This window comes from Ruditapes philippinarum, unplaced genomic scaffold (genome assembly GCF_026571515.1).
Source record: "Ruditapes philippinarum isolate M1 unplaced genomic scaffold, ASM2657151v2 ctg2206_1_1_1_1, whole genome shotgun sequence".
Classification (NCBI taxonomy): domain Eukaryota; kingdom Metazoa; phylum Mollusca; class Bivalvia; order Venerida; family Veneridae; genus Ruditapes; species Ruditapes philippinarum.
The window spans coordinates 6,122-78,210 of NW_026856923.1; the positions used below are offsets into that span (position 1 = coordinate 6,122).

The 72,089-nt window shown below is 33.5% G+C and overlaps 2 protein-coding genes and 1 long non-coding RNA gene across 4 annotated transcripts in view; 2 read left to right on the forward strand and 1 right to left on the reverse strand.

The window, feature by feature from the left end:
- Nucleotides 1-8,662: 8,662 nt before the first annotated feature.
- On the reverse strand, nt 8,663-34,245 carry LOC132748149 (uncharacterized). The gene is made up of 6 exons (XM_060737698.1): nt 34,148-34,245; nt 19,607-19,660; nt 16,395-16,460; nt 15,087-15,144; nt 14,022-14,258; nt 8,663-9,592 (listed from the first exon to the last, which is right to left on the reverse strand). Exons 1-6 carry the CDS (start codon nt 34,157-34,159, stop codon nt 9,381-9,383), a joined length of 639 nt encoding a protein of 212 aa, XP_060593681.1. The 5' UTR covers nt 34,160-34,245; the 3' UTR covers nt 8,663-9,380.
- A 9,355-nt stretch (nt 34,246-43,600) lies between these two features.
- LOC132748147 (uncharacterized) lies at nt 43,601-45,847 on the forward strand. The gene is made up of 3 exons (XR_009628226.1): nt 43,601-43,619; nt 44,096-44,193; nt 45,075-45,847. It is a non-coding gene; the product is annotated as an uncharacterized LOC132748147 (long non-coding RNA).
- A 24,530-nt stretch (nt 45,848-70,377) lies between these two features.
- Nucleotides 70,378-72,089, forward strand: part of LOC132748148 (interferon-induced protein 44-like) — a 20,445-nt gene continuing 18,733 nt past the window's right edge. The window contains exon 1 of one of the 2 annotated variants that reach the window (XM_060737696.1): nt 70,378-70,471. In XM_060737696.1, coding sequence (XP_060593679.1) covers nt 70,418-70,471 — 54 coding nt within the window. In that variant the 5' untranslated portion in view covers nt 70,378-70,417. The remainder of the gene's footprint in view (nt 70,472-72,089) is intronic. The other variant, XM_060737695.1, reaches the window with a different exon arrangement.

A 72,089-nucleotide genomic window follows, 5' to 3' on the forward strand; every position in this document is an offset into this window, starting at 1 on the left:
GCAAAACTCAAGCAAATTTAGACATTTGGTCTTGAAGGTCATTGTCAAGCTTAGTCTTGTCTTCTTAAAGGTCTTAAACCAAATGTTTGTGTGGTCAAGTATGAAGAAAATACACCGAGAACTTAAAATATCAACGTTTAAAATTTTGGGTTTGCAACGGCACCGCCGACATGGCTATAACAATACCCGTTTTATTATATTTTTTTTCTGCTAAAAACATCACGTTTGTTTTAATGTCACTGTATTTATATTGTATTAACCTAAATTTTGTAGAGTTTAAATTTGTGCATAATATATCTTTTCAACAAAGTAAAATTTGGCAACACGACGACCCTAACGGTTAATGTGAACAGTCAATATAAATGCATACATGTGTTTAGTAATCAAATAAAACTTAAGTTATTTGATAACTATTCGTGGTATTTATTTGGTTATATTTTCCTTCTGTACAAAGAACCATGTCAAATATAATTTTAATAAGGTTTGTCGCTTTTGAAATAGTGTTTATTTCGTGACAAAAGAATCAGCTAACCACCTTTTAATTCATTCAACATTATGAAAAGGCTCGGTCTACATGTGCAGGCACTTTATTCTGCATTTAGATCTATCATTAAAGCTCATCTGACATTGTTAAATGGATATTTGAATTTAAATAATAAATATCTTTATGAATCAAAAATGTCAAAACCAAGTTTGTGATATACAAATATTGAAATACTTTAAATGCATTAGAGAACGTGTTTTGTGAAAAAATATTGTACAAACTTATCATTATAGACGATTAAATATGTATAAATTTGATGATTTAATTTCTACAGAATGTAATCGCATCATCAGAAATTTAAAATAACAACAAACGAAATTTACAAAATCAATGTTTTTCAAGCTTATCTTTCAAGATGTAAGGACTTGAAATGTTTGCAAATGTTGTTTCGCCTGGCTATTGTTTTTGCCCCGCCGATGGAATCGGGAGGGAGATATTGTTTGGCGTTGTCCGTCCACCCTTCCGTCCGAATTTCGTTTCGCACTAGATCTATGCAACTACTGGCTGGAATTCAACGAAACTATATGAGAACCATCAATACCAATAGGATATGTGCATATCATCGCTTTGGTCCGGTCTTACCCATCAACACAGAGTTATGGCCCTTGATTATGCATATAGAGCAATAATCGTTACCATGCTACTTCTCTGCAATGATTGGCAGGAATTCAACGAAAGTATATGGGAACTATATATATGAAACTTTATGGGAACAATCAATACCAAGAGGAGATTGATCCGGTCAGACCCTTCATCACAGAATTATGGCCCTTAATAGGTTATGCAGTATGCTTATAAAGTAATTATCGTTTCCATGCCAAACCCTGCAACGCAGCGGCTTAATTCAATGAAACCTGCAAATTCTTAAGGAATGCGCATATTTTTGCCTGTTTCAGTTAGACCTTCAGGCACAGATTATGGTCCGTGATTAGTTTTATGATTATGCATATATACAAAATTTTTTCTATGCTTCATACATCGGCTCTTAATTAGAATCAGACCTTCAGCACAGAGTTATGGCCCTTTTCATTAGTTATGTAGTTGCAATATAGAGATATCGGAATTTCTTTGCAACTGCTGGACTGGTTTTAACAAAACCTTATGGATTTCATTTGCAAGTCTAGATAATTTACTTTTAACACGGAGTTATGCCCTAAAGGATTTTCCCTGAAATTTTTATCAGACAAAGAATTTACTGTTTAATATGAAGTGATAAATTTTTAAACAGTATAATACTCACTAAATTGTCCATATTTTCCTTTTAAACCAAATTCTTAATAACTGATGTATCAGCTCAGTTATCAAAACAGCTTTATTTTATTGACGTTTTTAAACCAAAACTAGACAAAAAATGATGACGTCGACATTTTTTACGTTTTTTGTCATGGATGACCTTGACCCAACTGCCCCCTTATCAATTAAACGGAAGAAGACGATGCAAGTTATCGGGCAAAAATTAAAGGCTTTAAAGTTGCGGCATGGCCGAGTAGTTAACGTGTCGGACTAGTAATCTAGTAATCGCTAATCGCATGGGTTCAAACCCCGTCAGGGGCAAGTCGTTGTTTCCTTGAGCAAGAAACTTTACACTCATTGCTCAGTACTGGTTGGTTCCAGGAACGGATTCGAAAGTGTGTCTATAAGCTTATAGCTTCCTACACAATCGAACTAAAATAAATTCTATATTAACCAAATTAAAGGCTGTAAAAGCAAATGTGAAGAAATCTATTTTTGGCATCCTTGAACTGGACCCACTGGGTCCTACCTCAATCAAAAGAAGAATATCATGTAAGTTAACTTCCTATCAAATATTGAATACATCTGTCAATAAATAAAGGCTGTATAGGCAAAAGTTTAAAAATCAATTTTTAGCACTGGTGACCTTGACCCACTGACCCCTACCTCAATCAGAAGAAAGAATATCATTCAAGTCTTCTTCTTACCATATATGAAAAACATATGTCAATATATAATGTCCTTATGGGCAAAAGGGTAAATATATATTTTACTGAATAATAAAAAACGCTAAAACGTGCCGTAATTTAGCGCAAGAAACACATTGGCAGTAACAAAAGCTACCATAAGAACTCCAGGACACATTTTGAGTTATCACAAGAACTCCGGGACACTTAAAAAATCGGGTCTGAATTTGTAAAATATGATAAACAAGATCGACAAGGATAGGCGGCGTTCAATGAACGCAGGCCCACCTAAGTAGTAGGTCGGGGCTTAGGTAATTACGTATGGCAAGAATGAAGACTTGAAATAAACAGGTCAATACTTGCGAATTGGCAAATTTTTAAAAAAATTTACTCAAAATTATCAGATTTTTAGCAAGAGGCGATGAAAAATGGACTTTGAATTAGTTTTTGACACATAATACAATATGTAAGGCAATCTTAATCATTAAAGTTTAAAACTCATTTTTACCGATGAAATTACCATTTCTGACGTGTGTTTTGCAGTATATACAATAGTTTTCCGACGAACACCGTGACAGTTATCACAAGAACTCCTTGACAAGTTATCATAAAAACTCCATCCCTCGTGTAACACTTCCTCCCTCGGTGGCAATATCTTGTAGTTTGTATTGATAAGTAAGTGTGGTAATTATGAAGCTATTAGTAAAGATAGAACTTAAGATATATCAAACTTGCCGTTTTAGGTTAACCAATTATAAATTTTCTTAGCATGAAAAGGGCAGTAATTTGGTTAAAATGGAAGCCATAGTTATGTTAATTGCCCAGATCATGTACTTAGTGTTGATAAGTGTGTAAAGTATGAGGTCATTGGTGTAGGTAGAACTGAAGAAAAATCCAACTTGCCGTTTGAGGTAAACCCCGTACATGCAGACGGACGGTCGGGTCAATATGTATATGCCCGGGGTATAATAATACATGAAAATTACAGACTCGCCTCGTACATTCAATCAGGGATATATATATATCCTATCCTTACAGATCGTTCAGCACGACATTATTGTTGTGGTAATTTATTCCATTCCTTTCCATTCGGCTATTTTCTTGTTGGGTGGTTCCGGTATTCCACACCTGAATACTATTGAATCACCATTAGGATATGTGGTCTGCTTTTGAAATTTGTCTTTTGACGTATTATCTGTGATATGCAGGTTTCATAACCTCTGATCCCCTTTCAAAATTTCATGTTTTTGAATTGATGACCATACGCCGCTTTTCATGGAATGGCACTTACATGTCACATTGAAGGCACCGTGATAACCGCCATATGAATACATCAGCGGATGATTCAAAATTCCAAATTTTACCAGTTCATGGTGAATGTCGAATACAGCTTAAGTCGGTGCTAGGGTGCGTGGACGGTAACTTGCACATTCCAGTACCTCTATGAACAGGCTCAATCATACCAACATTTTCAATTTTGTCGTTTTGTACGTTGAGTCTGTAAATGGGGGATAATGAAAAAGTGCAAAATCCCTCTCTAACGTTGAAAGAAAACAAATAAATTTTACTTTAGCAAATGAGGAAATGTACAATGCCCCCTTTCTATCGAAGATTTAGTTGATTTTATCAACGAAAAATATACAGCAGGTCCAGAATATATTTACTATGAATTGAATGACTTGGGTTGCATTCATTGAACGCCGCCTTTCCTTGTTGATCTTGTTTATCATAATTTCTTAAAATATTAATAACATTTCGGTATCCGCTAATATTCCTAATATTTGGAAAGTCTTGTTATTCAAAATCTTCAGCACTGACTCTGCAAATAACCGTCCAATTTCACTTACACGCTGCTTATTCAAAACGAAAATGAAAAAAAAAAAAAATAACTGCTTGGTTTTGTATTTTGAATTTTGACCTTCAGACAGGATTCCGTTAACAACGTAGTACAAACAATAATCTTGTTCACCTCGATTTTTTTATTACAGATACTTTTATAAATAAACAGCATTAGGTTTTTATTTTCATCGATCTTGAAAAAAAGCTTACGATACAATACGCTCCCTTCGCAGCTTACTGAATACACTCCCGTTACTTAAGTGAGCGATAGTGGAACATTCGACCGATGCGCAGGAGAGTAACGAAAAGAATTATGGTATTCTTAAAGATCTAAAGGATGGAGGATTAAATGGTACACTTAAAATCTTTATTCCTGGCATTCTTGTCAATAGAAACATTTTTAATTTCATTAAAGGTTAAATGATAACCGCTGTATGAACACATCTGCCGATGTTTTTCAATTCAAAATTTCACTATACATATGTAAACCTTTTCGTCTCTTTGATAAAATAATGAAAATGATGAAATAAACGCAAGTTTTTAGAATCATTTAAAGTGAATGAACTTTTGTGTTCTGAGAGGGTTTCTATTTACCTTTGGGTCATCCGAAAATGAACAGAAAATCAACAAACATGGCTCAAAGTAGCAGTCCGAATTTAACGGTATATTTTCGCATTATATAACGGGTGTTTTTCAGAATTTTTTTTGTTGATACTTCTTGATATATAAACGGCAGACCTAATGTACCGCGAAACTGAATTAGTAAAAATTGAGTAGATAGGCAAAATCCTACATTTGCCGTTTTTAATGACGTGACGTAGCGCTTACACAACTAATTACAGTCTCCATTTGCATTTTGAATTCTTCTGGTAAAGATACATGTATTATACGTAATATGTATTATATGCTTTGCTCCAATGTTTTGGCGTTTGTCCACCCTTTATTCGTCGGTGAAGTTGTAAATTAAATTTCATACACATTTCATATGCAATTACTCACTCGGCTAACTCATTTATTTAAAAATAATATAAATAATTTACACAAACTCACTTCATCCGGTAAGTGTTTAGAATATAGGGAGGTATATACATAGCTCGAGGGGTTAAATGCTATAAAGAGACTTGTCGCACGTATATATTCTGAAAAATCAGTTACTATCTTATACGAAATATATTGGCATATGGTGAATTATAGTGCTACGAGTCATGAAATCACAACGCATCTTCTGACTTAAATAATAGTTATTGCTCATATGTGTTACATGGCAGGTTGCTATATCTCTGGTGTGATTATTTCATATAGTTTGAATAAGATAACGATCTAACGGAGTTTCGCTTATCGCTGAGATCTCTCTTACTTCAATTTATTAAATCGCGTGCGCACATAAGGGGTCTACACTACTATTTATTTGAAACAGCAACTTCGGATTTGATCCGCATTAAAGATATTAGAATAGTGTCTAACTATCTATTTTTTGCTTAATCTTTTATATTAAGAAGTTCGAACATATTATTTGTTTGCACACACATCCCAGCTCACGAATCACACGCCAGGGGATAGGGGTGGTTTCAATTACTTAATCTGCAGGGTTTTAAGCACAATTTTTGAGTTTTCAACATATCCATTTAGTTTATTTTTTTTGGATACTGTATATCATAATGCCTTGTCAGTCTATAAACACACATATAATATAATTGTTTGAGTTTACCTTTTTTCTTAGATAATAATATTATCTTATATAAACATGGTGTCGCATTTAAATTATATTACTTTGTCAAGTTTTTCATAAGGTTCTTTATAGTATAGGTATGATATAATAAAGGTTAGGTGTGTGTGTCATTTCACATTTAATTGATCTTCTGCTGGAGTGGAGAGTCTTGAGCTATTGCACCACGATATGTATCACTGTTAATCTACTATAGGTTAAGGTTTTAAATAGATTATGACGATTTAACTTTTGTTTGAGTCTTGTATTACGTGATGTCGCTAAGACAGAAGCTGCTTGTTTTGTGAGAGCGCGATGCGAGTTCGAATATCATCGAGATGTCATACCGTAGATGTGACCTGGACACTGGGCTGAATTTAGATAATTAATTTTTTGCCAATTTTCACAAACATGTCATAACTTATAGGGTCGGTACACATTTGATGAGATTTTCCTATTCATGGATTATTCGATGTGAGAAACTATATAATGTCGACGTGGGTGGTTTTATCTCATTTCTAAGAGCTTGAAAAGTACCGCACGCGCTGATATTTTGGCTGATATATATAGATTAGCGCAGACAGGAGTGGCACAATACAGGGAGAGTATTGCACAAATGATATATATACGATATTGCAACTTGGGCTATTGTACAGGCGTATAGAGATTGGTTACTCAGTTTATAGTAAAGTTTGCTCCAATTAGTATAAATACTGTGCTTTATATTATACTGATTTGATATTTACATCGAAATTTGATTTTCTTACAAATTGAGTAAAAATCAACGCTGGATAATTTTCCGGAGCTATTTTTAATGTATTAACAAATTAATTATTAGGCGCAAGAGCTTTCCAAATACTCGAGCACCCATGACATTATTGAAGAGTTCCTTTTCGTTGTCTTGAAAGTGTTGCTACAATTATATCCTCGTCATTAAAATAGATAGCAAAAAAACTGTGACAGCTGGTCCTTTTGCGAAGATATTAGAGTGTCCATTCGTAGATAGCAGAGCTGCATTACTGGTATTGGTACTGGTACTGCAGTACGTACTGCAGCGATTTTGCAAGTACTGGTACTGATACTGAATACCTCTTACAAAATGTTGCTACTACTGGTACTTGTACTGCATTTACTGTCTTAAAAAGTGGTACTGCTGCTGCATTACTAGGCATTACTTTTGGTTTTGATAAAAAATGTCATCATTTTTCTCATAATGTAAAGCTGTAAATTCCATGTATTATTTTATTTTTGTGAAAAGTCGTTATCAAATCTATAGATAATTTGCTGCAATATTCCTTTAAATATTAACACGGTATTCATCATAAAAAGAACCACCAAAGAGTAACACTTGAAGTAAAAATTAAATTGAGATAAAAAGACTTAATAACTCTTTACTTTAAAATATCTTTATTACAATCTTCTATAACTTTGTATTTACTAGTAAAAAAGACCAAATGATAAACACTTATCAATTGTCTCTCTTCTAAATAATCATATTCCAAGTGATATAATTTACACCATAAAAAGTTGTTATTTATTTTGTATAAATTGAACAGAGGTGTGAAGGTGTGAAAGGCAACAAAAAACGTTTGTGTTTTTAATGAAAGATGATTTCATTGTATTACAGTTGACTGGTTACTAAACAATAAGATATGACGTGAATGTATGATGTAAATTCTTTTTTGTTCAACCATTAAAGTTGTAAAAAATGTAATATTAACTTTAAAGTAAATGATTTTATTCCTTTGTTGAATAATATTTGCAATTTTGTATGACACTATGTATTTATTCAAACTTTGATGAATATATAAAAGTAATGGTACTGATAATTACTTCCCCCAAAAAAGTACTGGTACTGAAGTACCAAGCTAAAATCTAATACTGGTACTGGTAATGGTACTGCATAACTTGGCAAGTACTGATACTGGTACTTAAGTACTACACCCTTAGTACTGATGCAGCTCTGGTAGATAGTAAAACATGTGTTTAAAAACGATACTGTGCACCTAATTATAGAAATAAACCCTTTATCTACGTAGAAAAAGGCTTCATCTTCAATATGCAACTAGAGGATCATCGGAGAGTAAAAATCCTCTAGAAATTTAGTTCTTAACCAAAAAATTGCGACTTTTTCAACAAAGCATAGGAAATAAAACCATTCGGCCTTCGTGTAAAGGATTGTTTAGAAAAAAACTTTAGATGTTCTGCCGTGGACTTTCAATTATCCAGAAGTTGATATTAGTCTTTCAAGTTAAATAAAGCACCCAATCCTTCTTTAAGAAACATTTAAGTAGACTTATATCATCTAAATGGAAATCAAAGTCATGGTGGTACATTGTCATAATTAACTTGTTTCAAGGCTTATATACCTTAATGACGTTCCTTTAATTTTATTTCACAGTATTACTTTTATTTCTTACAAAATGTTTCTATATTGTGGCATGCAGCTTAGAAAGTGGAAGGCAACGGAGATTACATTTTTTTTGATTTTCTGATATGGCTTTCAGTATAATTAGTATACATGCAAATATCATCGGATGAAAAATAAAATGAAAACCATGATCTCTAATCTTAATATATTATATATACAATGTAGTTCATTTGAAGCTTAAATGCTTGTATTGTTTTTTAAATATAATATTAATACTATTGACAAAAGATTGTTACACGTTTTTAATACTGTTTAGAAATAATAAACAAGAGAATACATATGATATAATTATATTTTATATCTTTCATTTTGTTGCATAAAAGTATGAATTTCAAAGACAAACACTAAAGAAATGCATAAAATAATAAACACTTCATTTCTGTATGACCAAATAGCTAGTAACTGAGATTAAAATATCTGTTTGACAAAGAAATTTTATTCCAACTAGAACTAATGAATTGACGATCACTTATATGCAAGCTTTTTGTCAGATGATATATACAGATACTGTGAAATGTAAAGCGGATCAGTTTTTTATGTTGATGCCTTTATTGTCTTTGTACGGATTATAAGACATAACGATCTGGAGAAAGAGTGATCCTTCCGATGTACTAATCACAACAAAATTATATAAAACTTGCAGACAAGAGCAACAATGGCTGTATGAAACAATTTAAGTCATATTCTCAAATGGCGGCACTTCCACAGCTTTGATTTCTTTCATGATTTCCTCCCGTTGATTTAACATGTGACATTTTTTTAGCAAATGCATTTTATTGTTTGGTTTAAATTGTTTGCTTATATTGAAATATAATCGCAATAAGAGGGTGTTACAAAAACTATAAAAAGTCAATTTTCCTATTTGGACCGAATAAGATTCCATTAAAACTATGATTACTTTGGTCAATGGTTACTGCAAATATAAACAATTTGCTTGTCGTTTTACTTTTTCTTGGCAACAAAAGCTTTGATTTTGGAATACGCATTTTTATTCATGTCACACTCGTACAATTTATCATCTTCGTTATAAGCCATGTCGATAAATACTATTTTCTCGTAAGCAGGTTTCAGTGGTACTTTATTGCTCGATGCTATCTCTGGTAAAGACATTTCTGTCCCAAAATTAATGATGATAACGATGAAAGGTTCATCCCCTGAAATAAATTAACAAACAATATTTTAAAATTCGTTTGCAAATACGATGATGCAGATAAATATAAACCTGCATCAACAAAACTTAAAAAATGTTTATAGGTCATATTACTTTTTCGAAGTACTGAAAATCGTCAAATATCAATGCAACGGATATTGATTATTGCTAGAGATAGAAAAGATAAAATAATCACATAAATTAATCACGGTTTACGTAATCTTAATTATAGTAACAGCTTTTGAAAAGTACTTTCAATTGTCTCAGAAGATAGAGTTCTGGTCAGGATGCACATTTTATAGACAATTGTTATTCACATACTCTGATTACTTCCAATGGACAATGCATTTGCATATGTTATCTGCTGTTTGATTTCCAAACATAATATTTAGAACTGCGACGTGAGCATCCAAAAGGTAAATACGTGGCTTTGACCGTATTCAGAATCGTTTTATATGCTCGCTTCATTTTGGTTGTGTTTTAGCACACCTGGCCACGAAGTGGTCAAGGTGAGATATAGTGATGGGCGTCCGTCGTCGTGCGTTGTGCGTCGTTCGTCGTCAACAATTGGTATGTTAACACTCTAGCAGTCACAGTTTTGATTGGATTATCATCAAACTTTGTCAGAATGTTTGTCTCAATTAATTACAGGTCAAGACCGAAGATGGGTCATCTCTGGTAAAAAACAAAGTCACAGGAGCTAAAAATAAAAAAGCTTGTTAACATTCTAGTGGCTGCAGTTTTGATCCAAATTTCTTGAAAATCGGTCAGGAAGGTTGTTTTGAAAATTTCTAGGTCAAGTTTCAATATGGGTAATCTCCGGTCAAAAAATAGGTATCAGGGGCTGAAAATAGAAAAATCATGTTAACACTCTAGTGGCTGCAGTTTTGATCAAAATATTCAGAAATTTTTTCAGGAAAGTGGTTTGATGATTTCTAGGTCAAGTTCGAAGATGGGTCATCTCCGGCCAAAAACTATGTCACAGGAGCTAGAACTAGAAAAAGCTTGTTAAGACTCTAGTGGCTGCCGTTTTGATCCAAATATTCTTGAAATTTGTCGGGAAAGTTGTTTTGATGATTTCTAGGTCAAGTTCGAAGATGGGTCATCTCCGGTCAAAAACTATGTCACAGGAGCTAAAAATAGAAAAATCTTGTTAACACTCTATATAGTGGCTGCAGTTATGATTCAAATTTCCTGGAAATCGGTTAGGATGGTTGTTTTGATGATTTCTAGGTAAAGTTCGAAGATGGGTCATCTCCGGTCAAAAACTAGTTCACAGGAGCTAAAAATAAAAAAGCTTGTTAACACTAATGGCTGCAGTTTTGATCCAAATTTATTGGAAATTGGTCAAGAAAGTTATTTTGATGATTTCTAGGTCAAGTTTGAAGATGGGTAATTTCCGATCAAAAACTAGTCACAGGAGCTAAAAATAGAAAAATCTTGTTAACACTCCAGTGGCTGCAGTTTTGATCTAAATCTTTTGGAAATTTGTCAGGAAGGTAGTTTGATGATTTCTAGGTCAAGTTCAATTATGGGTTGCCTCCGGTCAAAAAATAGGTCACCGGCAAAAGTATAAAAATCTTGTTAATACTTTTGTGGCTGCAGTTTTGATCCAAATATTTTGACTCAATTCTCATCAAACTTGGTCAGAATGCTTGTCTAGTTAATTGCTTGGAGTTCAAATATGGGTATCTCTGATTAAAAACTAGGTCACAGGAGCTAAAAATAGTGGCCACAGTAGTTATTCAAAAATATCCTGCCAATGGGTCTGCAAGTTTGTTTTGGTGATTTCTAGGTCAGTTTTTAATATGGGTCATCTGGGGTAAAAACCTAGGTCACACTGATAAAATATTGAAAAACCTTTAAAACACACTTAAGGTCACATTTTTGACTCAATTGTCATTAAACATGGTCAGGATGCGTGTCTAAGACATTGTTTGGATGTGGTAGATGGGCCAGGAGAGCGATCTAGGGCCATCTTGGCACTCTTTTTTATTTTTCGGGCGGTATAGTAATTCAATCTTCATTATGTCCATCTGTCCGCACGGGGTTAAGCTTAAACGGCAAGTTGGATTGATCTTATGTATCTTCTGTTCCAATTGCTTCATAATTTTCTCACTTACTTATCATTACAAAGTGCATGATCTTTAAAATAAGTTAAATAATTATGGTGTGGCAGCTGTAAGAAGTTGCCACATACTTCAGTTTTGTTATTTTTTTTCTGATCCTTTTGATCATTGATTCCAGCACTTTTAAGTGTTGGAAATTCAGTACCGCTCAAGCCGGTGCTATGGGGCACCTCATCATTATACCTCATGTACAGACTAAATCAAAACGAGTCTTCAATTTGCATGTAATTTTGTTGTGATTAGTGCTTACGAGGGATCTCTCCATGTTATTGCCCTGTTCAGCACTTTGAAAATGGATATATTTAACCTAAACCAGAAAGATCGTAGGTTCATTTTGTATTTGTGTCTTTATAATTTCCACATTTACTAATCAATGCAAAGTACACGATAATGCCAAGTTATATAACTGTGTTGTCCATTTTGTCAGTTATTTTCTATTTCGTCACTTTGACAATATGCCGGTTATGATTTACATGGACAAAGTGGATTTCTCCCTAGTCTGCAATTCTCTTGTAATTTTGTTGTGATTAATGCTTCCGAGGGATCACTTCGTTTCCAGATGTTTACCTTAAATTTCTCTTATTACTTTATTTACTTAATTATTTTAGGCGGATACCTTGAATGGTCCTCTTACTTTCTACAGAGTAAGGGGTCACTAGTGTCAAGATAACTGATGTAATTATTTAACATCTTTGCTCATACAGCCTTTACTTGATAAATTTATGTATTTCATGTTTAAATTGACATGCCTAGGGAGTATTTCTTCCTTCGGGTTTTATTAGGGAACTTTTGGGTCAAGGTCAAGATCACCAAAGCCAAAAAATGTTTTACACTGTTACAAGTATATCCTTTATCTACTAAAAATATCTTATATTTGATAGGAACATAATTTGAGAAGTATTCTATTTTTATGGAGTAAGGGGGTCAGTTGGGCCAAGGTTAAGGTTTTGTTCCTTTGGATTGAATGGGTCAAGGTCAGGTTTGAATTCGGTCATGTTCAATGTTTTTTGCGGAGAAATGCCCCTTTAACTTTGTAAATTAAAGACGAATTTTCAGCTTCCGTTCATTATCTCCCCAACAGTTGTACACATTCAACTCATATTTAATATGTGGATATGTCATAGGAATACGCAGGTAAAGTTTGATATAAATTATGGTTCGATGATTTTTTTACAGAGCTATCCCTCTTGAACTTTGGAAAAACAATAGAAATTTTTAATTTCTGTTCATTCCAAAAGAAAGAGAAAGAAATTTTCAGTTTCCATTCTCCCCAACAGCTGTGCCTATTCAACTAAAATTTGATATATGGATACGTCATCAATTTACGCAGGTCAAGTTTGAAATTGGCTATGGTTCGATTACTTTTTTGTAGAGTTTTGCCCCTTTTCAATGAAAAAAAAGAAAATTTTGAGTTTCTGTTCATTATCTCCCCAACAGTTGTATATATTCACCTCAAATTGAATGGATCCATAAAAGAATTAAGCAAGAAAAGTTTTGATTTGGTGATGGTTCTATGATTTCTGGCAGAGAAATGCCCCTTTGACTTTGGAAAAAATAAATTTTCAGTTCCCGTTCATTATCTCCCAAGCCGTTGTACACATTCAACTCAAATAAAATGTATGCATATGTCATAGGAATAAGCAGGTCACGTTGGAATTTGGTCTTGGTTCGATATTTTGGATAAAGTTATCCCACTTGAACGTTGAAAAAAAAATGAAATTTTTAGTTTCCGCACTCTTTTGTGGAAATGTATGAATAAGGTTAAAATCGCATGTGAAGGTATTTAACCAAAAATACAAGTCGAGTTCGAATTCGGTTTAGGTCCGATATTTTTTTTTAAAGTCTCATCCTTCTTGAACTAAGACAAAAAGAAATTATCAGTGTCTGCTCTAACTTTTGTCGGAATGTATGTTCTGTGTTGATATTGCATGTGCTGGTATTTTACAAAAACATTCGGCTCAAATTCTAATTTCGTCAGGTTCATGTGTCTTTTGACAGTTTTCCCATGGAAAAGGTTTTAAAAATCACAGTTTCTAATCATTATCTTGACTAAAATTTGCCATATACAATTTGTAAAAGTTTAACACTGAATAGTTTCAGAGCCTTAAACTTTGTATAAAAATGGTTTTTAATATTGACATTTTCAAGGTCTTTGAAAGCAATGGTTTGTGCAAACAAATTCGGAATTAAATATTATTATAATGATATTTGAAATTTAGGCTGCATGTGGGGGCATTCGTGGCGTTATAACACATTTCTAGTTTTCATTTTATTATTCAGAATAAGACACCTTAATTAACTTACATTGAAAGTCCTGAAGTGCAAGGTCAGTATGTGCGCCAAGTCTCGAGCCTGAAGGACAGACTAATAGAAGTGGTAGAGCTGCCTGTAAAGCTTTTTTCTTTACTATTTGAGATTCAACGGAAACCCTTTTTTTCAATTCCTTTGCAAGAGATTCGCCAAACAACTTTATTGAATCATTTAAAATCTGTTCTGGAATATATAGCTGAACTTCTCTTTTTGCCTCGTTTGAAAACCAGCCTGCAAAACAAAATTGCTTTTTAAAACCATTAAGTTAATAAAACGTTATATTAAAAAGTTGTCGTCGTGTATCTTCGTGCGATTTAGTCCAAACTCTAAAGGATTCATAATTAAGTTTTGCATTGGAAGCAATTGTTAAAAATATATATTTAATCTATGAAGGTCAATCGTTACCTTTGAGATTACATGATAATTATAACATAATTATTGTTCCCATCTCAGATCATATATATCAAAAATTACAAAGTATCTGATAAAGAAATCGCTCACCTGAGAAAAGTTCACAGTTTTTAATTTTCGTGGTTAATTTTCAAAGTCAGTATTGCGGTCATATTGGATTTTTTATTTTTTACAAAGTCTTTCATCTTTTTAAAATGTTTGTACATGGCTGCTACGAAATTCTTTAAGAAAAATATGTTAGCTCATGGTATTGTAAGTTCACACAAAGTGACTTATTTAAATGAGTTTTACTACGTAAGTATACATATAGAATGTTACACTCAAGGTATAGCTATTGTTATCCCAAAAGCTCGATTAATAAATCTTTTATACAGGTCCATTTGGCAATTCCACATGCCAAATAGCTCAGCTCTTGACTTTCCTGCTTTTTCATATGAACAAAAGTCACCCGCAGGGCGTGGCCAGTTTCGACTCCAGCTGCATGATTTAAATAATCCTTGTAGAGGGCCACAAGGTGATGCCTTTTTTTGCAAAATATCTAAGCTATGGGCATTGAGCTTTGAGGAAAGTGTGTGCACTTTGTGACCAGGTAAGTTAAAATGAATACAGATGAAATCATTATAAATACGAACGTTATTTTAGGTTTACCTGAGAAAATACCAGGTTTTTGCTGCCGATCATCTTTTTCAATCAAATCTCTCACATGCTAAAGTAAAAATGACAAACATGTGATAACCGAATAAATGATCTGCTTACTATTGTAAATGATATCTGTTGAGAATGTTGACATATATTTCATACATTTCTTTTTTTACTTTTTCGTTTGACGTTTAGTTATCAGAAATATAAATCGGTTAATTTGCTAAAAATGACAATGAAACAATTTTGAAAGAAAAACAAAATAAATATTATTTTCTATATTAATTTTCAGTTTATATGTTTACATCATATCATTTACATCGTAGTTAAGGTTCAAGTAATTTGACATAAAGCTATAACTGGCAGAGCATAAATGAAATTAAGTAAGCCGAACAATCACATTGTCTTTACATTCTTAGAGATTTAGCACAAAAGATATCTGTTATATACGTCACATGGGATAGATAAAATGTTTCCTAACAAACTAATCAAAGTGCTATACATGACCCATCTGCTTCATCTGAAATGTACTAACAATGTTTATTTTAAATCCCCTTCCTTAAAGTGGAGAGAGGATAATAGGAATGGCTTTTGTCTGTCAGTCCATCCGCTCGCCTAACCGTCCGTATGTTCGTCCATAACACTTCGTGTACGCTCCGCTGAAATGTTTGGAAATAACTTGGCACAAGTGATTACCATTATGTGACGATGTGCTAAGCGCAATTATTGTGTTGCTACCCTCAATGTCAAGGTCATACTTAAAAGGTCAAGTGTTAAGTCAATTCGAATGTTTTAAAATTACTTGGCACAAATGATCCCCAAAATGACACAATCTGCAGAGCACAATATCCAGGTTGCTTCCCCCAAGTAACATCCAGGTAGCTATCCCCAATGTCAAGTTTACATGTTCTCCATAACTTATTGACATTATAGAAGGTTCTAAATAACTTGTTATCATGACATTATTTGCAAATGGTAAACATGGCACAACATCAAGGCCATGGTTAGTTAAAGGTCAAGGGGTACACATTCATATCATCTGCTGCGGAAGAGGATTTAGCTGTCCTTCAGGCTGTCTTGTGAATTTATGTTGAACCATTGATTGATCTTTATCAAATAAAGAACAAAATTAATATTTACCAATATTGTAAAAGCTTTATGTTGTATAAGTAGTGTGTTCATGAAATAATCATATTTACCAATATGCGGATTAAACTCTGGAGTCGAATGATATATGAAATCTTAGTTAAGTTTTCACATTTTAATGCCACATGAAAATCTTTAAATCATTCTTCACTGAACCTGAAATTAACTCACTTGAATTTTTTCAATCACATCCTTTTTTGTATCATCATTTTTCTTTCCATTTTTGTCAACAAAACTCTGAAAAGGAAACAATGTTGATTCATGTTTGAAATCAAATCTAATGTTTCACACGGCATGGATACATACATACTATTATAACATATAAATGCACCTTATGTACCAACACAAATGTTACAAAACAGTAAACTTAGAAGTCAAATATTATGATCTAAGACTATAGTAGAGATTTCCAGCAATGAGGGACATCAAATGAGAACATATTTTTCCGCTTAATACAACCAACTAAAGACAATGAACATGAAAGCTAGTCATAAATTTACTTGGTGGCAATCTAAAGTAACCTGTGACATCAGAAATGACATTGATTTGAATGGCAATACACAGAGACTGATACCAATTGATATTTTCAAGCTCTTATTTTTAAACCATGTGAAAAACGAAACTGATTTCGGAGGTATAGACTTGCACATACGTCTTAAACTAAAATCTCTAGAAGCAAACATGGTAACATGCGTATTACTCCATTATATATGAACAAGCTAGATTTGTTTCTGTCATTTAATGCATTTTCTTTTGTAATTTCGAAGGCATAGACTTGCACATACGTCTTAAACTGAAATTACGTCCACAACATTCGGATAAAAGATAGTTTATGATTTTGAGGGAAGCTGAATTATTTATGATCAGGTGAGAAGTAGTTTTGACAATTTTTCTGTACTAAATTCATAATAATTCTGCCAATACTTTATGGCATTTTACTGCGAATTCTGCAATATTACATCTAAAGTGGAATCTTCAAAAATCCTACCATGTTCGATTTTCCGTGATAAACGGGAAGATAATTATTCCCAGAGTAACGGGTCCTTGTTTGAAAAAAGGGTCAAGGTCGCACTTGCTCATTCAAGGTCAACATTGCCTGTTTGATGGTATATGTCGTGTCCGGTTCATGTCTTTCTTATCTTTAAAGGGATTTTGTAAACATTTGCCACAGTTGTTCACAATAATGATACAATGTGTCATGCGTAATAACCGTCACCTACCTCCAAGGTCAAGGTCACACTTAGAGGTCAAATATTAGCATAGTCTGTTATATAGATTATTATGTGTCCGGTCCGTAACTTTTTCATAGATCAAAGTATTTTGTAAATACTTGCCACAAATAGTCAATATAATAAGACCATGTGTCCTGTGCAACACCTGCATTTTACTTCCAAGTTAAAGGTCACACTTAGAGGTCAGAAATTAACGTAGTCTGTTTTAGGGTATACTTTGTGTCCGATCTAGAACTTCTTCTGGATTTTGAAATAACTTGGCACAAATTGTCACAATAATAAGAGGATATGTCAAGTACAACACCTTCACCCCTACCTCTAAGGTCAATGTCACACTGAGAGGTCGTCAAACATTAATAAAATCTGTTATATATTATATTTTTGTCCCACACATGACTTCTTCATAGATCATTGGATTTTGAATATACTTAGCACAAAAAGTCACAATGATAAGATGATATGTCATGAGTAACACCTGTGTCCCTACCTCCAAGGTCAAGGTCACACTTAGAGGTCAAAGATTAATATAGTCTGTTATAGGGTATATTTTGTGGCCAGTCCATACTTTTTTCTTAGATCAAGGGATTTAAAAAATACTTTGCACAAATAATCACAATAAAAAGACGCTGTGTCAGGCGCAAAACATGGGTTTCATCTCCAAGGTCACACTTAGAGGTCAAAGATTAACAAAGTCTGTAATAGGATATATTTTTTGTCCGATCTAAAACTTCTTTATAGTTCAAGGGATTTTAAAAATACTTGGCACAAATAGTTACAATAATATGACGATATGTCATGCATAACACTTTCACACCTACCTCCAAGGTCAAGGTCACACTTAGAGGTCAAAGCTTAGCATGATAGAATTTTAAATTCCATGTTTCATTTTATTTCTTTAATACATTTAAAGACTGAAAGTCCTAAGATCAATGACTCAATCTTTTGAAATAGCACAATTTTCTGCTTCATATAAAACTTCCCCGAGGCAGTGTACGTTGGTAACCATGTTACAAATTCTTGTTAATGGAGATTCATTGCTTGTCATTACTTTCCATATTTCAATATGTGTTTACTCTAACACTCATACGTTCCTGAGAAACTGTTTATGAGCATAAAGAGTTGGTTCTTATTTGTAGTTCAGTTTACAAAGTACAAGATTTTCACCTATCCAATTCTAAAATCATTAAGTAAATTATATATTCATCATCCAAGGTCATCACCTATGGGCCAATATTGTAATATCATGATCGAGTCCCCGTAACATTATGCTTCTGTTTCTCACTCATTTGATCTCGTGCACTCACAAAAACAACAAATTCTGCATTCCGGTATATATTACAATGATGATAATATATATATGTTTATTTCACGCGCAGTATGTAAGGTCTTAATACATAATGCAAAATACTAACTTTGTTTTCTTTAACATCCTTGAAATTATTATACATTGTTGAATACAATACAGAATTATATTGTATGAGTACGCAGGAGTAAAACGAGACACTAGCCACTTCGATATTGATAAAAAGTTATACACTTTTGATGCTTTACTTACCTTTATGAAATGAGACACTTATATAAGCTTTTCAAAAATTGCTCAATCTTTTCTCAAGAAAGTCATTTAATTTATACTTTATTCCCTTTATATCATGAACCCAGTTTCTAAATGCTTCTAACAAAATATAACATATGTCTTTTTCCGAATTGTTATAATTTCCATTTTTAGTATGTAATATTACAATTACAAGGGATTCCAATCATACAAAACATAATCCTGTTCCCTGTTAAGTATTTAAGGGGTATTGTGAAGTTCTGTCAATTTTTGTGATTATATCTTATTGTAAAGATACCATAAATTTTTCTTTAAAATGTCCGTTTTTTTACATAATGAAGATAAAAACAATGAGACAGGCCATCCTTTCTTTTAAAATGCAGTTTTGAATTGGAGTTATTACAGTATATAACAGGAAGTTTGGGGATGTTTTTGTTCGGTCACACAAATACTAGATTCTACAAAATTAAATGTTTACTTACACAATTACATGTTAAATGACATGTGATTTTGATTGTCTCAAAACTTCTGTGAACTTCTGTTAAATATACACAAACAAAGCTTAATGCATTTGATGACTTAAATGCAATGTAAAGTACCTGTTCTTCAATTATATGCTGTACTTGACGAAGTATTGAAGAAGCGCTTTGTGTCTGAAACGAAATAATGTCAGAATAACAGTATTGTCACATTTGTAAACACAAAATTAAGCCATTCTATTTTTCCTCATGTTTTTATTGTTGTTTTGTTTATATCACGAGACAGTAACAACAGATAAGGCCTTTTTCACTACTTAACTATAATGCAACGAGCACCTGTTAATTCTCTATCCCGTTCTTGCGACAAACGTGTCTATATAGGTCAATCCAACAAACCCTATCACACACACAAAACGGCGATATTGGACTTTTGCGCTTCAAAATGAAAACAACATTTTTCTCTTTCGGCGCATGCTGTTGAAAGAAATTTTGGTCTTAACATTGTGAATGCGTCTGTGTTTTTTTCAACAGACGTATTGTGTACCACTGTGATAAACAGTGTTTAGTAAGCGTTTTGAGCTTACAAAAAGTTGTCCCTTCTATATGGGACTTTCACGGTTTAGAAAACATATGGATAATACGATAAGAGCCGTATATACAAAACGAAAAACGCGAATTGCGTTATTTAGGCTTATCCAGTTTCGTGTTAACCAATCAAATGCTCGACCTGTTTTGTTTGAACAAAGTTCCAGTTCATTCTAGCTTTCCTGACATCGCGAACACTTAAAAAACGTCTGGTAATGTCCAGGAATCGACTAGCAACAAATTGAATGTTTGTACTATACTTTTCTCTTTGTGCATTGTTTTTAAAATAAGATATCGGCAAAAAGGACACTTCTTAATATACTCGAAGCAATCTTTACACACTAAATCATGGCAAATCACTGATTGATAAAATAAAACTCCTTAAACATACTCCACACTCTTCTAACCAAAATTCTTGAAACATAATTTCTAATTTTCAATTAAAGATTTTTTTAATGAACAAGTCAGTGCCTTGATATCTTTTAAAATAAATATGGCAGTTTTGTAGAAAATTCTATCAAGGCTAATTTCTTAAAACGTTTTAAATGCAAATTTGATAAAGAATCAATCTTATCCTTGCCAAGGTCAACCATCCTATATTCACTGATACGATTTCGAACTCGTAACCAACATCTTCCAATAGAAACCGAAAACTAAACAAGAATCCAATTAAATGAAATACTATGTACGTCATGTCATAAATTAGTCGACGGATTTCATTTCTTATTTGAATGCTAAATTGAGCGCAAGCGATTCTTGAAACCTTATTATTATAGAAAACCAAATGTTATCAAAACATCTGAATTAATCAATACCAATAAGCAACAATACGTCTTAAATTAGGTAAATTTGTTAAGTGTACCAAAGTAGAGTTTAAGCCATTGACCAATATGTAATTTTTAAAATAGAAATTTGTTTTTTCCGAATATAAGAAGTGTTGCTAAGTCTCTGTTTCGTTTTAGGAGACCTAGTGGCACATACTTATAGTATCCCGCATTTTAATCAGATCACACATTTTTATTTTATTTGTTTAAAGGAAATGTCAGAAGACGCTGGTTAGGTCTAAAACAATACTTATCATCTCCACTTTTCGTATCTTAAAATTTGATGCCATTTTTCACTTTATAAAATGTGTCATTTCTATCCTCAGTATACAAAATAAAAGGAAATATTTTTCTTCATTTGCATATGTTAGAAATATTTTGTCATGTATTGTTCATTTCTGCCATGTATTTCTAATTTCTAAAAACATGTAGTAAAATAACATTTTGCATGTTTAACACTTTGATATAACTGCTTCCTGATTGTATGGGGAATTAAGTTTTACAACTACGAATACTTTAATGTATACAGCGCGAGCAAACAGTTTATACCGAACTTAACGATATTTAAATGCTAATTGTAGATACCGCTATTCGCTTATTCAATTTTATAAGATCGTGGGAACATTGACTTCCGCCACGTTTGCATAGGGCTCATCGTGAAGTCGTGGTTACTTCTGACTCCCGACCGCCACTGGGAAGTTGAGGGTCAGGAGTGCACCTGGCACGGCCTTGGGCGCGTGTCATCGCAGGAAGACCTTATTGAAGCTTCCATGCCCGAACTCGTGCTCTCGTTGAGTTCAGGTCAATGAAAGAATATGTGCAGACCACCACTTCCCTCCGATCAGAAAACTTTTCTATCAAATACATTATAAATTATATTCAATTCACAAAGAAAGAAAGAGTTTATTTATTATTACCCAACTTTAACTAAAGGGAAGTAAATACAACAACATCTGCTAAGTAAGCTATTTTTGTTATCTCCCTTTATCTGTCATTAGCACTTCATTACATTGAGAGTATTCAAGTATTTATGGAGTTTTTATTCTATTCCATATCTTTTTGTTGTTGTTAAACAGTAGACTTCTCCATATATACCTTGAAAATGATTCGCATGTTTATTGAAATAGTAAAATTATTTTGTTCAATCCTTTTTTCGCACCATGATATTGTTTAAAAATGTTGATATGACTATGACAGTAATCGTCAGTTTAATACTACGCGTTTTTTTTTTTTATTTTCCCTATTACGCTTTTTTTCTTTCTTTTTTAATCTTTAACACAAATCCTACCAATTTTAATCACATTTTCACTATGTCAATCCAGTGACAACTTTTACTTCAATCGAATCACATTGGTAAAAGTAAACACCATTCTTACAAAGTATAAAAAGAAATGAAACACTATTTTTGAATGTAAGATCAGCTTTCTCTGATAGTTCATATGTTTGAACAGCTTTGCCTCTCCAAGTACTTGATACTTGAAAGTACACAAATCTAACACTTAATATCAAATTATTTACCATTATAGTTTTGAATTTAAGTATACCCTTATCGTATGTTAATTAAGTAATAGAAAGCAAATCGAAACACGAGGCTGTCTGATTTGTGCGAGGCGTTAACCCCAAGTAAAAATCAGATTGCCGATGTTCTCTCTGTTTGTATCATAGGCAAAAAGAAAAACACATTCCCTGTTGTCCCAGAAAAAAGACCAATGAAGGAGCATCTGAATATGGTATTTCTATCGCTATCATAAGTAAACCTAAAGTCAATTGACATAAGTAAACCTAAAGTCAATTGACATGATCTGGAGTGCGGATAACTTCACTCCATTCAACGCACTGCACATGTATATATATAAGATAAATATTTTAACCAGACTAAGACTGTGATCTCACATTGTTATCAATTTTTCAAAAGTGAATACTGTTTTTAGCTCGACTATTCGAAGAATATGAGAGCTATTGTAGTCGCCCCGGCGTCGGCGTCGGTGTCGGCGTCAGCGTCCGCGTCGGCGTCTGCGTTGGTTAAAGTTTTTTGTAAAGTCAAATATCTCAATTATTGCATGAGATATTCAATTGAAACTTACAATACTTATTTATAGTAACAAGGTACATCAGATTGACAAGTTGGATAACTCTGCCTACAATATTGACAGAATTATGCCCCTTTTTAACTTAGAAATTTTGGTTAAAACTTTTTGTAAAGTCAAATATCTCAATTATTGCTTGAGATATTCATTTGAAACTTACAATACTTATTTATAGTAACAAGGTACATCAGATTAAATAGTTGGATAACTCTGCCTACAATATTGACAGAATTATGCCCCTTTTTAACTTAGAAATTTTGGTTAAAGTTTTTTGTAAAGTCAAATATCTCAATTATTGCATGAGATATTCAATTGAAACTTACAATACTTATTTATAGTAACAAGGTACATCAGATTGACAAGTTGGATAACTCTGCCTACAATATTGACAGAATTATGCCCCTTTTTAACTTAGAAATTTTGGTTAAAACTTTTTGTAAAGTCAAATATCTCAATTATTGCTTGAGATATTCATTTGAAACTTACAATACTTATTTATAGTAACAAGGTACATCAGATTGACAAGTTGGATAACTCTGCCTACAGTATTGACAGAATTATGCCCCTTTGGAAATTTTGGTTAAACTTTTTTTTGTAAAGTCAAATATCTCAATTATTGCTTGAGATATTCAATTGAAATTTAAAATACTTTTTTTATAGTAACAATGTACATCAGTTTGCAAAATTGCATAACTCTGCCTGCAATATTTGCAGAATTATTTGCCCCTTTGAAACTTAGAAATTTTGGTTAAAGGTCTTCAAAGATATTTACTTGAATCTTTGCACATGCACTTAGGGTCATAATTGTATGTCACTGACCAAGTTCCATAACTCTATCTTGCATTAAGGCTGATTCATATCCCCTTTTCTACTTAGTCTCTTGGTTAATGTTTACATGCAAGTTTTACATATCTCAATAACTATTAAAGATATTTATTTAAAACTTTACATATGCATTTAGGGTCATATATGTAGGTCACTGACAAAGATCCATAATTCTGTCTTGCATTTAGGCTGATTTTTCTCCCCTTTTTCAACTTAGAAATTCATGGTAAAGTTTTGCTTGTACGTAAGCTGTTATCTCAATAACTACTGAAGGGTTTGTGCCTTTTTTGGGACAATTTTATGCATTCATAATAATAAAGCAGTGATTTACTTTATAAAACATCTTAATAACAAGCCTTGGTACCTTTTCTGTCAAATTTATGTATTCATAGGTAATTTGTATTATTATACTCAATAAAACACCCTTTTGACAATACCTTCCGAAAAAGTCAAGCCAATACTGTATAATTAGACTCTCTCTAAGGCCTATAACATGAATTCATAAAAAAAATTTAGCCCTTATGTGAACTTAAAAAATTTAACATTATCAAGGCTCTTTTACTATCAAGCACTTAGAATAGTCGAGCATGCTGTCCTACTGACAGCTCTTGTATAGTTTATATAGTCCTAGATAAATTTAATTGGACAGTATAAAAAAAAAATTTATAATAAAACAGTCTTAGTAAATTTTATATTATTTGGCAGGATATGGTTTTAAAAATGTCATTAATTGACTTATATAAGTTTTAATGGCCATATTAATTACATATTGGACAAATATAATTATGTTGCTTCTGTATAAAACATCCATTGACTAAGCCAATGTGTTGTATGGATAAAACAGATCTTCACGTAAATTATGTTGAAGAAACAAATCGTTGATATACTGAAGTTAGTAATATTTTGAGATTGTAAAGTATCAAGTGTAATAAATGACATATTTTCCAAGGTTAAATGATTTATAATGGTCAATTTTTCTTTTTACCATTTGCATTTAAACATTTTAGTAACGTTTTATTCATTGTACCACAATGTAACCTTCTGTAGGAAAACATGCAATAGTTCGATTATATTGAGGTCATATTTTTCTTTTTTAAATACAACAACCTTTTAAAGAATGATAATTGTGAAGCTAAGGGGGAAAACTCCTCAGTGCATAAAACAGTAACTGCTGTGATATGGACTGTGGAGTTGTCTCCCTTAGAGGTAAAAATAAATAGTCTCTTGTAATTCTTTTAGAATGGCTTTCATGTATTTTATGTTTGTGTTTAACGTTTTATATGTAATTTTATGTATACATGTAAAGATGAGACTGAAATAAAGAAATATATATGTATGCGATTTAACTCTGACGCATTTTCAACAGAAAGGTTTCAAAACTATTTCTCGACTTCTACATGTTCTATTTGATCCTCATTGTACTTTTATTCATGTCTGTCACCTCATTGTGTCATGTTTGTACATGAAATGACGGAGATAGCTGTTGTTTTTTACTTTACTTTGACTTCAATTGTCAATATCGTAAGTGACATTATCATTTTGATTAATTACAAATATTTTAATTAGCATCTGACTTGTCAAAGCATTTTACTATCATTTTATTGGCTGAGTGATCAAGGTCACGCGTGACATGTGTGATCTTTTTCTGTGATTAAGTAGTCGGTAATAATGGGGGGACACACATCGGTCAGTCTTAAATGATTGCCGCTCATTAAGACTAATCAAATTGATATAATAATAATAGGAGTAATAATAATAGCAATAACGATGATGTTAATTACGATAATAATTATAACAATAGTGATGAAGTCATAATAAGAATTATGATAATAGTAATAATGATAATGTTAAAAGTCTACAGAAAAATACAATATCGAATGAAATTAATTGTCGCCATTCATTACAATCATTCATTCGCTAAATGTTTGTGGGTTGTAATCAAAGATAAAATGTCATGAATTTACTAAAATGCTCAACCGATATGAAGTAATTGGATTGCAAGAATCAAAACTAAATGATCTGGATCATGTCGAACTCTCTGGTTACAGTTTCATTTTTAAAAAAAGACATTTATACGTGCCTCAGGGGAATCGCTCTTACTGACAGATGTACATTGTCGAAATATATTTAAAAATCTAATCTTGTTCTATCAAAAATACTTTGCAAAACTGAATCAGATATTTTATGTGGTGTGGTTTACATACCCACCTGAAAGATGATGCTCATAACCCTATAAGTTTAACACTAAACGTAGGAATTCCTAAAAATAGTGACATCGATTCTAATGATACTCCTGGATACCTCTAAAATGAATGAATTCTTACATAAGTTAGATCTTAATCAAAATAAATGAATTCTTACATAATTTGATATTTAATATATAATATTCTTACATAATATAGATCTAAATGAAGTATGTAAAATATCAGATCATTTAGATAAGCAAGAAATTAGAGACAATTTTAACCAAGAAACTGTTGATAATATCATGTCGGATAATGCTTTTTTATTTCTTCGATCCTCTTAAACATCAGTTGGCTTTGTGCACAAAAATAAACACAAAAATCATGAATTTTCTTCCAATTCATCAACGTGGTTTGGGCAAAGAACTGCACCTTAACAATTTTATAAAGCTAAATATTTTTTTAATTACGGAAATCAGAGACAGATAAATAAAGCCTTAAAGCAAAAAGTAAAGTGTATAAAGAAGCAATGAAACTTTTTTTATAATAAATGTAAAATGAAAATATTGAAACATGAAGGAAATAAATCGATAATTTCCTTAATGACCACAATTGTTCTCTTATATTGTCATAATGCACACTCCTTAAATTATTCTTTGTAAGAGACATAAATGATCGCGTGAGACTAAATTTCAGGAGTTGTGTGGATAATTTATAGCTTTATTTTCACACTAAAACATTTATTCTGTTGTGATTGTTAAACATCTTGATTGCAATCATCTTTTCAGACGAGAGTTAGTATAATAACTTTTTCGTGTGTGATCTTTAAAGTAAGCGTGACACTATCAGATGTAACATCCCTACATACCTTTATTTTTTTTTTGGGGGGGGGGGGGGGGGGGGGGGGGTTATTTATATGTAAATTGAATAAAAAAAATGGTTTAAAACATAATGTTTGAGACTGCCTTCAAAGTGAAGAACATAGTTGCGTTGTTTTCTTCTGGTGATTAGTTAGTTTTGATCCAGAGTCATTAATGTTATAAAGGGTCATGTCCATAGAGTCTGTTAATCGTATATTGTTTCAGTTTTTAATAATTACTCGTCAGAATAACATTAATATACGTGTTTCACGACAGAAACCACTGTCGCCAAGATTTTAAAATCATTAAAATGCTCAAAACCACATATTCAACTGTTGTTGTTACCTATATTCCACCCTGGACAAATCATTTTAGCTCGATTTTTTTCGGGGAATAAAAAGTTATTGTTACTGTCATGACGGCGTTCCCGTTCTCATCGGCAACCTTGATCATAACTTTCTAAGTTCTTGATGTATTCTCTTCATATCTGGCAACAACAATCCTTGGGACAAGATCTTTAAGTAAACCAGATTAAACTTGACCTCCATACATAATGACATTGACCTTAGAGGTCAAATGTCTAATTTTGCTTGCTTTTTCTGATTGTTTGCAATAAGTGGCTATAACTTTGATTTTTTTAATGGATTGCATGTACGCAATCTTTTAAAATGAACCTTTATTTAGCTAGACAAATAACGATTTAACATATAGGTGCACATAGAAAATGCAAATAAACAAGTATCAATTTGCAAAGTAAGTGTTAATTTTACAGATGATAAGGATATAATAATAATTTCAAGGATCTGTTTTTCTTATAGATGTATGAAAATGAGATTGTTATGAATCAGTTAATATATTATCAGAACTTATTTAGAAACACCATTGTATCAATTCATTACGCTGTCCATTAAAAGAGTTTGATTTGTATTCAATAACATATCAATACAATAATACACATATTATATATCGCTTGCTGGATGACCTAAATTGTAATGCTGTATAAAATTCAGCAAAAATGAGTTAAAAGGAAAATTTATAATTGTTTGTGATTTAAAGCACTGTCATGCGATGACGACTTAATTGAACTAAGAAATAGAAATTTGCAAAAGTAGTGGTACCAATTTAGTAATCATAAACCATTAAATTTACGAGTTTAGTTTGTCCTTATTGAAGCAGAAGCAAATGTATTGTTTTTTACAAAAAAATGTAAGTATTTATAAGTATGGTGTTGGAGCGTTTACGAAACATTTACTGGTGGATGTTTACGATTACGTAACCTAAAATGACATTATGTAGCCATATTTTTGACATCATGTGTAACCGCCACGTGCTCGGTGATAGCCTCAACCTTTCTTCTTTCTCACACCCGGCATTTTGCCTCAATTTTGACATGACCACAACTGAAGTTTTGAATTTTATTTGAGTAAAGGTACGAACTACCTGTAGGCAACCTGCAACAACTGGAACAAAATCTCCCCAAGAATGGCAAAATTTACCTAAAACGCATTATAAACCTTACTGGCAGTATGAGGAGCATGCCTTTATTCTATAATCACATTTTGAGAGAAATCAGATTAGTTAAAGATATTATTAACGAACTCGGATATTTTGTAGATTTAATTTAATGAGAACTAGTTACAGACAAAAAGACAAAAAATCTACAATATCATATTTAAAAACAGCATTAGAAAATACAATGATCCTTGATTTGCTCAATATACAATATCCTATAAACTGTTAAATTAAAATAGAGAAAACAGAACCCCTCAAGAACGCCAAAAACTACAAAAATGAAAATGTTGCAGGCTCGCTTTTATTGACCCAGTTCATGGACATTACTGTCCCTTAGCACTGGCTTAAGCAGAATTCAACATAATACCATGAAAAAAAGTTTGAATTTAGAAACATCCTATCTCAAACATATATTAAAATACACATGTATATATGTGAACATTTAGCTAGAATTCGTATATACCAACATGCCGAGACAACTTTAGCAATTGCTTTCTAGATTCAATTGACATTTAATACATAATTCTATATTTTACTGTACCAGAAATTCGTATGTTCAATGGTTCCAGACAAGAATAATTCAGAGAATATTGGGGACAAAATCACTTTTCTTTAAAATGAAGATTGTTAACATTTTGTAACCGCCATGAAGAAACACCTTTACATTTAAAATTGGAGTGTGATAAAAATCAAGCTTATTTCAATACCTGAAAATATTATTAATAATTTTGATGAAATTCTATGTTTTGAATCGTTTAATTAAGGTACTGAAGCTTAAATTTTTTAATATGACTTTTTGTTCATATAACTGAAAGATATATATTTGTCTAAAAGAAAAATACATTTAACCTACACACAAAGGTTTTAAAAATAATAGTAAGTTAGCATGGAATATTTACAAAAGTGCACATTTAACAGAAGATGAAAATATTTGATGGGAAGTTGTAAAATCTTTGATTGCTTAAAGTACACCTTATAAGGAAAATAATTTGACCCCATACCAGATAAATTGTGGTGGGTTGTTTTTGTGTATATATGTGTTTTGTTGTATTTATTTATTTATTTTTGGTTATTTTGCTAGTTTTGTTCGTTTATTTTTCATATTCTTTTTATATAAAAATGACTATATGTATGTTTGACTTTATAGGTCTGTACAACAAGAATTACTAAATAGAACATGTTCTATCTTGTAAATCTAGTATTAAGGTTTATGAATTTAAGAAATAGTAGCCTTCGCATAATAAGATTTACTTGAACTCGTGTTGTACTTCTAAATCCTAAGTCTTCTGAGGCTTTATACTCGTTCTCGGAGCTAGATTACATATGTTAAATATATCCTTAGTTACTTTAATTTATATTTTAATAAAACAAAAGAACAACAAAAAGAAGAATTTAGTAGGCCTTTTTCCTTGGTTATAAATTAATTCCGATTATCAAACGATTATCACAATGATTTTCAAGTCCAACATGGTATTAAGGGGGATGTCTAAAAGGAAATATTCCTCCTATCCATATGTTTTAATGAACCTGTTCTTTTACTGATTTCTTTTAAAGATATGCTATTTGTTATAATTGTTATAATTCGATATTTTATACCATCAACTTCATGCACTATTATGCGATTTGTTATGATTTGATATTTTCATTGTCAAATTTTGTACTATTTTCTATAACAGCTTAAATAACGACAGTCTCTGTAATTAAAGACTTGGTCTATGAAAGTCAAGCATATTTCTGAGTAGGCCGTGATGTTTCTGTATTACGCAGATTGTGCCTGTACGAGAAAACACTTCTTCCGGTCAGTTTTACATACCTACGGACTACATCATAAAAAGGACTATAAAAAACAACAGAAAATGATATTTAAACCGGTCGGTATTATGTTTAATTGAGAAACACCAGTTAATGTCACTCGCACGAAAATCAGAATGCTGCAGTCGTGACTAGAACCACGGGTCTCTGGATTGCCGGTCCAGTATGCTATCATATGTCTTTTTTTACAAAATCTTTTACGAATCTGAATCGTCAAACTATAATAATATAAGGTCACATTTTGCATTTCGGCCATATAATTTAGCTTAAGTATTTACACGGGTTATTTTGTTAAACTAAACTATTTTAGTCATTGTTGGTGTTTTGTCAGTATAAAGTAGTCTTTTAAAGATTATATCTGAGTTTAACATCACAATCATTTTGTTAAAAGAAGGAAGAAATCCTATCATCAATACAATAGAGACATATGGCTAAGTATTTGTTCACATAGAAAACAAATTTGGATCCTTTTTAAAACTGTGTTAGTGTTTGACTCCATACAACTGTCTTTAACATTTAGTACTTGATTTAGAAAAAGATATCATTATCTGAAAGTAAAGTCCTTGTAAAAAAATGTCATACATTCAATTTAGTGAACAATACCATTTTTATAAAAAGACGTTTTCTTTTTAAAAAAAATATTTCAAAACGCTGTCTCCATTTGAATGACTGCCAGATTAACTTTGATATAACTGTAAATAATGCAAAAATCCTCAGATGTGTGAAGTTGGCGGCCAAGCGGCCAGGCGGCGTGAAGTTGGCGGCCGGAGGCCCAGCGGCTGGCGGCGTGAAGTTGGCGACCGGGCGGCCCAGCGGCTGGCTGCGTGAAGTTGGCGACCAGGCGGCCCAGCGGCCAAAAATTTTAATGTTGCAGAAATGTTATTTAAACAATAAAACGGCATTTAATGAAGTTATAAAGACATTCTTAGTATTTAAAGGATATATAAAAAGAAAAAAATCACTTTGATATTTTTATTTATTTTATCATTTCTTGTTAAGTCAGCGGCCAGCGGCTGGTGGCCAACATATCAATGTTGCAGAATTGTTATATTAACAATGAAACGGCATTTAATGAAGTTCTAAAGATATTTCTTATTATTTAAAGGATATAAAAAAAGAAAAAAATGACACTGAATATTTTTTATTAGTTTATCATTTTTTGTGAAGTCAGCGGCCAGCGGCTGGCGGCCAAAAGTTTTAATGTTGCAGAAATGCTATTTAAAAAGTAAAACTGGATTTAATGAAATTCTAAAGACAATTTTTATTATTTAAAGGATATATAAAAAGAAAAAAAATCACACTGAATATTTTTATTTTATTTTATCATTTTTTAGTGAAGTTGGCGGTCTGGCGGCCCAGAGTCTTAATGTTGTAAACGTTTGGAAAAAGAATTAAAAAACGACTCTTAATTAACTTTTAAAGACATATCTTATCATTTAATAGTTATATAAAAGAAACAAAACACTTTTTTTTTTACTCTAGCGACCTGGCAGCCAGAAAATTGTACAGTTGTAGAAATGTTATAAATATGATAAAAACGGGACTTTATGAAGTTCTTAAGACTATTCTTGATATTCAAAAGGTATATAAAAAGAAAAAAATAATTTTCAGATAACTTTTTCATTTAATCATTTTTGTGAAGTTGGCTAGCGACTTAAATTTTAATCTGTGAAAGTTTGGAAAAGAATTGGAAAACGACTGCTAAGTCACTTTTAAAGACATATCTTATTTAGAATATATATAAAAGAAAGAAAACTGACATTTAGAAAGCTTTTTTTCTCTATCGACCTAGCAGGCAGTTGTAGAAATGTTATAAATATGATAAAAACGGGACTTTATGTAGAGGTACATACCTTCATATTATGATGTTAATAAGAAATTTCGCGTTATATAAAAGATAAAAATATATTTTAAAAAATCATTTTTGATAATTTGAATGGCTCTTTATGTTGTTCTGTAGACTCATCTCGTCAATTATTGACATTAAAGTCAAAACACTCATTTTGATCAATCTTAACATTTTGACATTTTAGGTTTTTCATTTGAATAGTACCTTTTAAAATGTAGAAATTTTGCGTCTTTAGAGTCTTGAAAGGGAGTATCTAAAATGTCACATCACTTGTTTGTGAAATACTCGTGTGTACACGACGCAGGCATGTAAGGAATTCTAACCTTTTTCCAACACAATTGCCGATTCCGTTTTTGCGAAAAATAGTCTAATAAAAGTGCAATAATAGTATGTTTTATACATGTACTTTTAAATAATGAGCAAATACTGGGTTTTGTTTTAAGTTTAATGAAGTTTTAACAACATATTAAAAAGATAATACATACAGTAAAAATAATACGAGAATGGTCAACGGAACTATGTACCTATCTCGGTAAGTAATCATACATGCAGACATATTGCTTTAATGCAACGTATATACTTATATAAGCCAATAATATTAGAACCTATATATTTGTTAATGTAGTCAATGCACATTTTTCAATGACGGCTGTAACTACAAAACTATAAACATCTTCTCTTAGCTCCAGTGATCTTGACGTAAGTGATCCCTAACTTCACCCAAAGTTAGAGAACAACTGAAAGTGTCTCCCTACTAAATATGAAAGACATCGGTCTATAAACAAGAGCCACCGCCGGGCGGGAAAACAATCGGTTTTTTTACTTTTCTAAGAGCAAACAAATAAACGGTTTTAACAAATCCTTAAAAAGAAACTTGAAAACAAAAAATAATTTTTCATTTAGTTAATTTTAATAGGTTTGTTTAATCACACTTGTTGTTTTTGTCCAAAGGTGATGGTCATATCTAAATAACTCTACATGTGTGATTGGTCACAAGGGCTGTTTTGTCCACATATGAATCAAATATGTACTTAAATGTCAAAATTATGAAAACCAAATTAAATAATTTTACAGTCAAGGTCACTTTAAAGCTCAATGTCAAGGTCAGTGCAACCTTTAAAAATGTCTTGTCCAAAAGGTTATTTTGTCAAAGTATAAAAAATATCCATTGATTAATAACAAAGTTACAGCCAATTATAGCAATAATTTATTGTTTGAATAACATTTCTGAAACATTAAAATTTTTGGTCGCAAGCCGCTGGCCGCTGACTTCACAAAAATGATAATATAAAAAAAAATTCTCAAAGTGATTGGTTCTTTTTATATATCCTTTAAATAATAAGAAATGTCTTTAGAACTTAATAAAATGCCGTTTTATTGTTTGAATAACATTTCTGCAACATTAAATAGTTTGGCCGTCAGCCGCTGGCTGCCAGCTTCACAAAAAGTGATTAAATAAAAAAATTCTCAAAGTTACTTTTTTCTTTTTATATATCCTATATATAATAAGAAATGTCTTTAGAACTTCATTAAATGCCGTTAAGTTGTTTAAATAGCATTTCTGCAACTTTAAATTTTTTGGCTGCTGGCCGCTGGGCCGACGGCCGCCAACGTCACGCCGCCAGGCGCTTGGTCGCCGGTCGCCAACTTCACGCCGCCAGGCCGCTGGACCGCCAACTTCACACATCTAAAATCTTCATAGACGCTGTCATCTTTTAGAAAAATTATCGAGAATCGTTGAGTTACTATACTTTTTGAAATAATGGTTTTTATTCGTCCGACAGAGCTTGAACGAAGGCGAAAGCGGATGTTTAACAAAATATTAAAACAGAATAGCCTCATGTCCATGTAAATGCGATAAACAAATATTTATGTGAACAAAATAAAGTCAATAGTTGTGTACTTAATTAGAAAAGTGCATTTCATGCACATATAATCAATAATTAACTAAACCTTTAAATAATAAAATTAAATAATAAAACGCTCCATATGAACTTCATAACTTACTCAACAATAATGATATCTCAATATAAAAAATTAAACTAAGTTGTCTTAAATTTATTTAACATGAAAAGCATCAAACTAATATACATAAATCGATACCAATAAAGGCTAATAATATACCTTCTCTGCCATTCTGTGTCTTTTTTCTCTCTCTGAAAATCAATATTTGCAAATCAGATATAATTTAAGTAAACAATATAATATAAATGCATTTACATAAATAAATAATTATATGCCTTATGTATCTATGCATTTGATAATATAATAGAAAATGCTAATTTGTTATACTTCACATATGAACAAAAAAATGAAAACAAGAGAAGAAAATGCTTATTTAATTTGCCATAGATTTCATAGAGTTCGGCCTTTCGGCCTTCTTGAGCGTCATTTATTAAACATACAATTATATTCAAACAAAACCAAGGACAAGACGTATAACATCAAAAACTGAAGCCAGTCATGGCGTTGTGTGCCGTCCGCCGCGTTATTCTTTAGTGTTCAACATGCTCTTAATTTTGTTTTCCACATAATTCGTTATTGTCTTGCGGTATTGATCAGTTCCGTATATTAACAAGACTCGAACAAGTGATTTTGCAAACCTATGCGACACGGCTAAAACCATAATTATGTAAAAGTAAAATAATAACGAAGACGTTAAGTGTTGTTGTTTTGGTAATTAACACTGAGTAATGTCAGTTAAGACCATGCCTGTTAAGAAATGTGATTCTTAGGTCAACTCCTGTTCGCACAATCACATTTGTAACACATTTAACCAGTTATGAATGCGATCCCATTTGTACGAGTGGTATATCTTAATTAGTGGCAACTGCAACGCGTTTTTATAAATAAGCAATTCCTGTAAAAATGATTAGAAGAGTCCTTCAATATATTCACCACGGACCTCTGGGCACTTTTCCAGCCTCAGAATCCATTCCGTAAAAGAATTCTGAGGGATCACACTTGTTCAAGATTTTTATACTTCACAACAGCAGGTGTTAAGTGCGTAGAAGCTGTAAAACGTTGCCCCATTCAGTGTTTTTATATTTGTCTGGTCCTTCGGGATCATTGATTCCAATACTTTTAATTGTTGAAAATTGAGTTCATCTAGGGGCGTGAGGGATGTTGCACTTATTCACTTTCCCTCATGTACAAACTCAATCAAACCATCAATCAAAGTCTGCAATTTTCATGTAACTTTGTTGTGATTAATGTATCCGAGGGATCGCACTTTTTCCAGATTTTTTAAAAGTGCTTTGAGTACTAGTAAACTGTTTAGTTAACTGAAAATAAGCGGGATGTTGCAAAAAATTCTCTGCCCCTCTAAATAAGCTTCAACCAAGGCTGACCGTTGTGCAGGTGCATTATCATGGAGTTATATGATCCTGCGCACCCCGGGTAGTGTTTCTAGAAAATTAAACCATGACAATGTTCTCACTGCTGTAGTTAATCACTACATTACAAAGAACGCAAGGTCCGGGGTGCGCAGGATCAAATAACTCCATGATAATGCACCTGCACAACGGTCAGCCTTGGTTGAAGCTTATTAAGAGGAGCAGACACATATAGCAGATAGAGCGACACGGGCCACTATTCCATCACTGTCAAAAAAGAGCGTACATAACTCTTAACGTTCCTGCTATATCAACCAATAACTTGACGATCGATGTTTTCACCTTCCCAGAATTTGTTATTGAGTTTATTGTCGGGGTCAAAAAATAAAGCAATGTTTCAACATCTGAGATAATTTCTCTCCGAGGCTTCTTCAAACCGTTCCCTTTTACTGGTCAATGATACCAAATACGGGATCAAACGGGCGCACTCTTTCCTTAAAAATAACTTTTCTTTCAAGATGGAAACACATATGACGCAATTAGGCCCGACATGTCACTTATCTTCTCTACTGTTTATCTTGCATCTTCATCAACTTTAGCTTTAACAGTACTGATTTTTTTTCAGAGGTAGAGGAATTGGCCGCCCAAGAAGGGAATCATCATTTATCATTAGTTCTACTTTCCTTTTCCTTAAATGTTGACACAAACTTAGAAATATTACGATATGGAAAGGCATTTTCTCCATAGATCCGTTTTTATTTCTGACGTGCATTTACCAAATTACCCATGAATTTTGCAATAAGCTCTTTGCTCTTCTGTCAAATCACAATGCAAATCAGCTATGTTTACAACCAATATACCAAACAACATGTATCTAAATGACCTGCTAAAATTTTATTGCAGGTGCAAATCATGCGAAAAAAGACTGTTAGAATCTTTCCAACGTATATCAAATATGTACTTTTACGTGCAAATTATGGTTAAGTTAAGTTTTTGCCACTCATTAAAATATGCCCCTGTAAAATACGTGTTTCAAATGTGATCTTGTTCGTATGTGGTCCAACAGAGTCCAATATCGAACTTTATAATATCTCGAAAGCTGATCCAATATTAATAAAAAATACAGTTTATTGCAATTCTTCGACAATCTATCATAAATATATCTGACCGAGCAAGTATTTTTTTCCGAATTAAATTTGAAAAGAATAACAAAGATGAACATGAAAATAAGCAAAATTGGAATAATTGAATTTGAATAACAATTACCAGCATCGTGCGGGGTCACGCCTAACTTTTTCTTATTTAGAAAAAGGCAAATACATCAGATACATTGTGGAGAGAAGGTTCAAAAATATATTTATATAATGTATCGAATCAATATAAAATTTCATATTCCACCTGAGCAGTTTGGGTAATTTACAGATCAATGTCATATTTTAGTTCAATTTGTCGATGTTCAAGGTCCTAAGAGTTTGTTTAGTTTTTTGTCAAAGTATAAATCATGCCTGTCCATCAGCAATACAGTTATGGCAATTTGAGCTAATTTCAACACCTTGATTATGATTATCAAGCAATAAATCATGTAACATATCGATATGGCAATAAATATTGTTTTGCATAAGTATATATCGAATCCCACAATAAATAACAGAATAGTTACAACTCAAGCAAAATAATAATTATAATTTCACTTCAACGGTCAATGTCATTTTGTGGTTAAGGCCACATAATTTGAATTATTCAACAATAAAGTTAAAATATAAGGCAAATTCATAAATAAAATTATCACAATTTAATCAAAATGTTATAATGACCGCGACGGACTAGGTCATATTATTTGATTCTTCAACGTGCAATTTTTGACATTGGTATGAATATAATCTGTTAATAAAAAAGTAAATTATCATAATTAAAGATAAATTCAGTTAATTTTTGATTTTATCATTTTTGAGAAATTGGCGGCCTAAAAGTTTACGATTGAAATGCCATAGAAACAAAATAAACGGTACTTAATGAAGTTTTGTGTTATTGAAAAGATATATAAAGAAAACAAACTATATTTAGAGAACTTTTTATTTTTGTGAAGATTGCGGCCTAGCGGTCTAAAATTTTACAGTTTTAGAACTGTTTGAAAATAAAAAACGACACTTTATGAAATTTCTTTAGACAATTCTTGATATTTGATAGTAAATAAACAGGAAAATTCACTTTGTGTGAGCTTTTTAATTTTATCATTTTGTGAAGTTGGCAGTGTAGCGGCTTAGCGGTCTAACGCCCTAACTTTGAATATTGTAGAAGTTTGTAAAAGAAATTAAAACGACTCTGAATTAGGTCATCCAAACATAAGCACAAGTTGATGACACCACAGGAACTCCTAATGAAAAATGAACACCTCTTTCAAGGAAGGTTTGAGATAAGGTTAGGTGTATATTCATAAATCTAATCTTTAAACTACTGACCTTTTAAAGAATAATTATATTACATCTTTAGGACCGAAAAAAGCCGTTTATCGGAAATGGCGCCAGGGTTAAAAAAATCTATATAGCATAAACTCAATAAAAGAGAGTCTAAAAGTGTCTTATAGTTACTATGTACTGTTGCTCTCTATGGATCTCCACTTTTCCATATTACAGCAAACATATCGGAATACAACGTGGATATGAATATAGAAGTCAACACAAAAATTAAACGTATTGCGAGCTCGAAGAGCATGCATAAAGTCACGCCTGCTCTAAAATTTAGCACTACTGTAACGCAAGTAATTTCAAAAGTATGATGGTAATGAAAAGTTTAAACGAAACTTGTACTTGAAGTGGCGGGTAGTGATGGAAATTACTGATGGGAAATGCAATCTCTTCAATTTGGATGACATATGTAGTTTCCTTAAAGCAATGAAATAAGATTCTGAGCGATAATTATTTATTTAATCACAATCAAAATAATCCTTCGTATGAATTAGTTTTCCTATAATTATTGAATAACACTGACTCGAGAGTCGTATGCCATTACAATGACCAACCAGTCAGACGGTAAAACCATATTTCTAAAAACAGCATTTCTGGTAAAAATGACTTGAAAACTTTTTTGCAGTTTCTATATAAAGCGCGTAAAGTCTTACTTTGTAGTTTTTCTAGTGGTTTAACGCAACTAAACAGATCAAAACATTATCATGCTTAATAATACAGAATTTATTTTAGTTCGACTGTGTCGGAAGCTATAAGCTTTTAGACACACTCTCGAATCCGCGAAATAGAAATCATTTACACTTTAAATAATACACCCTTTGACATAAATCTGAGTTTGAATAGGCTAGAGGGAGTATTTGTCAACCGTCTCCACTTACCGTTTATTTTTCAAATCAACAAAGACACATTTCAGGATATATAGATTCATATTAATTTCTGCTATGACAAAAAAAAAATGCAAACTGCTTCCATATGACTTGTGGTGATAAATTTCAAAGCAAGTTCATCTGTTAAAACATGCCTTAATACTTCGTGCAAAAGGAATAAAAATGGCGTTCCAATATTTTGCGTAAAGGTGTTTTGCAAAAAAGACGTTTTTGAAAAAAAATAAAAGTTAGGTTGCTGCGAGCAGGATACCCAACCCTACTCCAACGATGGAGGGGGAGGTATTGTTGAGGGATAAATCCAGGCACAAGACCAGCTGCTCTTTCGAAACTACCTGACATTAACCCAATTTAGCGGTCTAAAATTTTAAGTCATATTAATGGAATAAGGAAAAATAACATGAATTTAAAAAAAAACTGATGCGAACAAGGCACATATCAATAAACTCATTTCATGTACATGAATACAAACAGAATGATAATATACAGTGAATAAAAAACAGAAATAAATGAATATTTAACCCTAAAAAGAAAACAGTTGTATGAAACATTTAACAAACATTCTGTATAAGCATACATCCCTGACCAGTGCAATTCTATAAATCGAACACGATAACGTTTACATTAATCTGTCATACCATTATGATGCAAGTTATTTGCAAGAAGAATTAAAGCGGATATGGACACGTAAATCCGAATAGCGTAAGAGAGTTCAGATTATGAAGAGTTCAAATCTGCAATTGTGCTGTCTTTTTTGCATGTTGTGAGTGTTTTTTTTTTGGAATATATATAAATATACAAAATATACAAATGAGCCAAAATTGTTCAAAACGTATTGAAAAACAAAGTTTCAAACAGAATAAAACAGATTAACAATACTATTAAATAATACATTCTACGTTGCTAAACCGTTATACGATTAACTTTAAATTGTGCAAGCGAATATGTGTAAAACTAAATGTTCTCAAATAGTATTGTGTGTGATCCAAAATCCAGTGTGTTGAAATTTTTTAAAACATAATATATAAGAAAAGAAAAATGCCTGTTCCAGGATTCGAGCCAGGGTCTCTGCACTCACGATGCAAACATTCCACCACTACGCTATTACTCTGACCGGATAAGAGTGAGCTAAGCAAAAATGCATTACAATTTATATAGGGAAACCAATGATCTGCTGTAATGCTGAACTGGCTAAGCAATCTATGAGGGCATTCCTAATTATGTGTTGGAATGCTCAGTCGGCTAAGGAATCTAGCGGGGCAATCCTAAATATAGAGGCAAATGCTCCGTTGGAATGCTCAGCTGGCTAAGCAATCTAGCGGGCATTCCCTAAATTTAGAGTCAAAGGCCCTGTTGGAATGCCAGCTGGCTACAAAATCTAACGGGGCATTCCAAAATATAAAGTAAAATACTCTGTTTGGATGCTAAGCTTGCTAAGCAATCTAGTGGGATATTCCTAAAAATACAATAAAATGCTCTGTTGGAATGCTCAGCTGCCTAGGCAACCTAGCGGGGCATTCCTAAATAGAGTAAAATGCTCTGTTGGAATGCTCAGCTGGCTAAGCAATCTAGCGGGGCATTCCTAGATATAGAGTAAAAAGCTGTGTTGCAACGCTCAGCTGGCTAAGCAATCTAGCAGGGCATTCCTAAATATAGAGTAAAATGTTCTATTTGAATGCTTAGCTGCCTCAGCAATCTAGCGGCCAATCCAAAATATAGTGTTGAAAATTTTTTGCTGGAATACTCTGCTGCCTTAACAATCTAGCAGGGCATTCATAAATATAGCGTGAAAAATGCTTTTCTGAAATGCTCAGCTTGTTAAGAAATCTAGCGTGGATTTCTTTTAAATATTATTGTGTAAAATTGCTTTGTTGAAATGCCGATCTGGCAGAGCAATCGTGCAGGGCATAATTAAGTATAGTGATTTAAATTTCCTGCTGGAAATCTGAGCTGCCAGATCAATCTAACGGGACATTCCTTAAAAAGGTGTTTAAGATGTGTAAAAATGCGCTGATGGAATGCAAAGCTGGCTAGGCAATCGAGCAGGGCATCCCTTAATGTAGTGCAAGAAATGCTCTGTTGATGAGCTCGACTGGCTAGGCAATCTATCAGTACATTCCAAAATAGTGTAAAAATGCTCTGTTGTAATGCTCAGCTGGCAGAGCAGTCTAGCGAAGCATTCTAAAATATAGTGTAAAAATTCTCTGCTTGATGGCTCAGCTAGCTAGATAATCTAGCAGGGCATTCGTAAATTATCGTATGAAAGATGCTCAGCTGGCTAGGCAATCTAGCAGAGCATTTTGAAAGATGGTCAGCTGTCTTGGCAATATAGCAGGACATTCAAAATTAAAGAATAAAAATGATCAGCTGGAATACTCTGTTGTTTTGGCAGTAAAGCAGGACATTCCAAAATAAAGAGTAAAATGCTCTGCTAGAATGCTCAGTTGTCTTGGCAATATAGCAGGACATTCCAAAATAAAGAGTAACAATGCTCTGCTGGAATGCTCAGCGGTCTTGGCAATATAGCCGGACATTCCAAAATATAGAGTAAAAATGGTCTGCTGGAATGCTCAGCTGTCTTGGCAATATAGCAGGCATTCCAAAATATAGAGTAAAAATGGTCTGCTGGAATGCTCAGCTGTCTTGGCAATATAGCAGGACATTCAAAAATAAAAAGTTATTGCTCTGCTAGAAATTTCAGAGGCGTACCTACCGATACACCAATACGGTCGTATAAAAAGAAAAAGTTTCGAAAAAAATAAAATTTCAAAAATGAAATAATTAATTTGGGCGAAGATCGATGAGCATATTCGTAGCTGCTAATTTATTCTACAGGTATGCATCGGATGTTACCTTATTCGAATATGTGTTACCATTTTATGCACAATCGAAACTTCAATTATGAAGAAAGGGATAAACAATTTCTTTGGAATTTTTTGTTTCTTTTTTTTCAGCTTGAGTTAAGCTATATATTGCTAATAAACCTAGTCAAAATCCAAATAAGGATTAGATATTGTCCAATATATTACAATCGTTTTTTTAGAAGAATCAAATCAGTGAAAAGTAAACATTTATTTCGACATGATGTGTCTTAAATGGTTAAACATTGTTATTACATGCTTTTCGATGGTTTATAGAAATACATCAGTGAATTAAAACTGATAATTTCACTGTTTGATAATTTCACTGTTTTGAATTTAAGCCCCTTACGTTGTTTCCGTGAAATACCAGCGTACACAGAACTGGAAACCAACTTAATAACGTGACGTCGTAAATGACGTCACGTTGTATAATTATTTGGCGCGCTATTCATTTAGTATTAGGTTAAAATGTCCTTTTCAACGTTTGTTTGCATATAATAAAAAAAAATTGTTTAGTTTAGTGTAAGATCGAAATATATTTCACCTCGTGAACACCAAAAGTCCACATTTCACTTGTGGCTGCGCCACTCGTGAAATATACCTTTTGGTGCTCACTCGGTGAAATATATTCCGATCTTACAGTGTAAGACTGAACTTAACAAATATCCTCAATTTCTCGTTGTCTAAATGTCTAAATTCTTTTATTTTCGCCGACTTTAGATAACAAATTGGCTAGTCTGATTATACTTACATGCTTTATGAGGCATTCAAGTTCGTAATGAAATTTCGAATGGAAATTGAAGGACTAGAGTTGAGAACAAAAATGTTAAAGACAATACTTATTGTTTACAACAATGACATTATACGCATTAAAAATATTTTAAGGAAGCTAAATGATCGGGCGATACTACATTTTAGCTGTGAATACGATAACTTTTCGTGACACTAAATATTTAAGCCGTTGTGTTTGTATTAAAGACATACTTATCATTTTAAAGCATATTTTCCTTGATTATATCTCACGTTAAGTTATGGTGAAACAAATACTTATCATTTTAAAGCATATTTTCCTTGATTATATCTCACGTTAAGTTATGGTGAAACAAAAGAAAAATAACAAAGAAAAAAACTAAACTTGTTACAAAAGGAAATGAAACCCATCTTTTTACAAGAGAGACACCTGGCTATGTTTTGTTTTTTGAACTACTTAACAGTGTACACGTTAGACTTCATGCTATTTTATTTACATTCAATATATGTACTTGATGTTATTTTCATAACTATTGATAAAGACAATAGAAGTACAATTAGCTTAAATATCCCCTAAGTCCTTAGTTATAGCACACAGCTATATTTAATATATAAGTCTCTGGCGATCCTTACGCCAAAAACCGGCACTCGGCGTACACTCATAATAAGCGGAGGTTCCGAATGCTCAGCTGGCTTTCAGGAATTAATTGTGCCAATGGAGATAATTACATTTTTGATATCTTGTGACCATCCAGAGTCCATTTCGTTGGTCTGCCACTGATTATTGGGCACTTGCAGACTTTTAGGAATTGTTGGTGCTTATGTAGATCATCACATTATAGAGTAAAAATGCAAACTGAATCGGTGGATCCTTAAAATTAAAAAATGTCATAATCTGCGATGGCACCAAAAAACTTGAAAGTATGCGAGTCTCAAAAAACCAGTCGCAGATCAAATAAATTGACGGCGGTCCCTAGAAGTAAATAAAATTCATTATATCCATCGGCACCAAAAATTCCTGAAAGTCTGCGAGTGTCCCAGAATCAGTCGCAGACCAAAGAAATGGACTCTGGCGGGTCCCTAGAAATAAAAACAGTCATTTTCTCCATTGGCAGCAACAATTTCATAAAGTCTTGTCAAAGAATCAGACGCAGACCAAAGAAATGGCGGTTCCCTAAAAGTCAAAAATGCCATATCTCCATATATAGGTAACCTCGAAGAACTCGAGATATACACGAGTGAAATTAGTTTCGTTCCTCTTCAGATATCAAGAAATGGTAAGTACGTGTCGAAAAATACAGGTAGGTCTATAATCTGACTGAAAACCGAGGAATTGTTAGAGTTTTATAAAACTACTTTGTTTTCGGATAGAGACAATTGTTTCGGATGTTTTGTCAATGTAGTGAATTGACTGAATTCTAGTTGTTTAGCTTTTAGTATTATATAAAAAAATCATTGGGAAACACTTTAAATCTTGTGTATATTAAAGTTTTACTAAATTCGGACATTGCACAGTAATTCGGATATTTCTTTCCCTTCCAGTTTTATCAAGATTTCAATTAAGGGTTTTAATCAATGAAATAGATGGAAAGATGTGTGCAAAGTTTAATAGTATTGTTCTATTCCTTAGTATGGAGAATAGTATCTTTGTGGGCAAGGCACTAACACTGTCATTCTTTTCCTTTTTCAAATATATATACATGTAAATATGGTACCTCGGAAATAATGATTGAAATAAAAAAAATTAAAAATAATATCTGAATTAATCATTTCACAGGGAAGAATATGACAAGTATAGGATATACAGCTGTTCACAATGGACCATTAATCAACTGTTTGCACTGCCAATCATCCTGAAGTATCTATACATCAAAGGTAAATACATGTAAAATAATTTATTATTTTAGTTGAGATTGGGAAGATAAACAATTATCAAAATATTTAAATTTTAATTATTTCTTATTTAACTGCATGATAATTGATAAGTTAATTAAACATGAAAAACCGTTTCATTGCAGACTTAAAATAAATACACTGAACAAAAGTTCTAACCGATCACCCTGAGATTTCGCTTATATGTGAAAAAGAATAATACCAATAGATCCGACTTTTATTTTATTTCGAAGAGAATGAACACATTGAGAATAATAAAATTATAACATTTTTCTATTTAAAAAATACTTTATCGATATTTAAAAAAAAAATAATTTATGAACAGCCACTTACCTGTCTGATAGAGGCTCCAGCATTCAACATACCAACTGCTACGGCACGATCCTGCATCGACATTAGTACCATGTTTTATGTTTTTTCACTTATAAAGTTAACAAGGATTTACGAAATGTAAAATTTAATACTCACCACGCTCTGCACAAACATTTCGTGCCAAAATGTGTAAACCGCGCCCTGTCTCCCGCGTGAGTGCATTGAACCGTATTAAATTATTTTTCATTCCACAAATCGGTAGAAAATGACACAAAAATCACCTCTGCAAAATTCTATAAGGATCTATTGACCCTTTATAAAATAATCAAAATTTAAAAAGTGATCGGTTAGAACTTTTGTTAAGTGTAGTTAATCTTGACAATTATATATTATGTGTTGTTGTTAATCTTTAATGTATGTTTACATCAAATATGAAATTTGCTTGTTCTTCTAATTAAAACTCATGTAAATATTATTTCTAGTGTTTAACCCAATGAAATATATTTAGGTCTTACACATTTAACAACAGATTTATTGATTTTTTTCTACAGATACAAAGATGAAGGAAAGTGTGTCCATTGTTGCAACTACCATCTTCCAGTTCCTTAATTTGAGAATAATATAAGAGAACACACAGTTACAGTGAAATCTTAGTTTAATATCAGTCACTAAGAATAGTAGACTGTACTTTCCTAAAGCAGCTGAATGACATGCGGCACAAAAATCTTAGTGTAAAAGAGTATGATTTTATGGTGGTTGACACTATGACACCATAATCTAGTTAACTTGTTAATGTCACAATGATTGAAGCAGAGGGAAATATCCGAATTTCATTTCAGTTTTAAGTATTGAAACAAGATACTCTATATATACCAAAGTAGAAAACACACCATATATAAAGATTTTCATGGAATCACAGTGTTGTCATATGTCATTATGAACAAATGACTATCATGTAAAGATGAAAAAGAAGAAGAAAATGCAAAAATATAATATATCTTCTACTAATAATATTGTAAGTGTATTCATTGATAATCTTTTAAATTTGCATTCAAAGCTTGATATCAAGCTGACCATTTTTCAATTAGAATATGATTTATAACTCTATAATAATATGTTCATGTCAACTTTCAAAGTCTTTACATTTGTAAAAGGAAATATTTTTATTCTTGTATCAGTAGACATTCTCAGTGTAAAGTTTCTTGATAACATTTTCAAGTGTTTTCCTGAAGTTTTTCTTTCACTGGAAAATAAATGGATATACATTTGTATTTGCAAAGCAGTGCACTATAAATTGTGAAAAAATAAAAGTTTATTCAACTTATGAGATGTTTTTGTTTCTACTATTTGGCATATATTTATAGCAATACTTGATCATAAGGGTTTATCTGAAAAATAAGTATGTACTAAATTCGCTTAATTGCTTGAATCGCAAGCATTGGCAATAATAAATAATATGCATGCCATTTGAATTTTGTCTGTCCTGGAATGTCCAAATAATAATTATTAATGAATAATTCTGAACAACTCTTCACAGGGTTTACCAATGACTACATTTATTAATATGTATATGGACAAAAGTTAACAGCATTGATTTATTGCAACATTGACAATTTTGAAACAGTCCGAATTAGGGTATTTTAATGTAGCAGTGATGAAATTGTTGTGTATCATATGCAAATACCAAATGTTGCATATTTTGTTTAGATAAATCACTTTTTGGTCAAATATCAACAAGTTCAATACATTATAAAACAGGTAATTTGAAAAAAAGAAGTATATGATAATAACTGCCTCTCTGACAATAATATCTTTCAAGGTATGCAGAATTGCATTGGTCTTTTCCAATTGTACAATTGTGTGGTTAAGAGACAGAATTGGGCTTTCAAAGCCTAGCAAGCTAGTGTTTTGCTACAAAATACTCAACAAGGATGATTTTCATTAATAATGTTTACTCTGGTATTAACTACCTAGCTGTCATGTATAATAATGGTTTTAGAGCATGTCACATGCTTATAATCGGAAGAAAGAAGTGCAGTAAATAAAATTATTAATCATAAAAGTAACAAAATTTACACAAAGAAGTATTTTGACTTCCATACAAAATACTTTATCAAAATAACATTACAAACTGCAATAAACAGAAGCAAATGATGGTTCAGGTAATTGCAAATAAGTAACTTTTTTGAAAACTATATCAGGACACCAAATTCAAAGCTTTTGAGAAATAAAAATGAAAGCATCTCTGATGAATTATGTGCCATTACAACTCCATTAAATCAATTAAAAATAAAGCATTAATAAAATGTTAATAGATTACATTACTTTTAAAATTTATTGTGGTAAAATAAAAATCAAGATAGAAAACTTTTAATCTTTTTAATCATTCATCTTTTACCATTCATATCACCTTAGTTACAAGTCTATTTATAACAAATTCATCTGAACTGTTTTGAAACTACTCTTATGCCTTGTTGAAACTGCTTTGGACAAATGACAGGTTATTTATTTCTAACGAAAAACAGATACATGTATACATTTTCACACAGACATATATCTTAGAAGTGTCTTCAATCTTAGTATTTTTTAGAATATAAAATATTCAGTCAGACTGTTTACATAAGCCATGGAACTTTAAGAAGCTTTAATTCGGTCAAAAATATGTTATGGACTGCCATGTCTCTACCATTGTTTAGCGCATGGCTGTGTATAGACATTTTCTTTCAACTATAACTGGCTGTATCACTAGTTGGTTTCTAATCTGATGGTGAACACTCTCAAATAAATCATGACAAGTACTCAAGATCCAACCATGAAACCACATACCTGCATATAAAGAGATAAAAGCAGTAATAAGTAGTCAGCTACAATGTCTATCAATTTCATATCTTAATTCAGTATTGTCATGAATAGAAAATAATGTTGAAAAGAAAGAAACACTTCTTGGTGTCCTTGTCTAGTTTATAAAGATTTGTTTTGACAACTGCTCTTTTAAACAAACAAATTATGGATTAAGATATGATAGTGACTTAGTTCTATTAACCAATTACTGAACATGATTTAACTAAACATTTAACCCTCTTTATTGAGAAAAATACTTAAATCAGTATTTAACATGAATACACTACATATGCAGTACTGTTTGTTTACTTAGCTACACTGAAATTACATTTGTATGTACAAAAAAACGAGAACATGATGTTATACTAGAATATTTATATGTATATATATATATTTATATATTTATTTATTTCTTACCACAACGATAATGCAGCAGCTACTGTACATCATGTCACGTGTGTTTCAACAAGTTACACTGACGCCTTTCACCTCACCACTGTCCTCGGTCTAAATATCTACAAAAGCAAAATATTTCATTTAATTTTATGACAATTTAAATTGGTTAGACAGATTGACTGTTCGTGCTTTACTCTATTTTCAATTGGAAGAAAATATATTCAACTTAAACAGACTGATAATCATTGTTCAAACTTTATATACGAAATATACGCTGTCCGAAACATTATACTTCTGATAGATAATCAGGTCGCTCTATAGAAAATCGATAAAAATCAAATTCGCCAGTCTGAAGTCAGATGCAAATGAAGTTGTATCAAATAAACAAATTTATTAGATTAACATGAAAATGAAATATTTTAACATTTATTGGGATAAACTAAATTCGAAATGACACACCCACCTGGAGATCATACGAAGTTTCTTATATTGATGCTTGTTCACAAGATGAAACCATTTGCATTTTGTTACAAAACAATTTTGTTTGTCAATTTCCACATATCATTCGCTTTTCCGAAGTTTTCTTTCCGACCGGCATACAAGTATTACCCAATATAGATAATCAATGTTGTTGATATTTGTTTGTACCCGGAAGTGCAAAATATCGTAAAATCTCGCAAGTCACATGACGTGACTTACATACCATATTGCCACCAAAATTCCTAAAAGTTTGCGAGTGTCCAACAATAACCGCAGGCCAATGACTCTTTAAGGTCCCTAGAAGTCCAAAATATCATTATTTCTATTGGCACCAAGTATTCCTGAAAGTCCTTGAGTGCCCCAAAGGTGCATAGAAGTAGAAAATGTCAATAAAACGTTGGCAACAATAATTCCTTAAACTCTGCGAGTGTTCCAAAATAAGTCTGCCAGCTAAGCGTTCCAGTACAGCATTTTTAAACTATAATTCAAAATGCTCCGCAAGATTGCTTAGCCAGCAGAGCATTTTTACACTATTTGTCAGATTGCTTAGCCAGCTCGGCATATAAAAACAAGTTTGTACTATATAAAAGAATGCACAGCTATATTGCCTATCCAGCTTAGCATTCCAGGAGAGCTTTTTTCAATATATTTTGGAATGACCCGCTATATTGCTCTGTCATTGCAGCATAGCAAATCTTGCACTACATTAAGGAATACCATGTGTAATTTCCTATCCAGCTAAGCATCCCAGAAGGGCATTTATACACTATATTAAGGAATGCTCTGCTAGGAAAACAGCTTCAGTATTACAGCTGATCATTTTAACACTATATTTAAGAATGTTCTGATAGATTGCATAGCCAGCTGAGCATTCCAGCGGACCAATTTACACTATATTTAGAAATGCCCTGCTAGATTGCCAAGATAGCTGAGTATTACAGCAAATCATTGATTTCCCTATATAAAATGTAATGCCTTTTTAGGAATGCCCCGCTAGATTGCTTAGCCAGATGAGCATTCCAACAGAGCATTTGACCCTATATTTAGGAATGCCCCGCTAGATTGCTTAGCCAGCTGAGCATTACACCAGATCATTGATTTCCCTGTATACATTGTAATGCCTTTTTGCTTAGCTCACTGTTCTCTGCTAACTTCTCACATACATTACAGTCGAACATATTTCAATATTTTCGGAAATTTCACAACATAACCTTGAATTCCTACTTTACTTTACTACTGTGCACCAAAAAACATAAAACCAGATTATTATTTCCTTATAATGAAATAATAAGTTACGGTGTAGGATTCCGACAATAACAACATTTCATGATAATAAATTTAACAACAAATTTTACATGGCCGTGAAGTACGCGGGGTAAAGGGCTAGCAGTCTAACGGACTAACAGTGTGAACTGAGCGGGCTAGCAGTCTAGCGGGCTAACAGTGTGAACTGGGCAGGCTAGCAGTCTAGCGGACTAACAGTGTGAAATGGGCGGGCTGGCAGTCTAGCGGTCTAGCAGTGTGAACTTGGTGGGCTTGCGGACCGGCGGGATAAACTCTAAAACCTAACTGATTCAACATGAAAACGTTATTATACATATCCTAGCAGTGTGAAGTGGGCGGGCTAACTGTGTAGCGGGCTAGCAGTGTGAACTGAGCGGCCTGGCGGACCAGCGGGGTAAACTTTAATACCTAATTGAATGAACATGAAAACGTGATGATACTTTTCCTAGCGGTTTGAAGTGGGCGGGCTAACATTGTAGCGGGCTAGCAGTGTGAACTGAGCGGGCTAGTGGGTCAGTGGGCTAAACTTTAAAACTTAATTGAATCAACATGAAAACGTTATGAAACATTTCCTAGCAGTGTGAAGTGGGCGGGCTAACAGTGTAGCGGGCTAGCAGTGTGAACTGGGCGGGCTGGCGGGCCAGCGGAATAGACCCGAAAACCTAACTGATTGAACATGAAAACGTTATGATACATTACCTTGCAGTGTGAAGTGGGCGGGCTAACAGTGTAGCGGTCTAGCAGTGTGAACTGGGCGGGCTGGTAGGCCAGCGGGTTAAACTTTAATACTTAATTGAATCAACATAAAAACCTCATGATACATTTCCTAGCAGTGTGAAGTGGGCGGGCTAACAGTGTATCGGGTTAGCAGTGTGAACTGTGCGGGCTGGCGGGCTAAACTTTTATACTTTATTTAATCAACATTAAAACCTCATGATACATTTCCTAACAGTGTGAAGTGGGCGGGCTAACAGTGGTAAGCGAGCTAACAGTGTGAACTGGGCGGGCTGGCGGGCTAAACTTTAATACTTAATTGAATCAACATGAAAACGTTATGAAACATTTTCTAGCAGTGTGAAGTCGGCGGGCTAACAGTGTAGCGGGAAAGCAGTGTGAACTGAGCGGGCAGAGGGGACGGCGGGCTAAATTTGAAAAATTAATTGACTCAACAAGAAAATGTTATGAAACATTTCCTAGCAGTGTGAAGTCGGCGGGCTATCAGTGTAGCGGGATAGCAGTGTGAACTGAGCGGGCTGGCGGACCAGCGGGATAAACTCTAAAACTTAACTGTTTCAACATGAAAACGTTATGATACATTACCTGGCAGTGTGAATTGGGCTGGCTTACAGTGTAGCGGGCTAGCAGAGGAACTGGGGGGTCTTGCGGGCCAGCGGGCTAAACTCTAAAACTTAACTGATTCAACATGAAAACGTTATGATACATATCCTAGCAGTGTGAAGTGGGCTAGCTAACAGTGTAGCGGGCTAGCAGTGTGAACTAAACGGGCAGGCGGGCCAGCGGGCTAAACTTTAATACTTAATTGAATCCATATGTAAACCTCATGATACTTTTCCTAGCAGTGTGAAGTGGGCGGACTGACAGCGTAGCAGGCTTACAATGTGAACTGGGCGGGCTTGCGGGCCAGCTGGATTAACTGTAAAACTTTACTGATTCAACATGAAAACGTTATGAGACATTTCCTAGCAGTGTGAAGTGGGCCGGCTAACAGTATAGCGGGCTAGCACTGTGAACTGGACGGGCTGGCGGGACAGCGGGATAAACGTTAATACTTAATTGAATAAACATTAAAACCTTATGATACATTTCCTAGCAGTGTAAGCTCGGCGAGACTAGCGGTACAAATTCAGCGTGCTAGCAGTCTAGTGGTCTAAATTTCCATACTTAATTATTTTAAACACTAAAACGTTATGATGCATTTGCTAGCAGTGTGAACTCGGCGGGCTAACAATGCTTGTTTCATATGATATACACGATCCTTGGGAATTGTCACAAATATGTCCACTAAATGTTTTGAAATCAGTATTGATATTCAAATGATGTATTATATACAAAAAAAACGACAATCTTAACGGAAACAGGGAAAAAAACACTGCAACATAAGATATTAGTAGGGCAATCAAATGTAGAACCTCATGTAGTGAAGCAGAATAGAGGTACATACATAGCTGTATATTTCGTACAATGACAGAAGCTTGTCCATAAAAATAAGGACATCTAGGAATCTAGCGATTTATTTAGGAGCGGATCTGAGGTATGGTGGTTAATACATATATATAATCCAAGGGTCTTGGGTTCGATCCCCCGCTCCTCCCTAACATTACCAACAATCTTTCGGATGGGACTTTAAACCGAGATGCCCTGTATCGGTGCTTTACACCGGGCATATAAAAGATCTAGGTATGCTTCTGAAATGGCCATCTTCTGTACTTCCTGGCACTATTTTCAAAATGAAAAATTTGGAAAAATTCACAAAAGGAGGGGATACCGATCCGACAAGTCATCAGAGTTCCTAAATAAAATTTTTTACTGAATTTGGGCTGGGTGAATATAAGCATTTTGGGTTTTGTTTTTAAGGACAATTGAATATTGGGACAAATCAGAAAACGTCTTTTTTGTTGAGTTTTAAAAAAAAACATTTCAAACTCCCAACTCAAACTTTTTGTTCCTTTATTTTTTGTGAATTTAATTACATTAATATCCTTAGACTTCAAATATTCCAGTTTTTAAAATTTTAAATGCAAATATATTTAGTTTTTTTTAAAAAAAATTTTTTGTTTTCTTTCCCACTTCTCATTCAATTTTTTTCACCCCGTTTCTAAACGATACGAACTGGTGTAGCATAGTGAAATCCCCTCTGGCAAGCAAAAATGCTACAATCACCGCTAATATTTGTTTGGCTGGTTTTGCTCGCCAACTTTAACACCTTATATATTAACAAACATTACATTTATGTCAGAAATCTATAATTAGCAAATATTTTTTTACTGGCCTGAGAATTTTATTCTGACTTTTTAAATTAATATATCAATGGAAGACTCATTGGCTAAACCTTTGATTGAGTAATAATTATACATGTGTATAATAATATATAATAATATATCTATTGACACCAGAGTGTTAAAATAACTAAGTATGGAATTTAGACCACTAGACTGCTAACACGCTGAATTTGTATCGCTAGACCGCTACATTGTTATCTTGCCGAGCTTACACTGCTAGGAAATGTATCATAAGGTTTTAATGTTTATTCAATTAAGTATTAACGTTTAGCCCGCTGGCCCGCCAGCCCGTCCAGTTCACAATGCTAGCCCGCTACACTGTCAGTCCGCCCACTTTACACTGCTAGGAAATGTATCATAGCGTTTTCATGTTGAATCAGTTAAGTTCTACAGTTAAGCCCGCTGGCCGGCCAGCTCGCCCAGTTCACACTGCTAGACCGCTACACTGTCAGCCCTCGAACTTCACACTGCTAGGAAATGTATCATGAGGTTTTAATGTTGATTCAATTAAGTATTAAAGTTTATCCCGCTGGTCCGCAAGCCCGCCCAGTTCACACTGCTAGCCCGCTACACTGCCAGCCCGCCCACTTCACACTGCTAGGATATGTATCATAACGTTTTCATGTTGAATCAGTTAAGTTTTAGAGTTTAGCCCGCTGGCCCGCCAGCTCACCCAGTTCACACTGCTAGACCGCTACACTGTAAGCCCGCCCACTTCACTCTGCTAGGAAATGTATCATGAGGTTTTAATTTGGACTCAGTTGAGTATTAAAGTTTAGCCCGCTGGCCCGCCCATTTCACACTGATAGACCGCTACACTGTTAGCCGGCCTACTTCACATTGCTAGGAAATGTTTCATTACGTTTTCATGTTGATTCAATTAAGTATTAAAGTTTAACCCGCTGGCCCGCCAGCCCGCCCAGTTCACACAGCTAACCCGCTACACTGTAAGCCCGTCCACTTCACACTGCTTGGAAATGTGTCATGAGGTTTTAATGTTGATTCAATTCAGAATTAAAGTAAAGCCAGCTGGCCCGCCAGCCCGCCCAGTTCACATTGCTAGCCCGCTACACTGTTAGCCCGTCCACTTCACACTGCCAGGTTATGTATCATAACGTTTTCATGTTCAATCATTAAAGTTTTAGAGTTAAGCACGCTGGCCCGCCAGCCCGCCCAGTTCACACTGCTAAGCCGCTACACTGTCAGCCTGCCCACTTCACACTGCTAGGAAATGTATCATGAGGTTTTAAACTTTTAATGTGGATTCAATTAAGTGTTAAAGTTTATGCCGCTGACCCGCCAGTCCGCCCATTTCACACTGATTGTCCGCTACACTGTTAGCCCGCCCACTTCAAACTGCTAGGAAATGTATCATAAGGTTTTAATGTGGATTCAATTAAGTATTAATGTTTATCCCGCTGACCCGCCAGCCCGCCCATTACACACTGCTTGCCCGCTACACAGTTAGCCGGCCCTCTTGACACGGCTAGGAAATGTCTCATAACGTTTTCATGTTGATTCAGTTAAGTATTAAAGATTAATCCGCTGGTCCGCCAGCCCGCTCAGTTCACACTGCTAGCTTGCTACACTTATTGCCCGCCCACTTCACACCGCTAGGATATGTATCATAAGGTTTTAATGTGGATTCAATTAAGTATTAAAGTTAAGCCCACTGACCCGCCAGCCCGCCCAGTTCACACCGGTAGCCCGCTAAACGTTTAGCCCGCCGACTTCACACTGCTAGGAAATGTTTCATAACGTTTTCATGTTCATTAAAATAAGTATTAAAGTTTAGCCCGCTGGTCCGCCAGCCCGCCTATTTCACACTGCTAGCCCGCTACACTGTTAGCCCGCCCACTTCACACTGCTAGGAAATGTTTCATAACGTTTTCATGTGGATTCAATTAAGTATTAAAGTTTAGCCCGATGGCCCGTCAGCCCGCTCAGTCAACTGCTAACCCGCTACACTGTTAGCCCACCCTCTTCAAACCGCTAGGAAATTTATCATGAGGTTTTAATGTGGATTCAATTAAGTATTAAAGTTTATTCCGCTGGCCAGCCAGCCCGCCCATTTCACACTGCTAGCCCGCTACACAGTTAGCCGGCCGACTTCACACTGCTAGAAAATATTTCATAACGTTTTCATGTTGATTCAATTAAGTATTGAAGTTTAGCCCGCTGGCCCGCCAACCCGCTCAGTTCACACTGCTAGACCGCTAGACTGCTAGTCCGCCCAATTCACACTGTTAGTCCGCTAGACTGCTAGCCGCCCAGTTCACACTGTTAGCCCGCTAGACTGCTAGTCCGCCCAGTTCACACTGTTAGCCCGCTAGACTGCTCAGTTCACACTGTTAGCCCGCTAGACTGCTAGCCCGTTACCCCGCGTACTTCACGGCCATACATTTTTATGGAAGCATAAACCTGCCCTTTTAACTTGTGTCTTATGACTTGCGACTTATGACTTGTGACTTTTGACTTCTGATTTGTGACTTACCTGTCTGACATAAATCGGCGCGTTTTCGAATGAAATATGGCAGACGAAAACGCTTTATATTCTAGAACAATTTTCTCATTTAATTAAGATGTTTTATAACACAGTCTCTTCTAAAATCGTATTTTATCATCTGGGTTAGCTGCAACTTAAAGGCTGCTGAGCTTCTCGTATTGTCGACAGTTGTTCTGTCTTATTCAAAATGTAAGTGTTATACAAACCTCTCTCACGTGTAGGTTTTCATAAAATTTGTTGTTTTAATGACGGTTGTGGAAGCTGTTAATATCCTGTAAATTAAGATAGTATTTGATACATTCGAGGGTTGTTGGATTTTTTAATTTTGAAATATATATTCACATTAATCAATGTGTTAGCTAGCGCATAGTATCGCTCAGGGTAGCAGGCTGACTGAGAGGTTCACACACTTGACTTATGATAGGAGGACTTGCTGGCAGTCTAAGTTTAAACCCTGCTAGGTTTGTGCTAGCTGGTGCTTCACTGGGCAAAAAAACTGAACAACCATTGCTGACGTTCCTATAAGAGATTGTAGAGAGTGTATGTAAGCGCCAACCTTTCTGCACTATCCTACTTAAATAAATTATGTTATGCATTATCCAAAGCAAACCCTTGACATGCGAGTTAAAGATTTAAACAAACAAAAATCATGTACAATTCATGTTAGATTTTTCTTTACACTATGCTAGAACATAAAGTACCAGATATATTGTTGTTATTTGCACTTATTATCCTGACTGTTAACACTATTATTATATACTTTACAGATACTGACAGATACTGATATAGATGAACAGAAATAAAACTGAAGATTGGGCTCATAATATTAATGATTTTGGCACTTTTTTATGTAGTGATGTGTGTTGTACCAACCTATTTGCCAAAGAAAACTTTGAATCAGAGGTCCGAACTTATTATTGAATATTTCAAACTTGGTTTCAAATACACCGAGATTCTAGGATTTTTATTAAATAGACATGAGGTTTTGTTGTCAATGCGGCAATTATATAGATTCCTAAAGAAGTTTAACCTAAAACGTCGGGGATTACAACCCTACAGCCATTGACAACATTCACAAAGAGCTGAATACTTGTGGACAAACTATGGGTTTTAGGTTTTTATGGCAACTGCTTCAAATTAATCATAATGTGAAGACTCATCAGGAAGTAATGGAGGTAATGAAGATTTTAGATCCTGAGGGCACTCTTCTGATCTGAGAAGAACCCATCGTCTCACAAGGCGTGTTTATTGTGCGAAAGGTCCCAAGTATATTTGCATTTAGATGGTTATTGCAAGTAAAATCATGGTATACAGTAAGACTGATCTGGTCAGAGGTATCGGATAAAACAATAATCCATACCTCATTTCAAAATAGTTTTTTAAATTCCCTGAAGTCAATTGAAAAGGCACTTCGTATCATACGCTGTGATGCTAGAACAGAAAACTCTGATGTATGCATTTTACAACAGTTCTTTCGGTACAATGCAATTGACACTTTTGCAAAACACAGAAGTGTTATTATTGGTAAAAGTACTTCCAATCAGAGAGTTGAACGTTTGTTGGGCTCTTTACGACAACAAGATTTACAGTGGTGGCTCAGCTTTTTTAAAGACTTGCGTGATTATTGACGATATGATAAACTCGACCCAGTCCATTCTGTTAATCTGAAATTTGGCTTCATGGATCTAATTCAAACACACCTTGATCAAATTGCTCAAAACTGAAATACTCACGCTATTAGACCCCAAAAGAATAACGAGCTCAATTATGGAATCCCAGTCGTAATGTTCTATTTACAAGAACTATTTGATAGTCAAGATTTCGGTACAAATGTTGATATACAAGACGTAATTTGTTGTCAACGGATGTATTCCATTCCGAAGAACAGAAATAAAGACTTTAAAGAATTGGCTCAACTCTTGAAACCGGATTTACAAATGGCACATGACGCTGAAACGGCATTGCAATTGTTTTTTCGAGCTCAGTGAATTGGTATGGTTAGCAGACAACCTGCTACTAAAACGACAAGTAACACGACTACACAGCTGTAAATATATAAATAGCTACTACAAATGTATGTAATTATGTCTCCACAACACTGTCAAACTGGGTTGAAATAGTTCGTCAACGCTTTGTTCTTTCTACATGGATGGAGGATTTTGAATTAATTTAGCACAAATGTTCACCATCATAAGATGTCTCCCGCATTTCCGCACTAAAGGTCAAAGTCACACTTAGAGGTTAAACGTCCACTTCTATATGAATGAGTGGGTTTTGAAATAACTTGGCACAAATGTCCACCATCACAGGACGAGGTGTCGCTATATACATCCGCATCCCTGAGTTGAAGGTCAAGGTCACTTGGACAGATTATAACTAATCTGTTATAACTTCTTTTTTATTTAAGCCAAAGCCTTGATGTCTTAACAAATTTTCAAATTTGGACAAAAGCAACCTTCGTCTGAAATGTCAACATTTGGTGTTGACCCATACTTGACATTGACCTTTATCATTAAAGGTTAGAGAAGTGTCTGCATACCGGGTACATCTTCTTACGATGGTGAACGTTTGTGCCAAATTATTTCAAAATTCCTCCATCTAATGTACATAGATTATACTACTGAACCTATTCCGGTAACTACCGCTATATCGCACTCAGTGGTGCCGCAGATATCTGCACCGAGCGGTCTGCCATCCAGTGGAGAAACCGGTACTCCTACAAGGCTAGGAAGATAAACAGAGACAGCCTTTTTCTGTGGAACATTAATAGACTATCCTCATTGATAATCGACAGTGATTTCTTTTCTTTTTTGATCAATTATGATATTATTCTTATGTTGATATATACAACTTTTGTTAATGTCCGCACCTCAAATTTAATAAAATTGCTAAACGTCATAGTGGTAGCGTACTAATATATACATGTATTCGCAATAAATATTTCAATCATGACAATAATGAGCTTGGTGTTTGGATTAATCACAAGAAACTCAAAAACTGAAACAGTCAATGACATTTGTGTTTTGCATATAAAAATACGAGAATTGCAGATATGGCTTATTCCGAGGGATCACTTTGTTTCGAGATTTTTATTACCATGGCGCGCCCACGAATGCTGTTGTAAGATTGGTGATGTAATCTGTTTAAAAATATATACATGTAATTGGAAATCCGTCAATCAATTTGTCCGACCAAATTTGACAGACAAGTCCCAATCCAAACAACACATATCATTTGTAGTTTATCTTACAACATGACGAAGACTTTAGGTCAACTGACAAGTTTAATTACAAATGTATGTCTAGAACAAAGTTCGCCCGTGCCTGCTCCTGTCTCATTAACAAAAGTACAAATTATCCGAGTCTCTTTAAATTGTTTTCAAACAGATAACATCAACAATATTCAAACAGCAGATGACGATGCGACATGGTAAGTAATGCCTGTCACACATATTTTAAAGAAACAAAGTCAATGGTCAGTGTCTCAGTACCGAACCAAAGTGTGTATATATATTAGAAAGTTTGAATGTTTAAGGTCAAAGCACTTAGGTTATATGACCATTTAAAGTCTTTGCACGTGTTGGTCATCGTTACCTAGACCTTTTGACCATTAACAGAATAATGGATGTGGTATGTTGAACTTATGAAGGTGCATTTACATATAAAGTTTGAAGGTCCAAGGTCAATGGGTCAATGTCACACTTAGAGGTCAAAGGTCAAATTGTGTTGTGATGTTTCGTGTCTCGAATATAAGTCATTCACTGATGATTGGATTTTCATATAACCTGGCAAAATTGTTCACCTCTACCAGATGTTTTGATACACACAGAGTCCACGCTTCAAGGTCATTGTCACACTTAGAAGTCAAAGGTCACATTTTTGTAAAACATTTTGTTTAATGAGTAAATGATGATGGGATGTTCAAATAGCCTAGCCAAATTTACAATATAAATAGAAATTGTGCTGCACGCCCAGGTCCCTCTTTCTATGACAAAGGTCTCAGAGACCAATTCATGAATTGTCAAAATGTGGTGCATTTTTGTTCATGTGGCACGGCATCACCGGCAGTAGTATGTCTCACATTGGCATGTAATTTCCTCAATGAGGTACATGCAAAGGTGTTTTTGGTTGCAAAGAAAAAGACCTCAAAGATTTCACTTTTATTTCTGAAACTAATTGTTTCATTTTTTAAACTATACAACGAACACATAAGCAAAGCAAGGGATGTTCGAAAATTATTGCCACATGACCTTTTTCTGGAAAACCAGTAAAGATATTATAAAGATTTGTTTTTGCACATTAAAGAATGTTCTTTCTGTTGAAGACTACGCATTTTTTTAAATCTTGCCGATAACCATTTGATTTTTTGCCCAGTATATAAAACCATACCCACTACTGATTTGAATCTACTGAATATAACATCGTGCATTGATTTTCGCAATATAATATGGTTGTAAAGCACAAAGATAAATGACTAGCAAATGCAATAAATTTTTTTATAACATCTCATTCTTTAATAGTTTTCCAGAAAAAAAGTCAAGTTACAACACTTTCCGAACTACCCTCGTTTTATTGGACCTTACAACGACCCATACAACTACACCTCCCTTCTTTCCAAAATAAGGACATATACCATTGTCTCTCCTCTTTACTAAGATTTTGCTGATATTTACTTATTATCACTATCAACATAAAAACCAAAAAGTTGTTCAATTATTATTAAACTACATACGATGATCAAACAATGACAAACAACAACGATAACAAATTAAATTACGGTGCATAGCATAAGCTTAAGTTACTACATGTAAAATAAATGTTGTTTTAAATAAGTTGTATGCAGTGTGTACGTTTGAAGAAAAAACTACACACCCAAAGCTTAATTACATGAATATCTATAACTTGGAATGCACATTGTGAAGAAATCTAGTAGTTTACATAAATGTGAATCTGTTTAGCAATAGTTAACTTAAGGTTACACTCTCAAAAGTACTTGATAGGAAAGATGATCAGACACACTGACACCACATTAAAATAAACAAACGCAATCTATAACAAATCGAGAAAAGTACTTAAAACGTAGACTATATTAAAATTAACTGATACAATTTAATGAACAAAAATAATCTATGTAAAAACTCGTTGTCTGCCATATTTCATTAAAAAACGCGCCGAATTATCATGTTCAACAGACAAGTCAAAAGTCACAAGTCAAAAGTTAAAAGTCACAAGTCACAAGTCAAAAGTCATAAGACACAAGTAAAAAGGGCAGGTTTATATGGAAGCACTGGAGGGCCCTTTTGACTTCTGACTTAATGACTTTTGACTATTGACTTGGGAGTTATGACTTGTGACTTCTAAGTTGTGACTTGTAATTTGTGATGATGCATTGCCGCTCATTTTTAAGCCAGGAGATGCAACATGGCGGACAGCGATTTGTCAGATGATGTAAGTTTTTATAGTTTGCTTGAATATTCTTCTTAAATAATGTAATTTAGCGATGTTATACATATCCATCAATAATCGGGCAATACAATTTGGAAGGTCTGTGTATTTTGTTCACTGATATCTAGATGCGTTTACCATAAGAAATTACCACTCTCTCTCTCAATGTGAGAAAAGTGACTCCTTTCAAGCCTGACGGGGGAACCGAGTCAAACTTCCATCAATCAAACAATCTATACTTAATGAAACTTTTAAGTACTAAAATTTAAATTTGCAGATAAGCTCGGGTTTTCAAAATATATGCCAAATCAGTTATTGGCTTCTTGTTAAGATTGAATTATTACAAATGCATTTAATGATATAAAATGATGATACTATGATAAGTGTTTATACAAGAATCGTTGTAATTATTCTATACAAGTATATATATACATAATTATTCTGACCACTATATATACATGTACATAAAGAAAGGTTGTCGGAATAATGGATTTCGTCTAGTGTAATAATGCCATTCACAAAACTAAAAAACAAAGAAACACTCTTCTTTAAATGACTGATAATGCATAAAATACAATTACACACCAAGTTTATTTATCAAGGTTATTCATCTGGTCCTCTCCATGTATATGAGAATTAGATTTATCACTGGATTCGGGTTGGTCAAACACATTCGACGTTCCCATATTTATAGTTAACTGTACATTACGGGAACAAAATGCCTCCTCAGATGAAAAAAACGGCATATTATATTTGAAAGCCAGAACTAGACCCAGGAGGCCATAAGTGGCTCAAAAACACCTTGGTTCAGCTAGCTAGTTATAATCAGCTAGACCTTGTCAGAAATCAAAATAATATAAAAAAATTGCTATCAGTAATACTATACAGAAAAACGTTAGGGCCATCGTGGTTGAACGTTATAATCCAGAGGGCGACAATGTGATAGTGCGACAACGCGATGGCGATAGTGAGAGAGTACAGTGACGATAGTACGATAGTGCGATGATGACAACGCGACAATGCAATGGCGACAATGCGATTACGACAGTGCGATTATGCGATGGCGACAATGCGATAGTACGATGACAATAATGTGATAGTCTATAGCATTGTCGTTCTCGTGTTATCGCGTTGTCGTCATCGTACTATCACCATCGTGTTGTCGCACTATCACATTGTCGCCTTCTGGAACATAACGTACAACCACGATGGCCATAACGGTATTCCGTAATACTGTGCTTTTCGCCTCATAGATTCATTGAATTTAAGGTTACTTGAAAGAAGAATTAACTTTGGTAACGTTAGTCCTTCTTCAGTTTTTAATTGTGCTTAGGCCAAATCAAAAAATATGTTGGTTTGTAGTGTCCGCTACCTTCCCATCTTCAATTCCTTTAGGTCATCGACGTGATTTTGCTTTATTTACCGATATGTATACCCTGTTCTCTCGTCTCTCTCGTCCACCCCTCTCTCCTTCCCGATGCTTCTTCTCGTCAACCCCTGCCTTCGCTTCTCTCCTCTCGTCGGCTCGTTCCAGCTTCCTCTCGCTCCTTCTCCTTTCATCCCGCACAGACCCCACTTCTCCTTCTATCTGCCTCTCTCGCACACCCTTTACCTACCACTCTCCCTTCCTTCGCCTACTCCTGCTCTTCCCTCCCGAAATGCCCTCTATCCGCGTCTTGTTTCTCCTCCCAGCGCCTCTCTCTACCCCTACTCTTCTCTCTCCCTCGCGCTGCTGCATCTCTCTTCTCCGCGTCCTCTCCTCGAGTCTGTCTTATCTCGTCCTCCGTTCTTTTCTCGCTGTTCTTCACGATCTCGCGACTTCTTCTCTCTCGTTCCCTCGCTTTCCAGTCTGCCGCTCGCTCTGCCTCTCCTCCACTCCCATAATGCTTACTTTCCCCTTAATAAAGAATATGCCATTTGTAATAAAGATTAGTAAACGGAATAATATTTGCTATGTTTTATTAAAACAACTAAACCATGTGTAATCTGATTATCTCATGACAGTAAACTTTGTGTCGTTAATGGTTAGTATTAGAAAATTGTAATTCTGAAAACTTCAAAGTTATTGAGAATGTTTTGAATGAAGTACACAAATCACAAAATACTCTATCTCTTGTGCAATAGTGATTAAATAATATTATTGAAACACCAAGTAAGCAATGTTGATCAAAATGAAGCACAAAATGAAGCACCTTTCGAAATGTTATCCTTTTTTTTTTAATTTACAGGGCATACATAAGGAAAAACGTATAAAGGAAGTCATATAACAACATTAAAAATAGAAAGGCAAAGAAGAAAAAACAGCCCCCAACTACTACTAGTTCGCTGCTCCAAGATTACTACTTCATATTTGGACATTACATTCCTTTGGACACTACCTTTCACAGGCGCATACCTTGATGACCTTGAGCCCTGGATGACATTGACCTTGAACATAGAATTTTCTAATAAAAACTTTAACATTGGCTATAACTTCCTCAATTAGTAAACATGTTTACCTCATATTTGGACATAACAATTTCTTTGGACATTACCTTTCATCAGACGCACTCCTTGATGACCTTGACCCCTGGATGACATTGACCTTGAACATAGAATTTTCTAAAGACTTTAATATTGGCCCATAACTTCCTCGTTAGTGAACATGTTTACTTCATATTTGAACACAACATTCCTTAGGACATGAACTTTCTGCAGGTACACACATTGATGACCTTGACCCCAGGATGACCTTGACCTTGAACATAGCACTTTCTAAAAAATTTAACATTGTCAAAGCGCGCTTCGGGGACATTGTCATCTTACAGTGACAGTTCTTACTATGATATGTAATTGTACCTGGTGATTTTTAAACACTGATTTTTTTTACTTCAATTGTTTATTGCTAAATAAAAGTTCTCTTTTAAATCAATACTGATTTTTTTCTACTTCAATTGTTTATTGTTTAATAAAAGTTCTTTTTTAAATCAATATTATAATAAATACTAACATTTTTAAAAAGATATTGTCATGTTGTGCTTTTAGAACACAATTGTGTTAATCGTCCTTGATTTTACATCCTGTAATTTATAGCTGCTCGACTATTCGAAGATTAAGGAGAGCTTTCACCTCATCCGGGTGTCGGCGTTAGTTTAATGTTCTGTTCAATTTTTCATAACACATCCATTATGTTCCAAGTCCTTAAGATATCGCTTTGAAATTTTGCAGACTTGTTAACCACCATGACCCAACCCCTAGACATGGGTAGATAACTCTGTCAAGCATTTTTGTTAAAATTGACTGCCCTTGTCGACTAAGATGGTTTTTCTTACTACCCAAGAACTAAGAACAGTTGAGTGTGGTGCCCATGACGCTCTTATTTTATTTTTTAATTTGCGTGAGCTTAAGTAGAAGCTTTGCTCTGAGAATGATATTGTTTGTCATCTAGAGGAAAATATAACAAAAAGAATCACTTTCCGTGTGCTGGTGTCTCGTATCCAAAGCTGTGCTATGTCAATCTTAAATTTGCTAGAGTAAAATAGGACTGGTGGAATAAGAACAAAAAAAAACATAGTTTTGGTGCATGACCTTGCCCTACACGGGCGCTTTAATACTAAGGCTAGAAAAAAGTCTAGTTGTTTTAATCCATTTTGAGGGCTTATTGCGAAACGGTTTGTAACTTAAACTAGATAAAGAAGGAGAATACAACTGTTTTGCACCAAACCCTCGAATTATATTTTTAGTTGCATTTTATGACACACGTACAGCTTCATGACGGTTTAATATCTGTTCCTTTGTCAATACCCAAACCATATATTAATTTCATGCATTTGTAATAGAGGTCGATACGTAAAAAGTCAATACCACAAGTGTTTGAAGTCACTACTCACAAGTAGGAAGTCAAAAGTCACAAGTAGGATGTCACAAGTAAGAAAGTCAAAAGTCAACAAATAGGAAGTCTCTAGTCAGAAATACGAAAGTCACAAGTCAGACCATTGTGCACGAAGTGTCATTGCAATATCGTTTAAAACGTCCTTAGCTTTACAAATGCGTCATCCTGGAAATTCTTGAAGCTGACATTACCACGTATAACTACCTATTCATCCTAATAAGAGCCAATACTTCTATAAGCGCCCATCCGTTCTTTTCCATTTGTAAGTGGTTAAGCGCCCAGGATACGAGAATATCAAATGCGAGATATTAACAAAATTTGTATAGCTGTGACTATTACATATTGTATACTTTTGTAAGACCTGACTCCTAATAAGCGCCCACCTTACACAATTTTCTAAGCGCCCTGGGCAATTACTAGGAAGAATACGGTAGTACTGGCTAGATATCCTGTGCAAGTTTCGTACTAGGGCGTTTGGTCTACAAAGATGAACGTGGAGGCAGTGAATATATTTTAATAGCCAGATTCTAATTAACTGAAAGTTAAAGTATATAGGCCCATAGTAAGTCTGCACACCTGCACAGACTAATTCGGTCTACACTTGTCACAGGTCCGTAGTTTTTCTTGACTGAAACGTTAACGGTTACAAACAGACCTTTGTGAGCCATGATGTATTTGAACGTAGAAATAACATTTGACTTTCGTGACATATTCGTTTGTTATAATTGACTGTCAAACATAAGAATAAACATATACCACTTACGTTATGAACTATAAAATATATTATACTATAATTTACAACATCATCACGATCATCATCCTTAATATAGTTATCATCATCGTCATGATTATAATCATTATTATCGAAATCAACTTCTGCGTATCATCAACAACATAATTATTTAAATTATAAAGTCGATCATCATCATGAGGAGCAGCATCATGACAATCATCATTACAGTCAACATACTTTTAATGATAATCATGATGATGTAGATGATGATGATGATAATGATGGATCGTGTTGATCATTTGTTCTCTCACAACAACTTTATGGCTTAAAAAGACTTCAGTCTTCATACGAGTTTGCCAATATATCATTCAACTCCAGGAACAAATTCAATGCTGAATCGGCATCTACTGGCATTTGGAGGTCGGGCTTTAACATATCAACCAATTCGCTGAATTCGCCAAACTTTCTCTTTAGAACTGAATAAATGTTTTTATAACAGGTCACATCACGTTTGTCAACCACCGTACCATAATCAAGCGAGCAAAACGTTTCAGGTAAAAAATACATTATGTCAGGTTTTCCGTAATGTGCGTCGGAACTGTGCTGAGGTCTAATTTCATGTACATTCCACTGTTGAGCAATTCTATCCAGGTGTGTTTGTATTAGGTTCATAAAACAAAATTTCAAATTTTCACAATGTATCTGGTCGAGTTCATTGAAACGACCAGAATCACGCAAATCCCTTGCTGACGTAGCGTACCCCACAATCTTTCAATGCGCTGTTTAGAAGTGCTTCTTCCAACAATAACGCTGCGACTACCAGCAAAGTGGTCGGTTGCTTCATTCCGAAAGAACTGCTGTAGAAGACAAGCAACACTGTTTTCTGTTCCAGCATCGCAACGAAGTATGCGAGGTGTTTTTTCAATGCGCTTCAATGCATCCAAATAATATATCGCAATCAGTTTTGGATCGTTTTAGTGTCAGAAACTTCTAACCAGATAACTTTCCTGCTAAAACCATCTACCGCTACGTGCATACAAAATCCAAATGGTTTCAACTTATCATAACCATCTAAATGCAAAATATTGTTTGGCCCTTTTGCAAAATAGAAACGTCTTTTAAGTCGATGTGTTTTTCTCATTTCAACAACATTTGGATCTATTGCTTTCATTATGTCCATAACATCTTTATGGCTTACATCCATATTTTGATTCACTTTCAGGCGGCGCCATATCGTCCGATAACCGACAGACTGTCCACTATAATGCATTACGAACAATGTATTTCAACTGCGATTGCAAATGTACACCTCAACGTTTCAGGTTCAACTTCTTCAAGATTCTTTTTAGCTGACGGAGTGACAACAAAATACCATGCTTAAGTAGCAAATATCCAAGAATTTCACTGTATTTAAAACCTTGTTTGAAATATTCTTCAATGAATGATGCTTTATCAACAGTCGGAGACGACAAAGGCAGGTAAGCTGGCACCATACCAGCTGTTATCTTCAACAGAGTGCACAGAAAACAACACGCAAACACGAATTTCATATTTTGGCACAACACAGCCATCTTCGCTCATTACATGCTCTCTTAAAGTGTGGTTTAAGTCATTAATTTCACAACTAAGAAGTAATAAGTCTTGAGTTAAAAGTCAAAACTCCCAAGTCAAAAGTCATAACTACCAAGTCAAAAGTCATTAAGTCAGAAGTCAAAAGGGCCCTCCAGTGCTTCCATAGGTTTATGCTTCCATACATTTTACTATAATCCGAGCACGATAAGAACAGTCTATTATAGTACGGAACAATACATTTTAAAATGAAATGTTACACGTCCTGATTGATTGTACTTTTGACTGATAATAATAAAAGTGGGGATTAAATGTCTCAATAGCTAAATCGGTAGAGCACTAAATTCTGAAGAATCCTACTTCATGGCAGAAGAAAAGAAATTCCTTCAGTATTATTCAATTAAGAAACTACATTATCATAATGTGTTTTTTTATTTAATCGATTATTTATCATTGTACTTTTATATCAAAGTATCTTCATCTCTTTATTCCTCTATCTCACTTTTTCATTTCTTATGAAAGTATGAATATTTTAACACAGTTAAGGAGAAACAAAAGTACAATATCTTTAAGTTCCTATTAGTAATAATGTATTTATTTTTTCTCAGCAGAAAGAATTAAAACTTGAAAAAATAAAAGTTTCCTCAAGGTTTCGAACCCACTAGCTTAACTAATTTTCATATTAATAAGCGGTCATACTTACTGCGAAGATTCAACTCGTAAAATATTATCCATAGAAGCTAAATAGTAATTTAAAACACTGAACAGCTTGAAGTTTATATGTACGTATTTATAAAATTAATTTGTCGAGCGGCTGTGCCGCGCCTTTAAAATACGTACTGCCCTATACCTAGATTATGCTTCAACTGACGAAATTTATGTTTATCGTGCTCGATTATATATATAATTTTACACTCGCAAATTACCACATAAACCAATTTAATACAAATCAATGTTGTCAAGTATTGAACATAATAGCGTTAAAATAACAACATGGAAACATTCAATACATCCTGGTATCTATTTTTCACCTGAATAAAGACTTATTAGCACTGGTGCACACTCCAAATCCCAACCATCTATCCTTTTTTCAACATTTCATTCAGGGTATGATCTGAATCAATTCTAAAATTATTGTTGTATAAATATTTATGCAAATGTTTTTTTATCAAAAAATAAAAAAAATACTTCATTTAATCCCGATGATATTGTTTTTACTGTAAACTTTAAAGTTGACAGGCCGCTGGGCCACTGGACCGCTAGGCTGCCATAAAAATTTCAAGAAATATCTTTAAAACTACTAGGTCGCTGACTTTACGTCGTCAGGCCGCTGGGCCGCCAACCAACTTCACGCCGCTAGGCCGCCAATTTCACATATCTATCATATTCACCAAACCGAAACAGATGTCGTGTTAGTTAATAATATTTTTATATCTTAAATTCAAATGTCCAATATTTCAACTAAAACAATGAATCATGCTTGAGAAATTGCCGCCAGGGTTATGCGAATTTTTTAATTGTGAGGAGAGTGCTATAAAACGTTGCAAGAACTTATTAAAGTATTCTTATTGTCAATCTTATAATGCGGGATATATAAATGCATTCTTCATTTTTGACGTTCTTTTAAAGGGGGTAGTGATAAATTAAGACTGTTGCCATTTGTGAATAAAGTTAGCTTTGTGTTTGTACAACGGGAATTCTGAAAGTATAATTATCTCCAGAAATTACTTTTTTAAAGAAATGTTATATGTTCGAAAGTATTATCGTTTTACTTGTATAATATGTTATTTATTTCAATATTTTCAAGCGTGTTAGTAAATGTGAGTGTTCCGTCTTGTTAAATCATGTCGCATTTATTTACGGCGTATTGTTTCAGTCTAAATAAAAAGATTTAAACCCAGTTAAGTGCTCCGTCTCGTTTACTTATTTACAAAAGGTATTTTATCTTTCGTCGTTGTTTCAACGAACAAATTGAATTTGCCTTTCTGTCTTTTAATTAACACAAACCACAGCATGGTAGTTCATGAGCACGCACGACAGTAAGCTAGCTTTATTTCTATTCAAAATTATCGACTGGTCACTTAATTCACAAATTTATAATATATATATTACAGATTATAAAAACTAGAAATACTAAAATAAATCGATACGTTAGATTAAGAACAAATCATTTCCTGACTTATAACTGATCGCAATTTATTTATTTTTTTGCCTCCTGAAATATTGGCAATTAAAAAAAATCCGAATAAAATTGGAAACGAAAATACAAATAACCACACCCCCCATAAAAAAAATAAAATAAAAATAATTATATAAAATTCATAGTATTGTTTTATCAACTTGAAATTCATAGATCATTTATAATTGATCACATTGAGGAAAAGTTTAGTGAATACAACTTAAGGTATGTTGCATAATTTTATATTAATCCTCTTTTCATTTTTCATACTTTATTCTTGTCTCAATACTAAAAAAAGTGAATTTTCTGCTTTTATCATATCATTGTTATTATATTGAAAATGTGATTAAATAATCAATTTGATCTAATATGCGAATTACCGCCTTTCATAAAGTATTAATCAACGTATATGTCAGAATAAGTGTTTTGAATACTGTGCCCATTCGGTACACATGTCGTCACGGATAATGGATATAGGAATTTTCTTTTTATTTGTCGTAACTTATAGCAGAATAATAGATTACATAAACTAAACTGTACGAATTGATACAATGAGTAATTTAATCAAGTTAAATGTCATTTTCATTCCATAATTTATCACTGAACATTTCTACGTACATGCAATTATTATCTTCATAATTCTTCCCATCAAGACATAACACAATAACTTTAGTTCAAGACACTAATGGATGCAGAAAACTTTCAATGTATTTTGGTAAAATGAACTAGAGTAATAAGAAGCTTTCGAGATGCAGAAAAAAATTATGTAACCCTAATATATTGTCTACATGGTCAGTAATTACAGAAAACGCATTTTGGAAACAGAGAAAAATATTTTACTGCCATTATTCTGTTCTGCTTAATTATTGTTCGAACAGACGCCCTCAAAAATAAACACACAAAAAACATACTAAAAATTACCGAAGTGCATAAACGATTCTTTTAGACTGTTGTTATAGGTTAACAATTCTGCTTTTATAAAATATGCTTAAGATACACTGAAAACAAAACACCAAGTAGCTGAATGATTTTGTTTTCAAAATAAAACTTTGATACAAATATCGTATTTCTCGTCTTTTGACATGGTAAAATAGAATTCTGCTTTAGAAACTGAGTGCAATTTAGCAATAAATATTGACAATCCCAGGTCTACACGTATAATTTTATGAAAACTGTTTTCGGTACATGTTAAGTTAAACCTTTTGATTTAATTATGCACGCTAATCTTAATCTTAAAGTCTTAATTCAAATTCTATCATATCTGAAACAGAGTAAATACAGGGTTTTCAAAGTAAAAACATAACAAAATCACAATTTCCACTTACCTCTTCTAATCTGAAGTCTATTATTCCCAAAAATGATAGTCTTTCCCCCTTATTTAAACGTTCCTCCTTTTTTAACACTTCACTTGAAACACTGTTCTATATTTAGCCAATGTCTTCACAAAACACTTTGCAATTACGTATCCTGGTAGGAAAATGATTGAAATGAAAAATCATAAATGGGCGATTACTAACTTAACGCAACCAATGGAATAACTGCTTTTGAATTATATAAAGTCGCAACGAGTGATGTTGCACGCACTTCCGATATTTGGAATAAAGCTATGGGTGGAGGAAATTCAAGTAAGCATAATTTTGATGCTAACATAAATTTAATATTTATATATCATTATCATAACAATTTATTTAAATTTCTATGTCTAATTTTAGTTTAAACATTTTTCTTTTGTAATACCGCACTTTGGGCCCCATTGTTGATCACAGGTACACATGCAATTTTTAACATCAGACAAGCGACCGGACATTGGGGTCAGAAATTTGTTTCTCATAAACATGAATTTAAGTGATATTTTAAAGTAATAACATGTAGTTAGATGCCAATGGTTAACTAAAAATAAGGAATGAAGTAGGTGAAATATATTGAGTCGGATAACAATAGCAGACGATACATTATTTTATTTTGTTATATCTAAGTATTGCATTTTGCACTTTAATATATTTCTTTTTTAAATATTTGATTAGGCCTGTATGTCTCATAGAATAGAGGCTTTAAAGTGAGATATGTAGATATGTTCCATGTGTATTGAGTGTAATAACATCTTTTTAAATTGAGATTATGGTAATCTTTTTATAGTCAATTTTAGATGATTGAATATATATAAAAGAAAATGAATGTTATAATAATGATCAGCCAACAGATAGTTGAATAAGACATAGTCAGCCTAAATTAGAAAAAGATTGTCCAACTATTTTAATGAATTTAAAAAAAACAAAAACAGTTCTATTCCGATGGATATTTCCTTTGGCCACTTCTGGTTCATGCGAAGAAAAAGATAAGATTGAAAGGAATCATATTGCAATATATAAACTTATTTTGACGTTCACCTGTTCTGTTGCATTATCTCCTGGAATTGGCAAAATATCAATTTAAGCTTTCCCATCCACTAGCTTTAAGCGCCGTTAAGTGACACACATATTTCAAGGTGATTTAATACCATAGGATCTGGTGACGACTCATTGAAAAATCTGGATTTTTTCGGCCGAAGGCCGTCTGCTTTCGATTGGACTTTCTGTAATATTTACAGAAAAGAACTGAATATTTGTATGAATTTCATTGGTTATTTTCAAATTACCAATTTGAAATCTCGGGATCTCGTTGGTCATAGTAAAATAGTGAAAATTAGTAAAATTAGTAAAATAACATAAAGGATTTTCTGACATGATATACGTCTTATTTATTAATCTAAAGGAGTTCTGGAAACTAACTATCTGCATTCATAAGTTCTTTTACAATTAAGTTAAGTTTCAAATACTTCAGTTCTTTTTAACCAAGTCTTTTTCTTCACATCTAAAGTTATATATTACCATGCATCCTCCTACAAATTATTTTACGCTGCTTTCATGAGTTACAAACTTGTCAAAATTTCCAAAGGTGTTGCTTAAGCGTTGATTCGGGTATTTCGTATCTAAAAAAATTGTGATTTATATTTTTTCTATTAAAATTTCGATTTGATTGAACTTCAAGTACTTAAATATTTTTCTTTGAGCTCATTAAAAACGACATTCACAATAATAAAAATTAAAGAATAACATGACGGTTACAATGAACCGAACCGAAAAAAAGAGTACGAGATATATTGTTTTGTTTGTAGTTCTTATGGGCGTTTTTTGTTTTCGGTAACGAAAGAACGCGAATTAATCTGTGCCATACTTCAAATCCAAATGTTACTTTTGCTGTAAC

Coding starts and splice junctions, on each gene's coding strand:
- LOC132748149 (XM_060737698.1), bottom strand. Junction 15,145..16,394: donor ATGTGATTGAAAAAATTCAA/GTGAGTTAATTT, acceptor TTTTTACTTTAG/CATGTGAGAGATTTGATTGA. Junction 14,259..15,086: donor AAAACCTGGTATTTTCTCAG/GTAAACCTAAAA, acceptor TTTGTTTTGCAG/GCTGGTTTTCAAACGAGGCA.